This window comes from Arachis hypogaea, chromosome 10 (genome assembly GCF_003086295.3).
Source record: "Arachis hypogaea cultivar Tifrunner chromosome 10, arahy.Tifrunner.gnm2.J5K5, whole genome shotgun sequence".
Classification (NCBI taxonomy): domain Eukaryota; kingdom Viridiplantae; phylum Streptophyta; class Magnoliopsida; order Fabales; family Fabaceae; genus Arachis; species Arachis hypogaea.
In genome coordinates this window covers 107022046-107094134 of record NC_092045.1, presented here as the reverse complement: position 1 = coordinate 107094134, position 72089 = coordinate 107022046, and the positions used below count along the sequence as shown (strand labels likewise).

The window sequence follows — 72089 nt, the reverse complement described above, 5'->3', positions numbered from 1 at the left end:
TTATTAGTGTTAGAATATAATCATAGTCAATTAATATTATTTAACTTATCTAAATATTTATTATAGAATATTATATCTTTATTATTTTAATTCTTTTAACATCTATAAATCATCTTTTATATTATATTATTCTACACAATTTGAATACTCACAAATATTTTTTCTATTATTTCCTCTCCTATTTTTGACATAATATCAAAGTCATAGTATTCTCATTGAGGATGATAGATTGTTTTTTTTTCTAGTAAAATGATCACTGTATTTTTTATACTTTTCTTCTGTACTATTTTTTTCTTTTTTTGTCAATGTATGTTTGCCATTTCTTCACACTTTGTCACTCTTTAGATATTGGCAGTCCGTCTGCGCTTCCTTAAGACAGTTCCGTCTACACTTCCTTGTGGCAGTTCTGTCTTCGCTTCTTTCTGATAGTTTCGTTTGCGCTTCCTTCCGACAGTTCTGTCTGCACTTTCTTCCGGCAGTTCTACCTGCACCCGTTCTATCAGTTTATGTATTTTTTTATTTAGTTGTTTCAAATAAGTTTCAACCTCAAGTTGTCACTTGAGTTTGAGGAAGGATGTTAGAGTATAATTAGGATCAATTAGCATTATTTAACGTATCTGAATATTTATTATAGGATATTACGTCTTTATTATTTCGATTCTCTTAATACTTATAAATCCCTTTTATATTGTATTCTTCTACACAACTTGAATACTCACAAACGTTTTTTCTATTGCTCCCTCTCCCCTTTCTAACAATTAGTACAAGATACTGAAATAAAATAATTGAATTTTAAATTTATCAAATGGTAATTTTTTAAATAGCATACATGTATGCAATTTTTTTTATTCTATGCAAACCGTTATAAGGTATAGCGGTTTCTAATCTAAACGTAATTCGCTACAGGATAGCACAAATTACGTAAAAAAACGTGCAAAGCAGAAATCGTTAGAAAGTGTAGCGGTTTCTAAAGAAAACAAAACATGCATAAACTGCTGCTGGGTATAGCGATTTATGAAAAAACCTTTATATATATATATATATATATATATATATATATATATATATATATATATATATATATATATATGGAAGACAATTATAAAGAAGTAGAGTGTCATTTTCTCAATAGATGATCACGAGTGTTTTCTAGCTCTAGTGCATTACTTTGAAAAAATTTAAAAGAACAAAAGACATAGTTAAATTTACTAATACGAAACCACTGATAGTCTTTATCCGGTCGTCGAATACCTAGTCAGAGTTAAAAATAAGTATATTGCAAAAGTTGAGAGTGTGTGGGACAAAGTGGGTGAAAAAGTTGTTCTACAATATCTCCATTGCTGTTGTGTCAACCGGTGTGAAGTACGATACATTTGTGATAGGATCTGATGAAAATATGCAGGTTTTGTTTCATTGTCGGCGAATTTTTCCGAAAGTGAGAATACACGAGTTGTATGCCAAGTTGGAAGATGATGTCGACAGTTTTGGGGCATCAACGCCGAATTCTCAGTCGAGTACGTGGGGTCCTTCTACCTTGATGCCTATTGTTGCATCTGCTTGTCCGTTGGTTGATCCTCCATCTATTGTAGTTGGGATGACTAGTTCATCACGTCTGATTCCTGATTTAGCAGGCGAGGGTGAAACGGATCGAGTTGAAAATGTGATGCGAGAGAATGATTCGAACGAAAAGTCTATTGACATTGGTAGGGATAGTGATGAGAAACTCGGAGCAATTCACCTGCACATCATGGCCCATTAAATTCTAGCACATAGCAACATCCTCCACATTTTTCAACCTTAAACTTGGATGCCATCGGCCAACATCCAAACGTAGATCGTACCTTTGGAACTCAAGGATTGAATGATGGAACTGCTCTTACTGAATTTTAGATTGGCCAATCTTTCCAAAATGAGGAGGAAGTTGTGTTGAGCGTAAAGGATTATGGCATCGGTCATGGAGTTGAGTACAGGATGATAGAGTCAGATCATCTTAAGTACCATGGGAGATGCAAGGAGTTCGGTAACGGTTGCACGTGGTTGATTCACATCACACTTCGACAATGAAAGAGTACCTAGGAGGTTAGAAGGTAAAACAGACCTCACAGTTGCTTGGCTACATTAATTTCAAGTGATCACCGACAGTTTGATTATCATGTCATTTGTGTGAGGATCTTTTCGTTGGTTAAAGCTGATACTGCAGTTACGATAAAGGTGTTGCAGCAACCTATAGAAGCAACCTATAGATTCAGACTTAGTTATAGGAAGGTCTGGATGGCGAAGCCGAAGGTAGTAGCATAGATCTACAGAGATTGGGAAGAATCTTATGGTGAGATGTCCTGCTGGATTCTTGGTGTGCAGTCCACCATGGAGAGAACCATCGCACTATTGAAGACTTCGCCGATTAGAGTTGGTGATCAGGTTGATGAATCTACCATGTACTTTCATCATCTTTTTTGGACATCCCCTCCTTGTATTAAAGCATTTCGACACTGCAAGCCACTGGACAGCATCGATGGCACTCACTTGTACAGCAAATATGGAGGTACTTTACTTTTGGCTATCGCGCAAGATGAAAACTCGAATATCTTGTCTATTGCATTTGCACTTGTGGAAAGGGAAAATGCGGAGTCCTGGTATTTTTTCTTGACCAACCTGCGATAATATGTGACTCCACAAGAGGGCATTCTGGTGATCTCTGACAGGCATAATGGCATCAAGGCTGCACTTGAGGCACCTGATAGTGGTTGGCTACCTCCTCATGCATATCGAGATTTTTGCATTCGTCATGTTGTAGCATCATGATATTTGCACATGCGTATATCTTAACAATATCCTCACTCACATCGGCTAGTAGCACCCAAAAACTCTCGTGGAACCATGTGAAGTGGGTTGTCATCTGCTTGACCTTATTCGGCGGTGGCAGTCGCCGAATAACTCCTAAACCACTCCCAAGCGAGTCTGCCATCCTCCATAAAGTTTTTAAAGTCAGTGAGGCACCCATTAACAACCTTCCCATCCAGGGGTGGCAACGGGGCGGGTAGGGACGGATTTTTACTTTACCCGATCTCGCCCCGCCTTACAATAACCCGCATAAAATCCGCCCCTCTCCTACTCGCGGGTAGTAATTGGTTGAACCCAGTGACGGATCCAGAAAATTTTGATAGTGGGGGCGAAATATATATAACATGATAATAATTTTTATAATAAAAATATTGTGGTTACATAAAAAATTAACTATCAAATTATCTACTATAAATTTATGTATAAATACATATATTGTTTAACTTATTTTTAATATGTATTTTGTATTTCAAAATTTGTATTTTAAGATTTATTTTGTACAAGTGATTATTTTGTATATACATAGGATAATTGTTGTTATAATTATATTTTGCTATTGTAAAATATGATTAAATTTTAAAATATTTAATTACAAATTAAAATACTAAAATAGTAATTTAAATAGTAATGTATAATTTAAAATTTAATTTTTTATGTTTTATATGTCGTTAAATAATTATTTAAAACTCAACTTTCATACAATTAGCACTTGATGATATTTATAGTTGAAGAAGTTTATTCAATTAGTGAAGTTATTATAAAAAAACTAAAGCTAATTTTAAAAGAAGAAATACAAATGGATAAATAATATTCTTTCGAGTCAATTTTTAAGAAAGAACACCAATCTTATTTAAATTTGAAAATTGATCATTATATTGAACATCTAATATGAAATTCTCAAATTGACTATTAAGTGTCGAAAGTTGAATAAAAAATTATTGTGGGGTCAAATTTAATAATTTAGTGGGGGCAAATAAATATTATTATTATATACTACTCAATAAAATTCCAAATTGTAGTGGGGGCGCTTGCCCCCACACCCGTAAGAATAGATCCGTCCCTGGTTGAACCCTAACCCGCCCCACCCCTACTCGACCCACCCCTACCCGCCCCCTATAATTATTAAACTCTAATAAATAAAATTAAATTTCAAAATTTATATAACCATCATCACATACATAACATAAATTAAAGTAAAATTTTAATTATGATACAATATTATCAATCATTTTACAAATTATTTTACATATATTACACATATTATATATTAAAATTATATATATATATATATATATATATATATATACCGGGGCGGGTAGTACTTAAACCCGACCCCGCCCCGATGCGGGGTGGGTACCCGCGAGTTTGAGTGGTGTTGCCATCCCTATCCCATCCACGGGTAACCCCAACTGATACTCCAAATCTTGCAGCGTCATGGTGTAACACCCTACCATACTTAATCTTATGCTTAAGTCATAAGATTGAGATAGTAAGGTATTACGACCTCTAAAAATAGAAATATATAATAATAATAATAATAATAATAATAATAATAATAATAATAATAATAATAATAATAGAAAAAGATATACTTAACTAGGAACTTTGAAAAACGGGTAAAATAAAATTGCAAAATAAAAAAAATGCAACGCTCCGGAAACAGAATTACTTGCGTGCAAAGAAACCTATCGGCCAAAGATATGAATAAGCAAAAGAGCAATAGAGAGACAAGAAAATAGTGAAACGAGCTCCTGACTCAGCCTGCGAAGTCAAGGCTGGCCGGAAAATATATACATACATATACCAGTATCCCATAATACCCAAAATACAGAAATAAAATCCTGACTCTTCTGTTAGCTCTATGAGGAACAAAATAAACAAGTTTCTTGGAGAGCAAGCTAAGTACATATATATATATATATATATATATATATATATATATATATATATATATATATATATATATATATATATATATATATATATATATATATATACAATCATAAGACCCAAAATAACCCAGGGACTACTCCGCTTCAAGATCCAGACGCCTAGAGAGAAGCCTCTCGACCTGCATTTGAAAATAACAACACAGTATGGAATGAGAACCGGAGGTTCTCAGCAAGGTAAAGGTGCCACGTGTATAATAAATAAGGTCCTGGGAATTTCAGAGGCAATCCTAGAACTTCGTCATAACATTACAAAGCTTAGTTTCTAAATAAAGCCATAATTAGGGTAGGTAATCTAAGCTATTCCTATACTTACTCAAATTCAAACCTAACATAACCACCAACCCTTTTTCACCCTTCCTCTGTTCCTCTGCCATTCATAAATCATGCAGAGACAAGCAAACAAACAAGTTCACTCACAAGTAAGAAGAAGACAGTGTAAATAGCAAGAACAGCAGGTAGCATGATAAATATTCACTTAAGCAATCTCAAATAATGCATAGCAGTCAAAGCAAATAAATGAACATGATGCATGCCTGTCCTATGGCTGATGATATCATCTGTTGGTTATATAACCAATCCAACACGTCCTGGTAGCTAACCATGGACTGAAACACCCATGCAGAATAAGTGGGTTTGAGCTACAACCCCGTTGCTACTACCCGCTTAACCCAGAGCCAGTGGAGTAACCACTACTGCGGCTACTACCCAGGCGGGTGTTTAAAAGTTCAACTTGAAGTAAGTGGGAGACCCACTACTGCTGCTACTACGCAAGTATCACAACATACATTTATTCAATTTAAGTCAAGCATGATCATTATCAATTATCAAACATTGACCTGGAGCAAGCGGGACAAACCACCATCCTTGCTACTGCTCAGGCATCTCAAGCATACATTCGTTTATTTCAGATGAGTTCAATCATCCATCAACATATCACTATCACAAATGTTCATCATTTCCATAATATTTTCACCCTTCTTATTCATAATCCATCGTTTTAACCCTTACTTCACCCTCAAGTTATCTTAATTTCCTAGCTTCAACTAGTTACTGGACTTAGCACTATACTTTCAATCTAAAAGGAAGGAAAATGGAGGTTTAGAAGTGAAAGTTTGATTTAAAATGCCAAAATCCAGTTTTATACACTAATTTTCTATCGTCCATAACTTGCTCTACAAAATTCCATTTTTCACAAAATTGCTATCGTTTAAAAGCTTGTGAAAATAAACCACATTTCCATCCAAAGTTTGAGGAGCAAGTTATGGACCTCCAAAATTCATTAAAACCACTTTTACCAATTTACACCCAAACCTCATTTTCACCACATTCATATTCCTACCAACAAAACCTGTATCTTCATCATATATCAAGTTCCATTTCCTTAACAACCATTCCTATCTTACCTTTAGCTAATTCAACAAGACATAACCACCAATATATATCAACATGTATCACTTATATAAGCAACCCTTCATTAACATATATCAATTCTTCACATATATTAACCCTTCAACACATATATCAACCAAATCCCATTAATATACATCCACATCATCATCAACCCTTCGTTAATAATTTCAAGAACACATATTTAATACCAACAACTCATGATCATAAATCCCAACACTAGCTCAATTTCAAGAACACATATTCAATAACATCAACAAGTCATGCTCATAAATTTTCATACAAGTACAACCATAAATTGATCCAACATCTTCACAAAGCTAACCATTAAATGCCTTTAACCATTCAACTTAATCTATGGTTTTTTAGCCTAAGTTTTCACAACACCTTAAATGTTAAATGCACGAAATCTAAACCATACCTTGACCGATCACCGCGCTTGGACCAAGGCAGCCACACAAACACAATCACAACCCTTCACAAGCTTGAGAAACCAACCCAAGTTTTGGCTCCAATCACCAACAAGCTTCCATATGCTCTCAATTTAATTCTAATGCACAAGTATCTACTTAATTCACACCTAATTCATATACTTGTCCCAATTTCATATTTCTCATAATAAATACAAGATTAGACTAGGGTTTAGGTTGTCCTTACCGTGCCCACATGCGTAACAACTCGAGCTCAATAAGCTCCGCAAGCTAAATTAAACCTAAAACACCAAATTATACAAAATCTCAACACCAAAGCCCAATAAATTCAGAACTAGAAATGAAAAAATTGAGGAAGAAAATGTGGCTTTCTTACCTTACAATGTTATGGGCTTTGTAGAGCTCAACGCCGCGATTGCGTGGCCACAAATGGATCGTCAATCGGAGCTCGGAGCGAGAAGTTATGTGAATTTGAATGAAATCAAGGGTTTTGGAATCTTCAATATGTTCTTCCCCATTTTGGCTCTGCCCAGCGTGTTCTGCATGATGAATGGAAATGAAATGAGCTTCAGCTCATTATATATAGTGAGTTGGTTGGGCCCACAGGCTCGATTTGGGTCCGGTTCGACCCGTTTGGCCCAATCTTGGGCTAAATTTTTCGAAATTGGTGTCAAAATTCTCGTTTTGACGAACTCTATCCTATTTTGATATTAGTTTTGCATTTTTAATTCTCCTAATTAAAATTCAAATTATTGACTAATTATTTACCTATTTTAGCGGGATTTACATCCTACCCACTTAACTCAGTTATCTGAAAAGAGGTGTGGGTAGTCCTTCGGTATAGTCAGAGTTTCTTGAAGCTAGCCCTGTTACTCGAAACGTCTATCTTCTTTCATTTTAAATGGCTTAAGTGGTAATACATGAATTTGTTTTAGAAGCGTGTTTCAGAAGTTACGAAATATAGAGTACGTCGAATAGGTTCAAAAGTTACGGTAGAAATCTATTTGGCACGCCTCTGACCATTAATACTCTCCAAAAATTGAAATAAGCTAACTTAGCGGGTTTTAACTTTCTTGTTCTTGATTGCTCATTCGATTCTAGTCATCGAAGTAATCTTTCAGAGATAGGTGTCATTTTCCTTCCAACTTGAAAAGTCTTCTTCTCAAATCTGCCTAACTCTTTGTCGGCTTTCATAGTAGGAATTCTAACTCAGATTTGCGTAACTTTTTCTTCGGTGTCTCGGCTATCAAATTCAGGAACTAAGGTATTCGATGCTCTAGTAATACAGGGGCATTTAGTGCTCTGTGAAGCTCCATCCTTTATCCTAGTCCTCGACGATCTATTTTGAAATCGGTAATTACTCTTCTTTACTCCCGGTGTAGGACCTTCAATGGTTGCAGCATTCCGATTTATGCTTTATTCTTTATTTCTGACTACCCAAAGATATCTTTTTTGATTCATGGTACGTCTTAGCAGTTTCAGGGTAAGTTTGAAAATCCTCTCTCGTAAGTTTCGGAAAATAGTTTCTCATCTCAACTTCCGATCTCGACACATAACTCTCTCTTAGTATCTTCCTGATTCAACAGGCCTCGATACTCTTATTTGCTCCTTATCACCATTATTGCGCTCCCTAAATCCTTGACTCTACGATCTCTATTCCGACATTGGACATATAAATCTCTTCTTAATTCTCTTTTGTTTACCAGACTTCGACATCCTCGGTAGGTCTTTATCGTCTCTTTACACTTCTCGCATTTCATCTTTGCCATATTTTAAAACCGCAATAGATTTAGTTTGACTCCTTTAGCTATACCCATGGTATCCAATTTAAAGTTCCAACTTACTTAGCCTTCCTTCCTCCAAAATTTATATCCACGCATTTCCCCAGAAACTTCTTACTCAGGGCGTCCATTACCACTTCACGATGTTGTATTTACATGTATCCTAGACCCCTCTGGTAATGCATCACACTAATTTCAAGTTGTCAAATAAGTTTGGGTATTCTGATTACTGGATTTAGGGTTAATCCTTCTCTTGGAGTTCAAAAGCTCTCTTCATGTTCAAGTATCCATGAAACCAGTGTATTTCTAGCGCATTAAATTAATCATAGGCTTTGTGGTCGGCAAGAATTTAAAGCTCCAAACTCTTTTTGACGGCGCATGCTTACATGCTTCATCTTCCGTATCCAAAAGTCTTACTCTTAAGGAATCAACATCTCAACAGTCAAAGCTATATTTTATATGTGATACTAATATAGGCTCGAGTTAATTTTTAAAAGGACATTAAGCTCAAAAAATGAATGAGCAATATAAACGGTGTTCGTAATGAGTCAGAAAGAAAATCTTGTACACAGTTAATCAGGATTATATCGAAATGATGGAATGCACAAGGAAAGGAACCTAGGTGCATCTCAAGAAAAGAGTTCAAATTAAAGACCTCTTGTAGAAAGAACAGAGCGTACAGAGTCAAAGAAGTCTCAGCTGATTCTGAAGAACATGGTTTGCGAATAAGGGCAACTCTAGTCATAGCGAGCATACAAGATTCAAGGATTACGCGTTTATACCAGGACAAGCTTATACTCATCCTGGAAGAAACAAAATTCATGCACACAAGGAGTAAAGTTAGAGAGGTAGTCAAGCCATTTAGAAAGAGCTCCGGATAGAATGTCAATGTAGGTCTCAAAAGAAGGATTAGATCGAGTCGTGAAGGTTTGTTAGGACACTCTCTCTGCATAAGGCTTCCTGCTATTCTCTTCCTTCTTCTCCGGCATAACCGGCGCTTCCCACAAAGAAATAATTGGTTAGATGATTCTCTCTTCTAGTACTTCCTTCCATTCAAATCCTAAATTCTACCGATTACAACAATATCTTTGCTTGTGGTGCGATTGAAGTTAATCCGGCTTCCGGTACTAAGCCCATCGCAAACTCGCTTTTTCTCTGAAATGGAAGTTCTGACAGACCTTCAAGAACTGTCTTAGAAATTCCCTTGTATAGAGGGATCTGGTTTCATCTTCACTTACCTCTTAACAATTAACAGCTAAAGATTAAATTCGCTCTATTCCTTTTCCTCAAAGTTTCACCGTCACTGGATTCCGAACAATAACTCCGCGTAGCCCTCAACACTCTAGATTCCTTAGATATGGTCCAACCTGCTTACCCTATGTCACTTAATCCTTAACCTTCCAAAGCCTAACCACTCCTCTAAGTTAGCTAAGTATCACTCCGTCTCAACAACCACTAGTTTTCGACTAATCCTCGACTTGGACCTCATGATTACGCTCACGACCGCGCCCACGAGATGCCATTTGGTTCCTGTTCACACCAAACAAGTGATATCAAGGTGATCAATCTCAATATCTCAAGTTCAATATTTCAAAGTCTCAAATGCATGCTCATGAGCATTCATGTCACATATATCAGTTAGATACCCTAAATAGCATGTATAGACACCCAGAGTATGCCCAGAGGCATAATTAGTCCGTCCCTCAGGCTCTATAGGAATGAACTGCTCTGGTACCATAATGTAACACCCTACTATTTAATCTTATGATTAAGTCATAAGATTGAGATAGTAATGTATTACGACCTCTAAAAATAGAAAAAAAAAAAATATATATATATATATATATATATATATAGAAAAAGAGATACTTAACTAGAAGCCTTGAAAAACGGGTAAAATAAAATCATAAATAAAAAAATGCAATGCTTCGGAAACATAATTACTTACGTGCTAAGAAACCTATCGGCCAAAGATATGAATAAGCGAAAGAGCAATAGAGAGCCAAGAATATAGTGAAACGAGCTCCTGACTCAGCCTGCAAAGTCAAGGCTAGCTGGAGAATATATACATACATATACCAGTATCCCATAATACCCAAAATACAGAAATAAAATCCTAACTCTCCTGTAACCTCTATGGGAACAAAATAAACAAGTTTCTTGGAGAACAAGCTAAGTACATAGATACATACATATATATACAATCATAAGACCCAAAATAACCCAGGGACTACTCCGCTTCAAGATCCAGACGCCTAGCGAGGAGCCTCTTGACCTGCATCTGAAAATAACAACACAATATGGAATGAGAACCGGAGGTTCTCAGCATGGTAAATGTGCCACTCGTATAATAAATAAGGTCCTGAGAATGCCAGAGGCAATCCTAAAACTTCGTCATAACATTACAAAACTTAGTTTCTAAATAAAGCCATAATTAGGGGTAGGTAATCTAAGCTATTCCTATGCTTCCTCAAATTCAAACCTAACATAACCACCAACCCTTTTTCACCCTTCCTTCGTTCGTCCGCCATTGATAAATCATGCAGAGACAGGCAAACAAACAAGTTCACTCACAAGTAAGAAGTAGACAGTGCAAATAGCAAGAACAGTAGGTAACAGGATAAATATTCACTTAGGCAATCTCAAATAATGCATAGCAGTCAAAGCAAACAAATGCACATGATGCATGCCTGTCCTATGGCTGATAATATCATTTGTCGGTTATATAGCCAACCCGACACGTTCTGGTAGCTAACCATGGACTGAAACACCCATGCAGAGCAAGTAGGTTTGAGCTACAACCCCTTTGATACTACCCGCTTAACCCAGAGCCAATGGAGTAACCATTACTATGGCTACTACCCAGGCGGGTGTTTAAAAGCTCAACCTGGAGCAAGTGGGAGATCCACTACTGCTGCTACTACCCAGGTATCACAACATACATTTATTCAATTTAAGTCAAGCATGATCATTATCAATTATCAAACATTGACCTGGAGCAAACGGGACGAACCACCATCCTTGCTATTGTCCAGGCATCTCAAGCATACATTCGTTTATTTCAAATGAGTTCAATCATCCATCAACATATCACTATCACAAATGTTCATCATTTCCATAATATTATCACACTTCTTATTCATAATCCATCGTTTTAACCCCTTACTTCACCCTCAAGTTATCTTAATTTCCTAACTTCAACTAGCTACTGGACTTAGCACTATACTCTCAATCTAAAAGGAAGAAAAATAGAGGTTTAGAAGTGAAAGTTTGATTTAAAATGCCAAAATCCGGTTTTATTCACCAATTTTCCATCGTCCATAACTTGCTCTACAAAATTCCATTTTTCACAAAATGGTTATCGTTTAAAAGATTGTAAAGCCATCTTTTAGCTGAAACAAACCACATTTTCATCCAACATTTGAGGAGCAAGTTATGAACCTCTAAAATTCATTAAGACCACTTTTATCAATTTACACCCAAACCTCATTTTCACCATATTCATATTCCTACCAACAAAACCTGTATCTTCATCATATATCAAGTTCCATTTCCTTAACAACCATTCCTAACTTACCTTTAGCTAATTCAACAAGACATAACCACCAATATATATCAACATGTATCACTTATATAAGCAACCCTTCATTAACATATATCAATTCTTCACATATATTAACCCTTCAACACATATATCAACCAAATCTCATTAATATACATCCACATCATCATCAACCCTTCATTAATAATTTTAAGAACACGTATTTAATACCAACAACTCATGATTATAAATTCTAACACTAGCTCAATTTCAAGAACGCATATTCAATAGCCTCAACAAGTCATGCTCATAAATTTCAATACAAGTACAACCATAAATTGATCCAACATCTTCACAAAGCTAACCATTAAATGCCTTTAACCATTCAACTTAACCTATGGTTCTCTAGCCTAAGTTTTCACAACACCTTAAATGTTAAACGCACAAAATCTAAATCATACTTTGACCGATCACCGCGTTTGGACCAAGGCAGCCACATAAACACAATCACAGCCCCTCACAAGTTTGAGAAACCAACCCAAGTCTTGGCTCCAATCACCAACAAGCTTCCATATGCTCCCAATTTAATTTCAATGCACAAGTATTACTTAATTTACACCTAATTTATATACATGTCCCAATTTCAAATTTCTCATAATAAATACAAGATTAGAGATATCTTATAATATCAGCTTTTTTTCTTACAACGTCATTATTACAAGTAAACGTATCCTGAATAAATTTATTAATGGTAGATAAACCTAAAACTTTTTTAATTTTTACTGAATCAAAACTTTTCTTTTACAAAAACAAAACTAAAATGCAAATATTTTAATTTATAGAGACAAATATAAGTTATTTTTAATACTATTGTGTACTTAACTTCTAGAAAACATTTGGTAACTTATATTTTAGCAGAAACTTGGTTGGATGGATCACTGAAGTTATAAAGTGAAAAGAGAAATGATGAGGTAATAATTTTCCTTCAATTTTTTTTATTGAAATTATGTGGAACAGTAAGAGTTATTGATCTAAAATTGATTATTTAATATTTTTCATTTTAAATTTTTTTGTCAATTTATTTTAGTAGAGCAGAGGATTCAAATTCTAGCTATTGATGATCTCCTATATTCATATATTCTTGATATCTAGATTATTCCGTTGAAGGAAATAAACATTTGAAGTATGAAATCATTTAATTAATTAACATTAAGTGTTTTTTGTAAGAATCTTGAGAGAAATGCTAACGAATTATAACTCAAATGACATAGTCTTTTTATTCTCACTTAAGAGATTGTAGGTTCAAGTCTCTTTATCTTTGGTAAAAAAATCTTAAAAAAAATAATTAACATGTATAATTGCTTGTAAATTTTTCCTTATCTTTAGTAAAAAAAATCTTAAAAAAAAATAATTAACGTGTGTAGTTGCTTGTAAGTTTTTTATGAGAAATAGATACAATATATATTAAAAATAAATTAAATTATATATATTATATAAAATATAAATGACTTATTTTTACAGTTGCTGGCATATATTTATGAATGTAATAAATAACATGAAGCTTGAATTTTACGTAAGTCAACAAAACCAAAACTTATTAGGGTGGTGTATACGTAGTAACACGTGATTGCTAGTAAAACTTTAAATAACATCCAAACATAAATATAATACATATATAGTCAAGTGACATAGCTGTAAAATATGTTTGTTAATTAACATAACCAAAGTTTCAAGATTATTCCAGCTTGAGAGAAAGATAAAAAAGTTCCAGCTTCCATTTTCCAGCAACTATATATAAATAAAAATATTATTAAGTATATATTTTCACTATTACATTTTAAACATTTAGTAACATTTATTCCTTAATATTTATTAGAGTGTTAGTAATTATAATAAAATTATATATAAAGTAACATTTATAAGGAAATGTTAGTAAATAATGTAATTTTTTAAGAAAAACTAAAAAAGTGTTCCCTATTCCTATTAACATAAAAATAAATAAACCTTCCCTTCTCTCAAAGTCAGAATCGGAGACTTAGGCCTTGTTTGGGTGAGCTTCTAAGAAAAGATCTTTTTTCGAGTTATCTTTTTTTAAAAGATTTTATAGAGAAGTAAAAGTAATTTTATGTTTGGATATCTCATGTAAAAAGGTCTTTTTATCTATCAATTATGTTTGGGTATAACAATATAAAAGTACTTTTTTGTTTATTTATTACATGAAAAACATCTTTTTTTTTAAGAAAAAAAGATCTTTTAAAAAAAGATATAAATTACAGCTTCTCAAAAAAGATCTTTTTTTATTTTACTAGTGTTTTTACTTTTACTACTAGAAATTTACCAAACACGTTAAAAAATAAAAAAAGATCTTTTTTCATTGAAAAAAGATTTTTTTTTAACAAAATAATAGCGCCCAAAGATACACTAACCTAATGGCTGGAACAGAAGAGAGATTGGGGAACCTGCTAGCGCAGAGAATCAATGCGCCAAAGCTGTGGCGATCTCACTCCAAATCTTGTTCACCTTCGCAATCTCACTCTCAATCTCACTCGCGCTCTTGATCTCGATCTCGATTGTGCTTTCAATCTGGCTCGCACTTCGCTCTTTGAATCTCTCTCGTTTCAACAAACTCTATTTTTATCTCTCGATCATTTCTAGGGTTTGCTACTCTCTGTTTTGAGGTGAGTCTGACGGAGAAGGAGAAGAAGAACCTCCTTTCGTGTTCTTTCTTTTCTAATTTTCACTGCTTCATTATTATTCTTGCAATCTTCTTATGCTTTTTGTATATATTTGTTAAGATCTGTTGGCTATGAATTGACTGAATTCCTAATGTTAAGATCTTCTCAATTCAAACCCGAGAGTCTCGAGCAGGACACTGATGATTCCAGAATTGCTTCTCCAGCTGCTAAGGTACTCCTTTTTCTTTCCTCGCTTCATTTCCCAAATTCATTTAGTTGTCGTAGCAATTTTTTGCACTAGAAAGCAAAGTGTTAGTAATTAGTAATTAGAACGAGAGAAGCATCACTTGGATATGATGTGACATGTTACGACTATTGCGTGCACCGGAAGTTATAGACTGAAATTTTTGTCAACTTCAATATTGATAATGTATACTTGTACATATATTTTTTAATTAGGGACTATATATATATATATATATATATTTATATTGCTCCATAGTCCATATATAAGAACTTGTTATTTTATAAAGTTAAATCATTCATATAGATGTTGTTATTATCCGAGAAAATTTGAAATAAAATATATAGAAAATTCATGGAATAGGTTAGAATTCATTTCTTGATGAATGCAAAAGAGAGTAGACTGCTAACACTGACATTTTGTTTAACTGAATTTAGCACTCATTGCCGTAGACTCTGTTATTCATGAAAAACACTTATCAGCAGGGTCACAGAGATATAGTTGTGGGACTAACTCCAAGGGCCTAATGTGATAGATGAAGCTTTTCTAAAGTCTTAATTTGCAGGTAATATTCACCGAAAATTACATTAACAATCCTTCTTCCAATTCCATTATTGCAATTAGGTAGAAAGTCCAATACTTTGCATTCATCAAGAAATGAATTCTAACCAAAATTTATAATCCTTTAGGTCCTTTTCTTACTTAAATTATCATTGCAGAATCAATCTATATATTGTCTGCATAGGATAACAACTATGTGGTTCATAAGTGATTAATATAATTACTAGTTAAAGTTTGTCAACTTATGTGACAATGAGCATATACCATTTTTATTGATATTCAGATTTCTTTTTCTACCTATTGTTATTAAACCATAGCAATTTTAATCTATGGTGTAGTTTGAATTACTCTATTAAAGAATGCATGTGTATAATGTAACAGGTTCTAAGCTATGAGTATCATATTCTAAGACTAAGTTTCGACAAAACAGAAGAGCATTGAGTGTGATCAATCAGAATCTAGTGCAAGCTAAGGTCAACCTAATCCTTGTGTTGTTACCAATAGGCCTTTGCCATTATCAACTAATCTTATTTTACTTTACTTTTTATTTTGGATAGAAATATTAATTCTATATGACTTCTAAGCTAATTATGTTAAAATCTTAAATGCCTTCAACTAGGTGAATATATTTATGATTAGATTTTATATTGACGTTGTGTCAAATGTTAAATTTTTAGTTTTAAGTGATTTTCCATATTCCACTTGTTAAGTAAAATACTGTCCCAATTTTAAACACTGTTTTGTGTGAATTTGCTGTGTTTGATTTTATTCCTTTTTCTGTGTTCTAGAACTTGACTTTATTACTTTGTTTTTCTTGATTGCTTATTGTTGTTGTTTCGCATGAGGTGTTTAAAAGGGCTATAATGCAGCCTGGGCCACCTGAGCATTTTGTTATTTTAAAAGGTACGCTTTTTAATCATCTGCTGCTTAGTATACTACTGATTTTTTGTTTGCTTTAATTAATTTCTTCGATTAACTTGTGCTGCAGTGCCAAAGGATAACAATAAAGCCTTGAAGCTCGGAGTCGGAATAGGTTTAGGTATGAAGTTATCTAGGCATATTTTGAAAAGTTTTATTATCTCATCATTGTACAATTTCTTGCCGAAGTTTTATATACTTTTGCTCAAAATTCATTAACCCCACTTACAAGCCTTTAATAAGAATAACCAAATAGTTTTCATTTATTTTTGAGATTAATTATAAAGATGTCAGATTGTTTTCATTGTATTCCCCGTTTCATGATTTTAGAAGAGTGATACAACTTACAAGATTTTCTTATTTCATTGTTTCCTTTAGAAAAATCTAAAACCATTTAGTTAAATGAAAACAAGTTGGCATTCTTTAGTAAGAGTGCATATAAGAGAGATATCATTTAATTCAGGTCCTAGAATTCCAAGTACATTACAGTGAATGTTTTTCCTCACATTTATGTGACCTTTCTATCTGATCTTGTATGAAATAATCTAGTTGTGGCTGTGAAAGCTTAGGAAGTCACATATGTACTTAAAACTTAAAAGTAACTTGCATACTTCATTCATGAATATAAACTTAACTTCATGTTTTGATTTAAGGTGATCTCAATGATTATTCAATTATTTGTTGGTGATATGAAATGAGTTGCCTTGCATGCCAAACTGATAAACTTACAACTTTGTTTCAGAAATTGCTACATGGGAAGATCGTTATGATGACACGAACTTGTAGGCAAGGATAATCCGGTGAAGCAAGTGAATTGTGAATTTTGTGCACTGCTGCTGTTGTTACTGTATTTCGGTTTAAGACATAAGATGTTTGGTTTATCTAGAGCTAACTTAGAGTACCTGTTTTGAGGATTCAGTCAGATATAAAGATAGAAGTTACATGGGGAAATGTTGAAGAGGAGAGAGTGGTCAGAGATAGAAAAGCTTTCCTGCTGCACAGTCGATCGATTTGTTGATACCTCGATATTCATGGCCATCAAGGCAATACAGCATGTCATGGAATCCAATATAAAGAATGAATCAAATTCTCCAAGTTCAATTCTGCATGAAGAGCGCGTAGGAGACTTGTCAGTTGTTGTCAAATGCGATATTCGCAATGGAAATAGAGTTTAAATGCTATAAGTATTTTTTTCCTCATTTTATTTGCATTACGAAGCAAACTTATACAATGATTATTGATTAATAAAAGAGTAATAAAAATTTCATTTTGTGAATTTGTGAATTTAATGAAATATTTTATGTTGTAGTAATTAATTTTAGTATATTTATATTGTGTATAATATAAAATAAAAAATAGTATAATATAACTAAAAAAATATCACTAAAGATCTTTTATAACATTTTGTAAGTGTTACAAAAAATATCTACGGTAATATTTTTCTAAGTGTTACAAAAAATATCTATGGTAACATTTTTTTAAATGTTACATAAAATATTTATTATAATATTTTTTAAGTGTTACAAAAACTATCTATTGTAACATTTCTCTAAGTGTTACTAAGAAATATCTATTGTAACATTTCTCAAAATATTACTATAGAATATCTTTTGTAATATTTTTACTAAATGTTATTAAATCTTTAGAAAAATGTTAGTAAAACTCTTTAGTAACATAGGGTATATTTAACATTTGTTAAAATGTTACTAATATACATAGATAACATTTTAATATAATTTAGTAACATTTTTTAAATGTTAGTAAAAGTCAATTATGTAGTAGTGTTTTATTTATTATTTATAATTTTTTGACTACATAACATTACTGTATTACAAATTTGCAATTCCAAAATTATGACACCAATCAATTTCCTTAAAGACCAAACTGATCATATATCATTAATTCTTGGAAAGATAACGTATGTGTCAACAAAATCGGAACGAATATTACAGTGAAAAAAAGAAGGGAAAAAAAAACATAATTGGTGATAATCAAATTACCTCATTTATATATGTTCGTGTGAAGATAAAAAGATCACATCAATGATTGTGGATAGAGATTAAAGGATATCATGTCGCAGGAGAATAGCGCCAACCATACAAACATATTCATTTATGTTCTATGTATTAATCTGGTGCTATTTCTCCTGCGACAAAACATCCTAAACCTCTGCAATTCAATTTTTCGCATTATTTGTTCTTTGTGGTGTGATCCACATGCCATACACTTGGTGTGTGTATATATAGAATTCAGAGTTCAGTGCAGTGTGAGTATCTAGAACTAGAAGTATGAACTTACTGCGAAGTTGCAACCCCTCAAATTATTGGAAGGGCTTTTGGAAAATTGGAGGGGAGCAAGAATTTCTAAGTTTGGAGGTTATTGATTAGTTTAACATTTTATTATTAATTATTAATTAGACATCATCATCAATTTCTCACATGAACTTAAATGCAGTTTACACGTACTCATGATTGATTATTCTGAGAATTATAGTGGTTATTATGGGTTAATATTCAATGGTTCTCGAAAGATTAAGTGTGTGTTAATTTATTCTTTTAAATCTCAAATTAATTTTTAAAGGGTATAGTGATAAAAAAATATTATTTACATATTAAAATTAGACATCAAAATCAATCACTATGTATTTGTGTATAAATACATATATAATTTAATTTATTTTAAATTAGTATATATATTTTGTATTTTTAATATATATTTTATATTAATGACTGATTTTAATATATACGTAACAAAGTTGATAATAATAAGATAAAAATTTATTGCAGTTATTTTTATGTAAAGTTAATAATCATTAGATAATAATTTAATTAGTCAAATTTATTAAATTATCTAATAATTTTTAGTTATCAACTTTACATAAAGATAACTATTTGTGAGTTTTTATTTAATAATAAATTAAATTAATTTTTTTACTAATTAGATGATGATATATCATGATCATGTCACATGTCATTATTTAATTAATAAAAAGATTAATTTAATTTATAGTTATATTTTATAAGAAATAATCATTTAACTGATAAAATAATCAATTTAATATATAATTATATTTTCTAAAGATCAAGTTAAAATATAATTTTTCAAGAACTAAACTAACACACATACTTAATCTGTGATGTTGACTATTTAGTATTTATTATACTCAACAATTATATATGCATGTAGAAACTCCATATAACTTTAACAAAAAAAAAAACACTATTAAAATTTAAAATTTAATTTACTTTGCGTTGATTTAGGTTAACATTTAATGCATACTGATGAAATCAATAAACAATTAATACTTTTTTTTGAAAAACTACAAATACATTAATTACAACTTATAAAATATATTTTTAATAAATAATAATTATAATTATTATAAGAAATTTAATATGCTCTATTAGTATATAAGTTATTTAATTAGTTAATAAAATCTAATTAATTAATAATTTTATATTTTATTTATTTTAATTATTTATTTAAAATTATAATTTATTTCATAAAGTTTATTTAATATACTATCTTTTTTTTGTTCATTGAAAATAATGAATTTGTTCACTGAAAAACTTATTCCTATTTCTATACAATTTGAATCGTATTCGTATATTTTTATTTTTTTTATTAATCTAATTTTATTCACATATTTTAATTTTAAATTTTTAAAATTTTTTATTTAAAATTTAGATAGATATAATTTAAATTAATAATTTAATTTAATAAAAATAAATATATTCGTATTATTTTTATTATCTTAAGCAAAAAATATCTCTAACTATATTTTCTAGGTAAGATTTATTAATCTTTTCAGATATTATGTATTTATATATACACTCTAATATTATTAATTTGAAAGATTACATATATCTATCTCTTTTGTTGAAATATTTAAAAATCATGTTTAATCGTTTTAAAAAAAATAATACGAGAACATTTATTTAAAATAAGATGAATATATTTATTTAAAATTTAAAAATTTTAAATAAATTTATTCATATTAATTTTAAAATAATATGAATATGTTTGTTTAAATAAAAAAATTTTAGAATAATAAGAGTATTATATCTTTTTAATTCTTTTAAATTTTTATTTTTATCATAATTTTATAATAATTTAATATCAATTTAAAAATAAAATAAATTTAAATTAAAACAAAAAATTTAACCCAAATAGAATTTATTAATTCTTTTTTCTTTTCTTAATAATTAAATGATGATTCTTCTCTCTCTTCTTAATTAAGGAGTACTAAAACTCCAAATACGTTAACTTTTGTTTAACTCTTTAAGAAGAGTTTTAATACTCCAAACCTTTTAGGAGTATTGAATCAGGCACCATTAAAGAGTACTAAAACTCCAAATACGTTAATTTTTGTTTAACTCTTTAAGAAGAGTTTTAATACTCCAAATCTTCTAGGAGTATTGAATCAGGCACCTAGTTTCTAGAAAGGTGTGACTTGTTTAAGTAGAAGAATTAGAAAGAAAAGTGAGAGAAAACATTAATTACTAATACTAGTCAAATAAAGAAAACATGGAAGCATAATTATATATGTGCTGGCGACAATACTTTTAAGAGCTTCTCAAAATTGGATTCATCGTTGAATTGGTGAATTTAAAATTAAAAAATACTGAAAGATTTAGAGATTCCATGAGAATTTAACTAAAATTCAATTAGGTATAATAGAGTAATGATTTATACAAAACATTTAACTTTTTATTTTATTTTTTTACTAATTTTTTATAATTAACTGGTTAATCTTATAAATAATTTTTTTTAACATTTTTTTACTACTATTCTTTAATTAACTGTTAATTTTTAGCTAACACCTCTTACATATATAATTATTTACATATTGTCCCGAGAGTTACCTGAAATGTTAATTTAAGCCTAAACTTGAGGTCCAGAATGTGGCAGCGTCTGACCTCTTTGGTGCCGAGTTACCGTCGGTCTGAGTTTCTTGTGATGAAGTGGGGTTAGTACCTGTAAGAGACTACAATACTTAAGTTAGCAAAAACTTTAAGCAGGTTTCTAATAGATTAGAACATGTATATACCTCAATGTACTTATAGTAGAGACGATAACTATTTTTGTTGGAACAATTTCATCTTTTTTTATGGATAATTGTTCTCTTTATCTTAAAAATTTGTTAGGACTTATCTTATCAAAAAAGATAAATATTCCAGTCGAAATTCCTATGGATAATTATCTGTTTTAAGCAAGTAAAGCTTTGTCCTTTTTTATCGGTGTCCAACCTCTTTAAAGAAGTCGGGTACGTACATAAAAAAAATCATCTTTTTTTATGGATTTTTTTTTATCTTTTATTAGATTTAAATTTTATTTATTAAACCAGGATATAAATACATACTTTAATCCAAATGTTTAATTTTTTGGATTAAATAATTGTATTATATGGTGTTAAAATTTTTAAGAAAAAAAAAATAGAGATCGATATTTATTGCTCCCATTCTTCTTAAATAAAGAAACTACCTAAACATAAGTTAAAAAATAAAAGAACGCTTATGCATCAACATTTTAGAAATATAATTGTTATGAAGAAAAATATATTCTTATAAAAGTTGTAAAATAAAATTCAATCAAATTCTAAAAATTATTTACCTAAAAAGAACATTATTTTTTTGGTGGTTCAGAAAAACAAATTCTAAAGTTCTAGGTATCCACTCTCGTCTCCGTTTTGTAAAAAATTTCATCAAATCAAATAGTTTAGTAGTTAACTGTCGTTTACAAAAGTGGGAAGCGGGGAAGAAATGAAGGGACCAAATTGGAATTTCTGGGAGTTGATGCAAATTCAAAGCATCCATGCATTCACATTGATTGATTTTGAATATTAAAACAAGGTAAAGTAGTAAGTTTATAGGATAAAGTTCACAAAAGTGAAGAACATGATAAAATAATAAAGCAAGATTTTAATTATCTTTAAATTAAGATGGTAAGAATTTCAATTAATAATGGTTAGAAATTCAAAGATAATTAGTGTTTTTTTTTGTCGTCTATGGTATTTTTCAATTTCAATAGGTCAAAAATTAATCTATTAAAAATTAAATTTTATTTAAAGAGTTATCATTAGTTAATAAGTTGCTTGCATACAATATAAAATTCAAATTTTGGACACTTAACGAGTGAATTAACCAGTCAACTAATTCAATTAATTGTGTTATTTTATAATTTTACCAACTTTTTCACTTTAGAGGATTGACTATCATTTTTTTTTTTGTTAAATGATTTGCCTAATGGATGTAGATGGAACGGGTCATGTCCATGAATAAACAAAAGGGGAGGCCCAACAAAGAAAAATAAATTCGAAATTCGTTCAAATTTATGGAGTTTTTCACATTTTCTGACCAAAATACGGAGTTTCAGATATTTGCCAACTCCCAAAAAAAAAATTTGTCGGCCTAATGGATTTATGTTCTTTATAACTTCATGATTTGGTCCAGTATGTATAACAATGAAAATAAGTTATTCTTCAAAAAGAAATTCGAGAAGACAAATTATTAAGAGGACTTCTTAATTGGAAAAAAAGGATAGTGATCCATTTAGGAAAGGAAAAAGAGGAATATATATTTATTTCTATATAATCAAATCTGAGTACATAATAACAGGTTTTTATTCTTATTATTTTCAAAACTGTTGAATTTATTTATTTTATTTTTTAAAGAGAGAAAATCCAAGTAGACATGCATTTTGATGTTTCCTACTGCAATATTAGTTCTTGTTTCTTTGCATTGTGTGTGTTTTCAACCCTGTTTTTGGCCACCGTCTTTTAAGCAACTTGTAAGTTTTAACCATTCACAGTTCAGTGTTTGCATATAATTAAAGGGATATGATATTAGCTTCCCAAATGATAAGCTCTGGTTCATTCTGTTCAACTTTATCATCATTTTAGCACATATCTATTGGATTTTAAGTTAGGTCCTCAACTATTAGTTATTGTACACATAGCCGCTAAAATAATTCAGCAAAATCCAGGCCTAACAGGACCCTATATTTCCACAATTTTCCAATGACATAAACAGATAAAAAATTTAAAAAAAATGTATAAATATTTTTGAATGCCTCATCCATTCCCTTCCACTAAGCCACTCCCTTTTAGCCTCTAATTTGTGGCTTTAGTCGGCCGCCGATTCTAAGCTCGATTTAAGAATCTCTTACTGTTGCTGGTCAATGAATTGCTCCATAAATAACATAGTTAAAAGAATCTTTTTAAGTATTGCTTGCATGTTTGTTCTGTTTGAAGTTGGTTTCTTCAAGTGATTGAATCAAAGCCTTCAAATAAAGGTCTGGATTGTTCCCAAAAGCAGGTTTGGGCATAAAGTGCTCAGCAACATCAGCTGGTGTGATTTGAGAGTGTTTGAGCAAGTCAGAAATTGTTGAAAACAAATGGTGTGATTCAATTTTAAGGTAATTCTTGGCCAGCAACTTGAATGCCTCAAATCCACAGTATGATAATTCAATGTGCATGTCCATTCTCCCTCTTCTCACCAATGCTGGATCCAATTTCTCAACATAGTTTGTAGTGAAAACTATTAGCCTCTCTCCTCCACATGCAGACCACAATCCATCAATGAAGTTCAGAAGCCCTGAGAGTGTAACCTGTTACATTCATTGCACAAATATCATCATGAGTACCAAGTACAATACAATTCGGATAGGACACATAACAATAAATATAATAATTTTATGAAAAAAAAAAAGATAACAGAATAGTCAAATTTTAAAAAGTTTAAAATAACAATATTATATTTGATATAGATTTTAGATATATACACCATAGTTAAGCGAGCAAAAATAAAATAACTACTGAAATTATATTCATCTAATATAAACTTAAAAAACTCGTTTAAAAAAAAAATAATCAAACACGTAAGCCAAGATCTAACCAAACTTAAAATTTAATATATTTTATTAGATTTAGATTTGTCATTTTTATTTGATATTATTTTAAGAATTAAAATATGCAATTAGTAATAAAAATTATATTTTTATATTTTAATTAATATTTTTATATTATAATAATATTTTTACTTTAAAATATTTTATATATAATAAAACTCACCCTAACTAATGTTTAGATTTACTTGCACTTAATAATTTGGTGAAAATTTAAGTACCGATAATTTCATGTAAATTTGGACTTTATTTTATTTTTGTAATTTAAATAAAAAAATTTATCTTATAATTTAAAAATTAAAAATAAAAAATTTTGGTTTTTAAAATTTTTTTTTAGGATTTTGGATTTCGAATTTAGAGTTTCGGTTTATGATTTAGGGTTTGTAGATAGTTGTAAGTGATTAAATTTAATTAAACATATCAAATTATTTAACTATTCTCAACTATTAACTTTGTAGCTAAGTTTTCTATTTTTATATTTTATTTTTTTTCACAAAATTTAAAAAATAAAAAATACTAAAATTGAAGTATTTCTGCAATGTAGCTAACCTGGCTGCTCTTAACATCTCTTTCTTTCAACCCACTCTGCTTCTTCTTCCGTTGATCTTCTTCTTCTTCTTCTTCTTCATCTTCCTTCGCTCTTTCCATTTTCTTCCTCCTCTGACCAGTTAGATCAAGTGAACAATCTATGTCCTCAATCACAATAATGGACTTGCTTGATGTCTCAATCAACAGCTTCCGCAACTCTGTGTTGTCCTTCACAGCAGTCAGTTCCAAATCATACAAATCATATCCCAACAGATTCGCCATCGCCGCGATCATCGTCGACTTCCCCGTCCCCGGAGGACCAAAAAGTAAATACCCTCTCTTCCAGGCCCTTCCAATTCTTGCATAAAACTCCCTTGACTTACTAAACGTTACCAAATCATCAATGATCCTTTTCTTCAGTTCCTCGTCCATCGCCACGCTTTCAAACGTTGCCGGATGCTCAAACACAACATGGTTCCAAAACGAACCGCTATTAGTATAAAGCTTCCTCTGCCTATTTCTAACCATAACCGCTTTACCTTCTCTCATAACATGATTAAGATATGTTCCTAAAACCATGTTTCTATGTTGTTTATGGAAGGTAAGCTTGTAGTACCTTTTCTCGTCCGCTAAATTGTTGTGTAGAGAAAGTGTTTGGGATTTGGCAACGTTTTTGCCAGAAACCCACCAAAGCTTAACACCATTGAACTCATCACACACTTCTTCATGGTCATCCATGGTAAGAAGAAGGGTTTGGTTGTTCTTGCCTATGTCACCTTTGAGTCTCTTAGCTTGTGTTGTGGCCTTGGAAGAAAGGTAATTCTGTATGGAAGTATAAGCCTCACTTCTACTCATGTGTCTATCACCAATGAGTTCATTGAATGTGATTTGGATGTAAGGGTAAACAAAAGAGAACAACCTTAGAGTGTGTTTTTGTGCTTGGTTTCGGATTTGGAATGGGAAGAATTTCTCGAATATGGCCCAAATAAACATCAATGAAGCAATTATGGATCCTATTTGACCAAACATCGTGTCTCCTGCTCTTGTCTTCATCTTACTCTCCTCGATCATCTTTTTGAGAAGGCTTTTAGGGACTTGTCTTTTATAGAGGTTAAGTATTGCTATATGAACAAGGCATATACGTCACTCACCACGCGTCCACGCGTGTAACTTAGGCACCAAGCATCTTATTTTTATTTTATCCACAAAATGACACTTTCTTATCTTAAATTTCATTTCTTTTCTATTTACAATATGCATATTAAAATAACATGTTATTTATTTTTTAATTAAAATATAATTACTATAATTATATATATATATATTAGTAGATACTTATTTTATTAATTTTCATAATAATAATATAAAATATTTTAAATTTTTATGTATTTCATAATAATAAATAAAATTATTATATCAATAATATATATTATTTGAATTAACCAAAAAATTATCACTAATTTATATATAGAATTCTAATTAATTTTAAAAAATAGTTTGGTCAAGAAAATTAATTTATTAAAAATATTAATTAATCTAATAATTTAATATTTTAACTAGATTAATTATTGATTCATTTTTGATAGTTATGCTTTGAATGTTTTTATATTTTATTTGATGGGTAAAATTTTAAGTAAGAAATTGAAAATGAATTAAGAATTTTACTCTTGTTTGATCAGTATGTTTATATTATGTGACCTTATGTCGGTATGTGTGCTTACTAAATTGTCTCGTATACACCGACTATACATTGCCTAATCAACTGGATAAAGAGTGTGCAAGTGCAATAAACGTACCTAACTGATTACCCTCCATCAATCATGCACGAACAAACTGTTATGGGATAGGACACGACATAAGATATATTGATACACGAATTAAAATTTTATAAGACACGAATATATATATATATATAATATAAAATATTTTTTTTAGATAAATTATAATAATATTTTAATATTTTATTGATATTAAAATATAAATTAATTTTTTAATTATTTTTAATATTTTATTTTAATTATATCAAGTATTTAAAATATTTTTTATTTTAATAAATAATAATATATTATATATAAATTTATTTTAAAAAAATATGTTAAGAATAAGGTTGAACACACTGATATGTGATGGTATTTAGGTGTATCCAAAAGTATTTGGAAAAAAATTTTTTCTTTTTATTAAGACACGGTTAGACACAGCAAACACGCGTGTCGAATAAATATCGGTAAATATTGTGTTCGAAATGTGTCCGACATACAGACATGACAACTCAGCGAAGTGTCTGTGCTTCATAGCCCTCAATAGCCTTCAATAGCGAGCAAATGACAACGAATTCTGAAGATCAGTGTTCAAACATTAGGGAGAAAGATGGCAGAATAGAATTAACAACTAATAATTAACGGCTCAATTAATAGACAATAAAAAATCTAAACAATGTAAACAACAGATTGAAAATTTGGCCTAATAAAATTTAAAAAAAAAACACTCCACTCAAATTACCCAACTAAAAAATTTCGTTCAGTAATTCAAAAATTTTAACAATCTATTATACTCTAATTTACTAAAATAACAGCTTCTCCCCAAATTTTCTACAGTTACGCGGTTGCTTGGTCACCAACTAGCTCCCATCGTTGCCGCTGGGATCCCTTCACTGCCGCTGGTTCGTCAATAAGAACCCTCATCGATACTTAAGGATAACCATCAATCATTCGCATATCTAGTAAATTGAACATTCGGCATATTTTAATTGTATCTAACTAAACAAATTCCAATCAAATAACTATTCACATAAAAATTAAATTAACCATTCGCATATCTACTAAAATGACCATATGGTATATTATGAATTTCCTTTAAAGAAGAATAAAAAAATGAAATTTCGCATGTGATGTCCAAGAGGCATGCAACTCATGAGATCTTGGCGGTATGAGCCACTGGACAGGTTATGATGCTCAGGAATAGGCTCCATATTTAGTTCACTCTTGGGCAATATGAACCCCATGGCCAAATCCAGGCATCGTCAAATTCAGCAAAAAAGGTTGATCAGCAGAGCTGCGAATCGTGAAGGGAGAGGTGGTATGGTGGTCGGGCGGCGAGAGTTTTGCGGCGACGACGATGACTGTTGCAAGGGAAATTGATACCGGCGAGGGGGTGCAAAACGGTGTCACTATCTGGAGGAAGAGAACTACTACGGTGGTAAAGCAGCAGCGATGTCAAGATCTTTGTAGTGATGACTATGACGGTTGCGGGAGAAACCGACACCATTGAGAAGGTGGTGGGATACAAAACGTAAAATATGTGAAAGTGTAACGTGCGTAGTGGTTTAAGTGTTAATTCTAATGTTTTCAAATTTAAAATCTGATCATAATTATTTAATTAATTAAGAATCTGATTTTTAATTATAAATTTACCTTTTTTTAAAACCGTTGTTGACTATATACATTATTTTTCTATACTTTTTCAATAATTATTCACCAATTTGGATAATTTAGTGATTAATTTAATGATCTATTTAGATAAGTATTAGGAGTTTGAATGCTTTATGCATATAGTAATTCAAATTCTACTAATGCTTTATGCATATAGTAATTCAAATTCTACTTTATGTATGTACAGTAATATATTGACCATTAACAGTAAATTTTTAAGTAGAATTTCAATTTAAAATAAATTAATTTTTGATCTGTCGAATTAAAATATTATAAAAAATAAAAAATTAATAATTAATTTTTTTCAAGTCAACAACTTTAAATCTATATTCATCAAATAAGAAAAATATATAAAAAAATGGTATGTATACTAATTTTTTATAAAAAAAATATAAGAATAAGTACTGTTTTGACCCTTAAAATTTAGAATCAAAATCAAAATCGTCTTTAATCTTATTTTGGATTTAAAATTGCCTCCAACATTTCATTTGATATTAAATTCATCTTTTTGAATAAAATATTATTCTAAATGACAAAAATGCTCCCCTTTTCCCAAACATTTTACTACTCTTCTTCTTCCATTAACTAAACTCAGACCTACAAAACTTTAAATACAATTAACAAAACTTTAGATCCAATTACAAAAATCAGAAATTCTCAAATTCATCTCCAATTACAAGAACTAAAAATCCATAAATCTAATTACCATAAAGTCAAATACAAGTTAATCTTTTTCTTCTTCTTCTATTAATAAAATTCAAAACTAAAAATCTTTAAATACAATTAACAGAATTCATAACTAATTACAAAAATCAGAAATTCCTAAATTCATCTCTAATTACAAGAATAAAAAATTCATAAATCTAATTGTCAAGAACAATCAAATACAATAAAAGCATCTTGTTCTTCCTCCAATTTTTCACCAAACCAAAGAACCAAAAAAAGTAACAACAAATCCAAAAATAAGAACAAGAACAAAAATTAGGGATTGTGATAAATAAGAACAAAAATTAAGAACTTGAAACTTAATGGCAGTGACGGTGATGCTGCGTGGTGGTAGTGGCAATGAGTCTGGACAGCAGAGGGCAGGGAGGGAAGGGGAAGGGCGGTGGTGATGCTGAAAAACGCGAGGAACACAACCATCACCACCACCACCACCTCCCTGATGACGACAAAGAACACGAGGTGAGGGCGACGGCAAGGCGAAGGTGAGTCGTGGCACTGCAAGGGCAAGGGCGAGGCTTCCTTCTGTCTTTCTCTCCGAGTCCCTGCTTCTCTCTCTTTTCTGAAGGTGTGGGTGAGAATAAGAAGCCCTCCCTCCCAGAAGCCTCAATAGTCAAGATATTGTGGTGTTTCAAGTTTAAGCTCCAATGTGAATTGTTTTCATTATTCTTCGATTTTTCTATAACTAGCATCAGGGTCAGGTTCTGGCCTAGTTGGTGTCAAATTCTCAGCAATATCGTCACAAGTATCCACATCTTCCAACTACAACAGAAGAATCTTAATTGGCATGTCGCTTAATGGTTAATAGCCTTCTCAGTTCTGCATTGTTCTTAACCGAGCCATAGCCACAATCTCATAGAATTAGTATTGGGTCTATAGCTCAATTAGAGAATTATGCTATAAATAGAAAACTGATGTAATAGTGTCGAGAGGCATGATATGATTGAAAACTCTAATTCCCTTCTTGGTCCTAATTCTAGGGATCTCTATTCTATTTTCTCTGATTTCTATTAATTCTCTCTATTTCTTGATACAATATTGTATCAAATGGTGCTTTCATTGAAAAAATCTCTTATGTTTGATGGTACTGGAGATAAATACTATTGGCTTATTCTCACAGAACAATTTTAGAATACTCAAGAAACTATAGAATAGCAAAAATTTTTAGAGATTGAAAAATGGCTCAAAGACAAGGCTCTAACATGGTTCAAATTATAGAAGAAATGCAATCCAAACGTAGACATATCAGTATTTGATACAGTATTTATGTATCATTATGTACTAGATTCTCTTTCAATACTGCCATCAGAAATTTCTTGGAATGAAGTTTCAAATCTAGATATAGCTTTGAAAGAAATCAGAACATACTTGGAGAAGTATCAACCACAACCAGAGCAAGAAACAGAATCATCAATAGATAATCCGAATTCAAATATTTCAAGCTAATTCAGAGTCAGAATTTCACCTAATCAACAAACATTCCACAAATCTAGAAGCAGAACATTCAACACTTACAGTTCTACAATTCCATAATTCGGATTTAGATTATGAAGATGCAGATTTAGAGAATGCAGCAACAAAAATTTTAGAATTAGTGATGAATCTAGAACACACAAAAGAAGAAGCAACAGATCTAGCCAAGGAAGAAGTTGCAATCCAGGGCAGCGTCTTGATAGAGGCGGAAGGGGTGACGCGACCACCACCAAAGCTACCACATCTGAACTCGCACACGGTGGTCTTAGTCGACGCCGATGACGCTATGAAGCTTAACAGAGGAGGTGCCGCCGAGGAGAAAGAATCAGCAGATCTGACCATAGGTAGAGGCGCCACAAAAGGAGAACAGATACTCGTGAAGTCTCGATTGATAGTGCAGCAACGGTGGATGACAAAGCGGTGACGGTGAGAGGAGGTGTTCTATTCCGACGTGTTTCCTCAAATGTGGCCAAGCCACAACCACTCACAATGGCGGTCTTCCCCTGGGAGCGCGACTATGAGACTCAAACAGAGAAAAAGTGGGACGAGGTGGTTGTGAAGGGCGCGCATCGGGCAATCGATAGCGTCTTTGATGGTGAAACTCGCGGCGACCAGTGTGCTCCATGGTCGGAGGCCGTCGTGGGAGGCACAAGGAAGAAGGAGGTCCGCCTGGGTATGGCTAGAAGAGACGGCAGCCAAGGTGCTTTGGATGACTGATAATGGTGTTCTCAGAGAGAACTGCTGTGTTCTTAGGAAGAAAGGGTTTCTGGAATGAATGTTGAGGGAGTACTCTCTGTTTTAGAGTTGGGCTTCCCATGGATGTGGATTTTCCAAACCCAAATCCAATCTAAATTGGATCAGAGTATGTTTCCTCCATATGTTATCTACCAAGTTAAATTGGGTTCAGTTATGAAAAGAAAAAAGTTATATTAGATACTCTCTAATGACTTTTCTTTTAAACAATAAAATCCTAGTGGTAAATTTTTATTTTAAGTAGTAGTATAGAAAATATTAATTTAGAATTAATTTTTTATTAATTGTAATTTTTATTTACAATTTTAATTAAGATTTATATTTTTTTGGCAACCACAAGGATAATGTTATCTTTGAAGGGAAGAATAATGTTAGGATTAGTATTGAGTCTATAGTTTAATTAGAGAATTATACTATAAATAAAAATATAATATAATAATATAGAGAGATATTATGTAATTGAAAATTTTAATTTTTTTCTGATCCTAATTCTATAAATCTCTATTATATTCTCTCTATTTCTTTATACAATATGTATCAGGATCATAGATGGTGTCTTGTTTTTTTTTTTGTTGGATTTGTATATATAGCTAAACAATTGAATGTGCTTAATGATTGAAAAAATTTATTTATATTTTTTAAAATAAAATATGATTTATAATTAAAAAAATTTTTGTTAATATATAGTTTATTCTAGTGTACTTATGTATTTTTTGAGACGATGATAATGATTGCTATTGTTAAATATGACTTATTTTTTATTTATAATTAATTTTTTTTTTTTGAAAAATCTATGTTTATTGTCTGTGTATTTTTGTGTACTCTTATATACTATTTGTAAATCTATATACTATTTGAAAATAATGATAATGGATTAAAATAAATTAAAAATGTGCACAAAAGATTGAAGGAAGTTGATCAAGATAAGAGGAACTCTATCATTTTTATAGAATGCTTTAAATAAAAAAATCATATTTAAAGAACTAAAGTTCAAAAAAAATATTTAAAAATTATTAAATTTTTTTATTTTATTTCAGAAAAAAATCCGTTGATAAACATACTTGGATCTCTGTAAAAATATTTATACGAAAATTCTCTTTGTACTTTTCTTTTACTTAATTCAAACATAGGTTAGATATTGTTTTGGCTGAACTCTAATTGAGGTATAACACGTCAAATTTCTTAGTTTGGTAACAAAGAAAAAAAGGTAATAAAAATAACAAAAATTTATTTTATTTAATATTTATTAATTATTATTAAAATTAATAAATGTTGAATAAGATATCATACTGTAAACTAATTGAGTTCGCTTTTTTTTATCATGTGATTTTGTAATGACTCGGAACGATGTGTCCATTTTAGTTATGCAAATATTATATTATAATTCGACTTTAATTAATATAAGGGTAATATTACATAATTAATAAATATCATTATTTTTTGTTAATATTTAATTAATAATAATATATATTTATATTAATAAAAATTTTATACATAAAAATATATATAATTTATATTTATATTTATCAAAATTTGTACATATAAATTAATATAAAATGGATATTAGGATGTTAGTCCAATGGATGGATAACAAGTATTAATAACAAGTATGGAGTGAAGCAAAAGAAATTCGGAGAAAAGGATGATTCTTATCATATTGCTTTAAGGTAAAAGGCAATAAAGTAAAATATTAATAAAATGAAATTTAGTTAATAAAAAATGTGATACCAAAGTCATTTGTGTATTATTGTGCCAACAAAATTAGTTACATTTTATATGCATTTTCAAAAGTGATTTAGACGAATATAATGAATATGATTAAATAATAATGTAAAAGAAGTTTAAAATAATAAGATAAGTAGTAGATGTTAAAAAAATATGTTGGATTTATAAATTTCCAAAGAAGAATTTATTAAGTAAATTCCTGAACAATTATAATAATAGACTTAACATCTTAAAAAACTGTAATATTAGACAAAATGTACCCTTCTATCATTCTTCTATTCGATTCAATAAAAAAATCTATAAATATAATATCGCAATCTTTTAAGAACGTAATTAATATTTTTTTAAAGATTTATAAATTCATCATAAATTCTCTAGGATTTACGTATCTTATTAGTTATTACTGATCATTTGGTCATATATCAAAAGTAAATTCTGAATGTGAATGTGATCTGATCTGCCACCACTATAAAACAATTAATTCATTTAAAATAAATGCTACCTGCCAATTGCAACTCCGCCATGTTCCCAGAAATTAAGCCCACTAACCACCTCGTAAATGGCAGGATACTAAACTAGTAATTATCAATATTTAGTATCTTTTTCCCCTTAATTACTAGATCATAATACCATTGAGAGAGTTGATTAGTTGATAATTTATTATTATTAATTATGAATCAATATCCAATAACATATATGCCTACACCATCATATTATTATAGGATATATTTCTATTTATAATGGAGATTCTCTTTTATTGGACCTATGCGAGGAGAATATTATTATAAAGAAGGAGAATAACCGAGAGACTTGAGTCAAAGATGTGGTTTATGTGCCCAAATAAGGTTAAAGACCAAAGAGAAGGGTATCTAAATCACATGCCTAATTTTCCAATTCTCTATGATATAAGACTTTTGTCAAGCTGTCACCATCACTTGTGCCGAATTTATTGTGTAGAGTAATACTAGGAACTAGCAAGCTAGTACGGTGGTATTGCATTGCCACTTAGTAGGTAAGAATATGGATAAATGGTTAAATTTCTTCTTAGAAGATTATTTTTTTTTAAATTAGTTTTCTATTTTTTAATTAAATTTATTTTTTAAAAATTTTAAATTAATTATGTTAGTTCTTTTATCATTTCTTTTATATATTTAACGTTAAAATTTGTTAATGTGACACGTTAAATAATATTACAACACACATATAAAAGTCTTAATTAAATATTAATATGATAAGTTTATAAAATTAAATCAAATTAAAACATAAATAAAGAGAAAACGTGAGGCATTGGAATTCCCCAATTTAGAGTTTTTTTGATCTAATTTCATAAATTTATCATGTTAACCACCAATTAAAATTATTAGGTGTGTATTGTGATGTAATTTAACGAGTCACGTCAACAAATTTTAATGCCGTTAGTAATAAAAGTGACATAAAAACTAAAATAACTAACTTAAAATTTTAAAAGATGAATTTAATTAAAAAAAGTTTGAAAACTAATTTAAAAATTAATAATTTTTTGAGGACTAATTTGACTATTTATTCGTAAAAATATATTTATTAATAGAATAAATAATTTATTTATCTGTTTAAATAAATATTAAAAATATTATTAATAAAATAAATAATTTATTTCTTTGTTTAAATAAATATTAAAAAATTTAAAATTTTTTATATATGTAATAATTAATTGATCAATATTAAATACTTAAATAAAATTTAGATCGGTGACAAATTGTCGAATTAATCCTTATAATGAGAAATTAGAGAATATCATATAAAAAAAAGGCTAAGAATGAAATGATTTATGAATATTGATATCCCCAAGACAAAATACAATCATTACAGTTACAATAAGAGAAAGGTTATTATTCACTATTCATAAATAGTAGTATATTTGGAGAGAGCATAAAGAAATGTCACAAGAATTTCACATGGTTAGGTTGTTTCAACTAACATAACATGATTAACATCACATGAATAAATAGATGGAGGTGAAATGGTGGAAGCATAGAAGGAAGCCCTTGACAAATGGCAAGACCTTGCCATGCATCCAATAAGGCAATAACCATAACTTAATGATTGAATGAATAATGAATAACCCGCTGTAACTAAATAAAACTAACGGAAAGTTTTTAGAAATAAATAAGTAAATAATTTTATTTCCTAAAAAAGACACCTTAAATAATACCTGAATTATTTACTTTTTGTTTTGTGTGAAGGAAAATCAGGTGGGGTAAAAACTAAGAGGCCCCACTTGATTTTTTGCTTTAATATATTTTTATTATTTATTTATGTCTATAGTTAAATTTTTATGATCAGTCGAAAGTGTTTAATAAAAATAATGATAATGATAATATTAAAGAGATAAAATATTCAATCTAAATTTATTTTATTTAATATTTATTTAGTATATAATGTATTAAATAAAATTAAAAATAATAAATTTTGATCGTTTTTAACTAATATTTTTTGTTATTAAATATTTCTGTAAAAATAATTACTTTAATTAATAAGTTAGTAAATTTATTAATTAATATATTTAAATAGTTAACATTATTTAGGTTATACAAAATTATAATTAGAATGAAATATTACTTAGTTTGGATTAATAGAATACAAAATCAAATATAAATATGAGATCAAAATAACACTTAAAATGTAACATTTTATGGTTTGAATAAACTGATTTATTTGGTTTTGAACAAATAAATTGTGAGTATGGAAAATAAAATTAATTAAATTTGATAAAAAAAACTAAATAAAAATTTATTTTACATTCTCAAACCATCATTTAAGTAAAAAAAAAAAAAAAAAACGCTCATCCGGATATACTTTGATAATTGCATTACTTTTTTTTTTGTCCTCATATGAGATATTTATTAGTTTTTTTGGTAATTTAGATAAACTAAACAAAAAATTAAAAATAAGAAAAATAAATGAACTATTTAAATAGAAAGACAGTTTTGTTTAATAAGATTATTCTTAAACTCATCCCAAAAGGAAGGAAATTTCATATAATAAAGTTGTAACCTCATCGTTATCTTATCTTTGTTATAGTGTCTGTCACTGTATTTGCATCTCTCATAATCAAATGAAAGTCCATACGCCAATTCCAATGTATGATATCTCTTATTTTGAGCATCAACGGATCAATAAATCCAAAACCATCTTGGTGATTAGTAACAAGATTAAACGCTTCCACACAATTTATCTCACAAATAACATCTTATTGACCTACATCTTAGGCTAAAAGATATCATATCCAAATAACAAATAATTTCTCTTGAAGAATACTATTATTTTCAATCATTTCCAAACATCTCATTTGCCAATTCTTATTACAATATCTAATAACGTAAGTAAAACCAAATAACTCTAAAAATCACTAGCAAGTACTAATTATTAAAAAAGACTAAATTATATCAAAATGATAAAAAAAACATATTTAAATAAAATTTAAGAAAAAAATCAAATAATTATTTTAAATAAACAATAATATTCTTATTTTTAGTATTGTCTATTTAAGTATATAAATTGTGGCTTTTGAAAAAATAACTTTTAATTTTTTAAATATATTATTGTCTGAGTTTTACTTTTCTAACAATATAGGATTTATAGTATTGGAAAATAAATTTTATTAATTTCTCTTTTAAAATGACATAATGAAGTGTGATATTTTACTATCAACAATAATTTTTTTAAGTTTCGCTTAAAAATTACATGGTCTATATAAATTAACAAAAAAAATATTACTCATCGAGTCGAGCCTTCCTCCAACAAGATAAAACTTAATTGCGATGTGAGTGTATCTCTGTCGAAGGAGATAGCTGATTCTGGGTAAAAAATTGTATTGAGTATTTTTTTTTTTTGGTATGTTTGTTGTTGCAAAACTTTTGCCATATGGAGAGATTTTTCTCTTATTTGAGACTGTGGAGTGTGGAGCGTGGAGTGAAAGATCTGGTTTGTGAAACTGATTCGCGAGGAGCCTTCATCACAATCCAATAGTTTGCAAGTGATAAAAGAAGGACTATGATGATCTAGTTTTAAAATTCCAAGATTTATGCTAAGTAGAAATTGAATTTAAATTAGTTTTGAGGGAAGTAAATTGTATTGCTAATCCGTTGGTTACAAAATAGCAGTTTGAAAGTCTGAAGCCACTTGAAGTTTTTGTTTAGTTTGTAAGTCTTTATAATTTTATTAAATTTGTAATTAGATTTTTAGTTATATATTTTTTAATTAAGTTTTTGCATTACTTTTAATATTTATAAGTAGGCTTTTGTCAATGTAAGAAATAAAAAATATTAGAGTTAATAGAATATTTTTTTGTAAATTATCTATAATTAATAATTTAATTAGATTTTTAACCATATTTTTTTGAATAAATATCTCATTAATTTTAATATTTTTGATACAAAAATAATCTAATAATAAAATTAAAAATAATATAAAAATTTAATTGAAAAAAATATATATAAAGACCTAATTATAAATTTAATAAAATTATAAAAACTAACAAAATAATTAAACCTTCTTTATGTTTTTATTTGTTTCTCTTGTTGTTTGGACAAAAAAAAAAGAACATTAACAAAAAAAATTGAATTTTTATTCCACTTATTTAAAATTAAAATTTGTATAGAATTAATAGGTGAAATGAGACCAATCTCATCTTAAAGAAATCGTATTACTTGATAAAAAAAACTAATAAAAATTTTCACTTGTATAACTATTTTAATAAAATAATTTAAAATAAAATATATTTTTATTTTTAAAATTTGTCAAAAATTTAAAAAATATATCTAAATTTTATTTATTTTAATTTTATTCTAAAAAATTTTTATTCGCATCAAATATATTCCTAACAATTAATTTTTTAAAAAATTAAGACTGATCCAATAATAATATATGATAATTATATTTGATTTACTTGTGTTGATGATTATTCTTTGAAAATTATTGTTGAATTAGTCCTAAATTTTTTGAAAAATTAGCCGTCAAGGGTATATTTGATACAAATAAAAAAATTTTAGGATAAAATTGAAACAAAATAAAATTTATGAGTATTTTTGAAAATTTTAACAAATTTCAAAGATAAAAAATATACTTTACCCAATAATTAAAAATAACATAGAATTTTAAAGTTACATTTAGAAGGAAGACTGAGACTAATAGACAGAGACCAGGACAGAGAGAATTGAGATATAGAAACTAAATTGAGTTTCTATATTATATTTGGTGTAAAATATATTAAATTGAGTTATATCTTAATATCATGTTTAGTTTAAGATAAATACAAAAACTGGAGGGATAGATTTGAAATTTAAAAAGTTAAATAAAAATATGTTTAAAAATAAAATTTTAGTTTTAGTCTTTAATCACTAAACACAATACTCAATTTCAGTCTCAGAGTGTCTGAATATGAGAAAAAAACATAACCTAATTTAAATTGCGACCAAGCATTGGAATAGTAAATCTTTTTTTTTGTATTTTTAAATTATTATTTATGACATATGATCTCATAAGTGTTAATGTGTTATTTTATAAAGGTTTAATTATCTTTGTCAGTTCTTATAGTTTTATTAAATTTTCAGTTAAATCTCTATACTTTTTTTTCGATTAAGTTCCTATACTATATCAGATTTTGTAATTAAGCCCATGCTATGACAAAACGCTAGAGTTAATGGAATATTTCGTTAAACAAAATGAATATGCCTAATATCTGACAAAATATTCTATATAATTTAATAAAAAATTCTGTTAATTTCAATGTTCTTATTAGGGTAGAGACTTAGTTGCAAAATATGATATATTATAGAAATTTAATTGAAAAGAAAAAAAAGTATAAAAATCTAATTAAAAATTCGATAAAATTATAAATATCAATAGAATAATTAAATTTTTTTATAAATTAAAAATAAGATTGAACTTAAAATTAACATGGGAGATATTTTTAGTAATAATAATGATATATTGTTTTTTATTGCTATAATTCTTAAAAATTTATTTCGATTGAATATTGTAAGTTACATATTTAGAAAGGAAAAAAAATAGTAACATGCTTTTTTAAAAAGATACAGAATAATTATTTTTGTAAGAGAAATATTAGAAAGCACTCAAAATTTATTTGTTTTAGCTATTATTTAGTGATTAATACAATTTTTTAGTCTAATTTTTTTAGTTTAAAAATTTAATAATATATTTTATTTTATATTTTTAAATATTAATAATTAATTAATGATAAAAAATAATAAACTTTAATAATTTTTAGTATTTTTTTAGTGTAAAACAATAATTAAAATTATATGGCTCATGAGTACTAAAATCGTATAAATATGTGGTTGGGTTTCATATTATATATATGGGCTTTTATGTTATAAGTACGTGGGAAAAAATCAATTTTGAATGTTAAAAGTTAGGTAATTGTTATAATAATGTTTAAAAGTATTTGTTTAATTTATTAAAAATAATTAAAAATTAATATTTAATTTTAAAAATATAAAATAAATAATTATTAAATATTTAAATTTTATCATAAAAAATAAATTAAACAAAAATTAGACACTAAATTATAAGTGCCATAAAATTTACCCAAAAATTAATTTATGTAACACCAAAAATTGAGTCCGTGAGTGTATAGAGAAAAGAAATATATGATGTTTTCTTTATGATTATTTCTTTTGTAATCTACTGACATAGAAAAGAGTTATAGTTTTAAGTTAATGAAGGAAAAAAATATTATTTTTTATGTAGTTTATTATCTCCACATATAAGTAAAAATGTTATATGTATCATCTTTTTATATTTTGTAAAATTGTAAATTCTTTCGCTTAGTCAACAAATCTTCCATATTTTCCCAAAATTGTTAGTTCAATTCCATGTTTCTCATTTCCAAAAATTGCGATTTATTAAATGTGATTCCCTAACACATGCGACCTTCCACTAACAAGGAGGTCTTATTGACAAGAACGACCAGAACCAAGAGGAAGAAGACGGAAAAAGAGTTGTCATCGTCAAAATATTTTTATTGAATGTAATATATGACACGCATTAATATTTGAAGTTGCATCTTCCTCGTAGTAATACTGATCCTCCCTCTAAAGTCTAACTTTCTTTGCAACACAGTCATCTCCCTACTCCATCTGCTGCTTCCTCTCCCTACAGGCCTACACCCTCTCCAGTCTCCACGCTCTCTCCCTTTGCACCTCGTTTACCTCACCTTCACCGAACCCTAGAACCGCCGCAAACTCCATCCTTCACCCTCCATTACTCTCTCTCTCTCTCTCTCTCTCTCTCTCTATAAACTCCATTTCCAAACCTCCTCAACGAAACCCTAGCACCGCGCTCTGCCGTCCACCACGTCGCACGGATCTGCTTCGTTCGCTTCCTGTTGCTCACTTCTGCTCTGCCACGTCCGCTCCGTCGCGTTCTCATCTGCTTCGCCGCGTCCGCCTCTTCTCTGCGGCGTCCTTCTCTTCTCCGACGCGTTCAATGGTGAGCTACTCTCTTAGTTTTTCTTTTTATTCTCCCTTTTTCATTTCCTAATCACATTCTCGGAGTGTTATACTCATCAAAGAATAGATCAAGATATAAGCACCTACTTTTGATATAATTTATGTTCACATTGTAGTGTTATCAAACTAAATTAATTCCTCGTGATCTCTATTCTTTAGATTTGTGAAAAAGAGTTGAATACTGCTGCATCCTTGTTCTCTAGTCCAATGGTGAACTTCTTTTGGATCTTGTAGCTTGTTGCGGGGCATAAATAAAATTATGCAAGGATCAGGAATGTTCATACACATGCGCATTTCTAAATTGATTAATATGCACTGATTAATGGTAATTAATATTAGTTGCAAAAATTGGAATTAGCATGGTATATGTAGCAGCGAACTATAAGTTTTTACAAAATTCATAATTTTCTTTTTGATACAATTTACAGCTGTAAAGAGAGAACTATGATTTGGATCTGAAATTCCTGTGTTGACTAAAAGTTGCTAATGGATCAGGGGAGGAAAAACATACACACAACATATCTGAAAAATTTTGTCGTTCAAATGATTACATTATTTTCAAGGTTTTACAATATGATGATAACTGGCATAAGGAATGGTGAGTTTAAAAGATTTTTACATGATCTCAATTTGATGCTGCTGATCTCATTTTTCCTTTGCAAGTTTAATTACACTTATTTGTGATTTTGTTTATTTTTCCTCCTTTGATGATGATAGATGAAGAGAATGTTTGTCAATTAAGTCGTATTCAGTGATCTGATTAATTAAAGGGTTTATTTTATTTAACCTGTACGTTTTATGCTAAGGCATATGCATAGGTATTTATGCTCTTTTTCTTTCCCGGTTCTGGTAAATGAGAAAAACCTTGCATGAGCTAAATTTTAGCATATAATTGGATAAAAAATAGATATATAAATCACATCCTGGTTATTGCATGAACTAAAAATTGTTAATTGTTTGGGTTATTAGTGTCATGTTATATTTGATCTAGGATAAATTTAAATATTGTTTTTCAATAATTCAATAGCACCTAATGCAGGGTCAAATTAATAATATCCTGGGTGTTCCAGGAGCTGCACATAAGCTAAAATTTTGGCAATTCAGTTGGAGCAACCAGGGTAATAAGGTTGATTTGGATCATTACAATTATCCTGAGTTTCCGTTTTGTATGCTAAGGTATATGCATACACATTTATGCTCGTTTTCTTTGTTCTGGTAAATAAAAAAATAGAATTAAGGTTTCAAGGAAAATGATACTGTAAGTTATATTTAACGTCTTAGCTTCAGAAATAAGTTGACTGAGTCTTGTCTATGCCACTTGTGAAAATTGTGAATGTAAAATTTTGTTCATAGGATTATCTTGTTCACTCTAACAGGTTAGAACATTGTAGCTGGTGCAGCAAAGAAATAAGTGAAGGAGATCAGATTTCTTCAAGAAAAGATGGGCATTTTCCTCCAACATCTTAAAGATCATCTTTTGATTTACTTGACAATGATATTGATGAGTTAAGTAAATGCAAATTGAAGAGAAGAGACATGTCAGAAATGGCAAGCAAGCTGCACCTGAAGAAGGAGCTTACCCAAATTCGGAAAGCAGCTCGTGTCTTGAGGGATCCTGGCACCACTTCATCATGGAAGTCACCACTCAACTCCTCAAGATCTGCATCTGTATCTGCATGGAATTCTGCCTTCAACAACGTCCATGGCCCCACCACAACCACAAAGTTCACTTCCCATTCTCAACTTGACTCTCACGTGAACTCTGTGCCACCTACCACCAACAAGAGGGTCTTCTTGTACAATTGGAAGACCCATAAATCTTCCAGCGACAAGAATGACCGAGACCAAGACGAAGAAGAGGAAGAAGATGCTGCCATTGATGGATCTTCTTCTCTTCTAGGCAGTTTCGAGGACACGTTGAGTGATGCTCACAATGTCTGCGATTCTAAGAGCGACACATACTTAGGCGCCGGAGGAGGTGGCCCTCGGTCTTCTTCCATCTTTCGATGTGGAGACACCAATCTTATCTCCTTGGCCACACCCTCTGCCAGAAGAACAGCGCCTCCTAAGAAAAAGAGTAAAAAACCTAATAGCAACACCCTTTCCCATTTGGATCCCATGGCAAAGTTTCAGCATAGAGATACAAATCTCAATCTAGGTAGAAAAGTTTTCAAGTCCAATAATGCATTGTTGGAGGGGCTTCCTCCCATGCCCTTTACCAGGGATGACTCTATGGACCACTCTGATGACACTGAAGACTACTCTAATTCTGAAGATGTGAGACAGGCTTCGGGTTCTGCCACATCCCCTTTGCTCCTCAAACTCAAGCGCAAGAATTGGTCTCGATCTTCCTCAAAGTTATTGCGAACAAGCCGAAAGGAAGACTCCTCTTATTCCTACAGTACTCCTGCATTGTCAACCAGTTCTTACAATAGGTATGGACGCCAATATCCCAGCACTGTTGGCTCTTGGGATGGTACCACAACCTCAATGAACGATGGCGACGATGAGATAGATGATCGGTTGGATTTGCCTGGCCGACAAGGATGTGGAATTCCTTGCTATTGGTCAAAGAGGACTCCCAAACATAGAGGGATGTGTGGGAGTTGTTATTCTCCATCGTTGTCGGATACTTTAAGGAGGAAAGGAAGCAGCATACTCTGTGGTGGTCAAACTATTTATCCCAGACACCGGAGATCCTCTTCGGCCACCCACAAGCGCAGGATGTCTTGGAAGAGTGCTCAGGGTGTTATTCCATTGCTCACTAATGGTGGTGATGGTAGGATAGGGTCATCTATAGGAACTGGCAGGAGTGACGATGAACTTTCTACAAACTTTGGGGAGCTGGACCTTGAGGGCTTGAGTAGATTGGATGGAAGGCGGTGGTCATCAAGCTGTAGGAGTCAAGAGGGATTGGAGATTATAGCTCTCAATGGGGAAGGGGTGGAGGAGGAAGACACTCCAGAAAATAGTCGGAGTTTCAGTCAGAAGTATAGGCCTATATTCTTCAGTGAATTGATTGGGCAGAATATCGTGGTACAGTCACTTATGAATGCTGTTTCAAGGGGTCGAATAGCTCCTGTTTATCTTTTTCAAGGTCCCCGTGGGACTGGTAAAACATCAACAGCACGAATATTTGCTGCTGCACTGAATTGTGTGGCTCTTGATGAGAGTAAGCCTTGTGGCTACTGCAGGGAATGTACAGATTTTATTTCTGGCAAGAGCAGTGATCTACTGGAAGTTGATGGAACCAATAAAAAGGGAATTGATAAAGCTAGATATTTACTGAAAAGATTGTCAGTTGGTTCATCATCCGCTTCCACACGATATACAGTTTTTGTCATTGATGAGTGTCACCTGTTACCATCCAAGGCATGGCTGGGGTTTCTTAAGTTTCTCGAGGAACCACCTCAGCGAGTTGTATTCATATTCATCACATCTGATCTTGACAATGTGCCTCGAACAATACAATCCCGATGCCAGAAGTACCTTTTTAACAAAATTAAAGATGTGGATATTGTGAATAGATTGAGGAAAATATCTGCTCAGGAGAACCTTGATGTTGAAGAAGATGCTTTGGACCTCATTGCTACAAATGCAGATGGTTCACTTCGAGATGCAGAAACAATGTTGGAACAGCTTAGTTTGCTGGGAAAGAGAATTAGTACTTCTCTTGTCAACGAACTTGTGAGTTTGCTGTAACCATTACTCTTTGACTTTACGATAACTTGTCAATGTGGACTTTCACAAATACTCATTTTAGTCAACATGCTTAGATATCAATATCATTTAACACAACGTTGTTTTGTATTTTCCGCAACAGGTGGGAGTTGTTTCAGATGAAAAACTATTGGAACTTTTGGAATTAGCAATGTCATCGAACACTGCAGAGACAGTGAAAAGAGCCAGAGAATTGATGGACTCTGGAGTTGATCCAATGGTTTTGATGTCTCAACTAGCTGGCCTCATTATGGACATCATTGCTGGATCATACACAGTCATTGATTCCAAACCGGATGAAGCATTCTTTGGTGGACGAAGCTGTGAGTACAGTTCTGTTTTGATTTTATGAGAGATGTTTCCTTCCCCCCTGTCTCTTATGTTATTCATCTCAATTTTGGCATTAATATGGAATTGTTTATTTAAAAGTGTGAGCTGAGTCAATATTTTAGAGTGAATTGAGAAGTTCATCCACAGTCATTTAGACTAGAGAGGATACTATAGAGTGAACTATAAGCATTGTGCTGCATCATATACTGGTAATTCATGAGCTTTTTATAGGATGTGTTTATTCCCGTGAAACATATCACTAGTATGCTATGATGTCAAAGTTTTTTTGTTTTTCTTGGAAAAGTAGTAATAGTAAACATATACAATTATGCTGTGTCTGTATTTTTAGATTTAATTTGCTTTTAATGGAGTTTTGCAATTGTAGTTTGTGGTACTTTTATCTCTTTCTTGTGTCATCATGCATCTTAATAATAAAAACTGTATCCATTAACTATTAAGACTTGAGTTTCATGTTTAGTGAATGACTCGGAGTTGGAGAGGTTAAAGCATTCTTTAAAGCTTCTCTCAGAGGCCGAGAAACAGTTAAGGACTTCCAGTGAACGCTCAACATGGTTCACAGCAACACTCTTGCAACTTGGTTCTATGTCATCTCCAGATCTCACTCAGTCAGGCAGCAGCAGGAGGCAGAGCTGCAAAACAACTGATGATGATCCATCAAGTGCTTCAAGAGAAGTTACTGCTTCCAAGCATATGTCTGACCTTAAATATATGCCCTGGAAATCAATATCACCTACATCCCAGCAGAAAGCAGTAAATGGCAATTCTGGCCATCAAAGGGATATTTCCTCAAACATTGATGGTTTAAGCTTGAAATCAAAGCCATCAAATAGCCCAGTCATAGATGATGGCTCCACAATTGTCTCATCTGATGATATTATGGTTGGCAATATGATGTACAGATGCGTAGATTCTGGAAAGTTACATGATATCTGGGCACAGTGTATTGGGAGGTGTCACTCAAAGACATTGAGGCAGTTGCTACTCAATCATGGAAAGCTTGTATCCATATGTGAAGTTGAAGGTTAGCAGATTATACTTTCTTTGGTCCAAAATTGTATTTCTGCATGCTCAAGGTATTTAGAAGCATTTCTGACAAACACACTTACCTTAAGCTGTTTACTTGAAAGCATAGATTCCAGATGTTTGTCCATAATGGCATTGGAAGTTTATAAAGCATTCACTTATTTGTTGCTGAGGAAAACACATTGTTTGCTTTCATACCTACTAATCAAATCCATAGCAAACTTAATTTCGGATGATTCTGCACACCCTCTATTTTTTTTCTGATTTATAGTTCTACTATCAGAGGAAGATGATTAATACTTGAGATACAGAATGTGTTCAAAGTAGGTCAACTCGAATTGAAATTACTGTTGGCCGGGAACGGATTGCTTTTTTGTTGATAGGGTAGAGCATTTATCATTTATCAAATTTAATATATATTTCTTTTAATTTTATCAAATTGTGGTCAACTGTTCTTTCTTATTCCTTTGCAGTACTAGATTACTCTTTGTTCCTCTTATTTGATTTTGCTCTTTTGCACCTTAGTATTAAAAGCCTTTATCTTTTTCATGTATTGTTCCTCCCCTCCTTATGCAATTCTTCTCTCAGGTGTTTTGGTAGCATATGTTGCATTTGGGGATGGAGATATTAAACTCAGGGCAGACAGGTTTTCGAGAAGTATTACAAACTCCATGGAGATGGTTCTTAGACGCAATGTAGATGTCAGAATTATCCACTTGCCAGATGGTGTAGGTGAAACTCAGGTTAATATGCCAAGACAGGCTGAGTCAGCATTGACAAGTGAGAAGGAACAAAGAGGAGGTCGCGGGAATGGAACAGATCCTTTGCTTGATGGAAACCTTCAATCTGCAGCCGATTCCTCTGATGTTCTGGGTGAAAGAAATGGTGTGACGGAGAGAAGGCAAGATAATCCAATGCAGAGAATTGAATCCATCATTCGTGAGCAGAGGCTGGAAACTGCCTGGTTACAAGCTGTAGAAAAGGGTTCACCAGGATCATTGAGTCGCTTGAGACCTGAGAAGAATCAGGTCCTGCCACAGGAAGGTATCTATTGCATAGATCCAATGGAGTCCACGGATTCAGCAAGATTTTCCTCACAGCAGCATTGGGAAGATGAGCAGAGTAATGATGTCAAAATTTTGAACGTAAAAAATGGAAGGGTCTTGCAGAAAGACCAAACTGGTAGAAGGTATCCCATGTCCCCAAGTTTACTGCATGACAGCAGTTTAGCAGCAAGTTCTGGCAAAGACAATCCGTAAGTCTCTGTTCAATTGCTCTTATGCCACTTTTGCACTTTTTCTCACACCCAGGGTCTGTAGCATTGGTTTAAATATTTACAAAAACTGTGGCATGTCAGTGCAAAAATAACCGATGGTTTATGTATATAGGGGATATGAATCGAGCTCGGGAGCTGGTGGTTGTGGATTTTTATGCTGGAACAAGGCAAAGCCTAGAAGGGTAGTCAAGGTAAATTTGACTGTGTTCTCTTTTTCTTTGAAAAGTTTTTCTGCTTGTTCTTCTTTGAATGAAAAGTTGCTTTTCAAGGGTCTCAAATTTTCTGTTGTGAACAGGTACGAGGTGGTACTCCTGTTGGTGCGCGGAAAGTCGGGCGCTTCCCACTGTTTGGGGACTGTGGTAAGCACAAGAAAAGGGACGTGACCACATAAAAAGTTAAAAACCATATTTTTCCGCTGTTGCTTCTGCTCTGCATCTATACCATTCATATACTTCCTCATTTTTTTTCTTTCGTCCCTTCTCTTTTTTGTCTGCTTTCTCGAGCGATTCTTCAAGGATGTGAGTGAGAAATGAGTGGGTATGTATCATTTGTGGTTAGGAAATTTCAACTTGTGTGTTCCATTTTCTCCATCCTTTATTTAAGGAATTAAATTAATAAAGAGGATCAAGCAAACCATTTTACTTTCTTGAAAATCTTAGTTGCTTTTTCAATGTCCCTTTACATCGAAGTTTACTTTCAAATTCGAGTGATCAAACACGAGCCCATTTCACGCAACTAAAGTTTAAAGTTATTCGATAATCTTAAAAGGAAAGGGAAAAGAAAATGACCCAATAAAGCTGATCAGAGCATCTGAGCATAATAATAATATTAATAATAATAATAATTAGGGTAAAAGATCAATAGGTCTTTGACCTTTTTAAACGCGGATATTTTCGTCTTTTAAGATTGAAAAATACATTTAAATCTTGTGACAATTATATACCTCCATCGAATTGGGGCTCAAAATGGCAATAGAAAATGCTGACCAGGAGGGGTAGAGATTGAGCTGTCTGTTTTTCCTGATGAAGTGGATGGTGAACAAATAGTTAATGGACAAATTGGTCCTTGTGCCTTAAAACGACGCCATTAGCATCCCCCACCTTATTTCACCTTTCGTAATCCCCATAACACCCAGAAGCCACTCTAGTTATTACAAAAAATTCTACTAGAAGACAAATAGCTTCTTTCTCCCTCCAAAAAAACATCTTCCAGTTGAAAGTGGTGGTATGCTTAGTGGATGTCGTGGTTGGCGAAGGGAACGGCAAGCTTTGTCTGACAAGAAGTTGCCATCTTCTACAGAAGTAAGGATAATAGTCGAAGATACATGCATTGTTATATAAATATTTGTGACAATAAAATGCATGGGTTGGGTTTAGGGGTGATTGCATGTTTTATTTTGAGTAAAAGAACGAGAAAAAGTTATGTCGATTTTACTGATTTCAAAATTTGAGACACTTGATTTAGGGTTTAATGTCTGATTTATATTGTTGTGGATAATGCAGATGGATGATATATATGTGGTACCTGTTTTTCATCACGGAGACCGTTTTGGTAGAGGACCCAGTGAAACTCTTGAGTATATTGGTGAGAAAGTTGAAATTTTTTCGAAAATGGACTTGGACTTCGTGAATTTTGGTGATTTGGTGACATTGTTCAAGGGTTTGGGCTATGCATTATACATGGCAGTTTATTGGCATGACTTAACAAGCAGTGACATTGAGTCTGGACTGCACATTCTGAGAGGGGATGCAGGAATCAATGAGATGCGAGAGAACAAGTTGAGGAATTCAACCACGGATGAGTTTTATATTTACTTCGACCATCCCGTAGATGAGCCACAGATAGTGGAAGAAGATGCTGTTGTAGAAACGGGGATGAAAGAATTCGATGATCACATTGATGATAACATCATGAGGGAGCTTCAGTCATCACCATCCACAGAAGATGATGTGTATGATAGTGGGGAGGACGAATTGTATAAACCTCCTCCGATTGTCTCTAAAACTGTTTCTGATGAAGATTATTCTAGTTGTGACGAGAAAAATGATGGTATGAAGAGAAAAAGAAATATGAAAGGAAAGGAGAAGGTTCTGCCAAAGAGTAAGGACAATGTCAAGAAAGGGACAGGACCAGAGTTAAGTGGAAGTAAAAAAAGAGCTGGACTAAGGAGTGTTAGTGGGAGTGATCCTAAAGGAAGCAGGCCAACTACAAAGCCCAAAGGAACTGGACCTACTGTAAAGCCCAAAATTACCAGGCCTGTTGCCAAACCTAAAGAAACTGGGCCTAATGTAAAACCCCGAAGAACTATGCCTGCTGTACAGGCTGAAGAAGCTGTGCCCCAGATGATTATGTGCATCCCTAGTTGTGTATGGAATTCATTCATAAGACATATGCACATTGCATAAAATCAGTTCCTAATGAGAAATTTTGGACTGCCACTGACCAGCTCAGGCCTGCTCCACCACTCATCAAGCGACTTATTGGGAGGCCAAACGTACACAACCACAATAAGGAACCTGCTAAGACTCATATTCAGGGGGACAAGCTGAAGAGAAACTTTCAAGTTACGTGTAGCAAGTGCAACGAGAAAGGCCATAATTGTAAGACCTGCAAGGGGGGCACCAAGCAACCCAAACTGAAAATCAAAAAGGAAAAAAGCTAAGAAGACTGTTGAAAACACACAAGCCTTGGTGCTGCTTCTCCTTTCACAATCAATCTCTCAATCAAAGGTAAGTATCCCTGTTATGCACTAAGATAATTTTATACATTTTAAAAATAGTCAGTAGTTATGATGTCATTATACATCTTCTTAAGGATTAATTTGTCCATTTGATTACCTTGCTGGATCTATGTTGCATAGGATCAAAACCAGACATTAGGTGAAAATTTTACTGAGACTAGTGCTGTGCAAGGACAGTCTGCTGTAAGATCACTCTAAACAATACACTCATAATGCCAATCACTTTTCTTGTTCCTGAATTTGAATCTCTGAATATTTTGCCTACTTTTGCAGAATGCTAATGAACTACCAACCAACACAACAATGCAGGCAGTAGCATCAAGGACTGCACCAGTTGCTGCATCACTTAATACTCAAGTAGCTGCAGCAACAATACCATCTGCTCCAGTTCAAATTCTATTCAGGCCTCCATCCCAGCTGCCAAGAATGGAGTAACCCAAAATCCAAACTGCTGCCTCTAAATTCAGACCCAAGCAAACAATTGTCAGGTCCCCAACAAGTATAAATTCACCATTAATTTCACCACCAAATCCAACCCCAAATACACCACAACTTAAAGCACTAGCACCAGTGGGGCACCATCAAAGGAGACCTTGAAAGCAGCTAACAGTGGGACCACAAAAATTTTCAAGTTCATCCCAACTCCTGAATCCAACAATCAGAAGAACTGAATACAACTGCATGAAATTCTATTGTTTGTCCTATATATTAGTATGAATTGAACAACGCTATCAAGTTATCATAGTTTGGCAAACTTGTTTACATGCCAACCAAGTTTTGTTATTTTGTGGTAAACTTATGATGTTATGTAATGTTTGGAATTAAGCCAGATACATTGTTGTTTCTATTTTGATTATAATCTATGCAGAATTACTACCTTATATAATAGGTGACTTGCAGTATTTTTTACTTGTTCAAACTTCATAGAAAATTGAGTTTAGTCCAAAATAGACTTTTCATTAAGCAGCCGGCAATGACAATTTTCATCACAACATCACCATGTACATCAAATCATCTTCAGCCCTTTAAGAAACATACAACAACAATAATAACTACACTAATCAAAGTAATATGTCACAAACTCATATTTTTTTTCAATACATAATAGTTTTCTCTCCAATTCTTCCAATTTTTTTTCCAATTCCTGACTTCGAAACAGTTGATCTTCAACTTCTATTTGCTCAGCATTATCTAGAGCACCCAATGCTTGAGACTCTATGACCCTAATTTTTTTCAGGTGTTCATCAAGTCAGACAAAGTACCGGTAGTACTGTTCTTTAACTTGGAGCAAATTTTAGAGAATCACCCAATTAGACACATTACAGTCTCATCAAACTATTGACAAAATAGTAACTTACCTTAAAGAATGGACACCCGAAAAATATTCTATTAGGATTAGTTATTGTTTTTGACTTGTAAAGAATGGTATATACACCGCAGAAGTACTTTGGCACAAATCCCATCTCGATCACATCCTCCTGGAATAGCGCATGAAGATTCCCCACCAGGTCTTATGCATGAAGAATCTCCTTCACTCGTTATGGAGGATCGCACCATCAGCGTCCATGGGTTTGACCATGCATTTCGATTAAATAGGGTTCAGTCACAGTAACAGCGTCGTTTTGAGGCACAAGAACCAATTTGTCCATTAACTATTTGTTCCCCATCCACATCAGGCAAAACGGACAGCTCAGTCTCCACCCCTCTAGGTCAGCATTCTCCATTGCCGTTTTGAGCCCCAACTCGTTGGAGAGATATAATTGTCACGTATTTTATAAGGTGAGAGATTAAATGTATTTTTCATTCCTGAAAGATGAAAATGTCCGCATTTAAAAAGGTTAGAGATCTATATGTCTTTTACTCTAATAATTAAAAAAGGCCGTCAGTTTTATACTCCTACCCTGCAATAGCTTTTGATGATTCAGAACACAAGTGATTGCAGGTCGACGCCAAACCTCACTCTATTGCTTTTTTGTATTTTACAGCTAACAGCTTGATTGACAATTTACTTACGGATTTAACGTAAGGGCACTCTACTATACAGATTGGGGTGGTATAGAGAGAGAATATAAATTCCTTTTATAGTTATTTTTTATTATTTTATTGTTATTCAAAATGTGGGTCCTAGCTTTATCAATTTCTCTTTCATCCTATTAAAGGAAATATCCGTAAACTTACATCTGTACCTTATAATTTACCTTTAACCTAAAAGTAAAAGAATCATATAGTTCAACCACTTGATCTGTTAGGTATGTACTTTAAGTTTTTATTTTAGACTTTTTAAAAAAAGATTTTGATGAAAAAAGAAAAAAAAAGGACTGAGATTCTGATCCCTTATAAAATTAAAGCATGATTAGATCTTTATCCGACAGTAGCAGAAAAATGCAAACTGGTCTCATATGTTGCTGTTTAACATGCAATGTCTACTTAATAATATCTAAATAAACACTCTTAGTTAACTTAGATTATTATTATGACATAATAAAACATATATAAGTTATTTTTAAAAGCAAGCATATAATAAAAGTAAAACAATACAAGAAATTAAACATAGGATGATAATAATAACTAACAACACTACTAAAACTCTCTCTAAACTGTAATCAATGCTCCACTTCATGCATCTTTTTTCTTATTTTTCATTTTTGGGTCTGAAGTCTTCACTTCATCTCCGATCTCCATTGGTGAATCCTCTCCACTTGACTCTATTGTTGCAGTCTCTTTCTCTTTCTCAATCTTCTTTGTTGCCTCTTCCTTAGAGTTCTTGAGTGCTTGGATCAACCTCTCCAAGCACCTCTCAGGATCCTCATTGCCCACCTTAGGCATCAAATTCTCGGCAATATCGGCAGGAGTCACTTTAGTCTCTTCCAGCAAGCCTCTTATTTCCTCAAATCCTTGATGCGACTCAAGGTTCAAATAATTTCTAGCCAAGACCTTGAACCCCTCGAATCCGCAATAAGACAGCTCAATGTGCTTGTCCATCCTGCCCCTCCGGATCAGAGCCTGATCGAGTTTCTCCACATAATTGGTAGTAAATATGATCACTCTCTCGCCGCCGCTAGCCGACCAAATCCCGTCGATGAAATTCAGCAGCCCGGAGAGTGTTACCTGGGTTTTCTTCTCCTCCTTAGATTCCTCCACTTGTTTCTTCACAACACCAACCGCACCATCCTCCGTTTCATCTTTTTCATTCTCTGTTTTCCTCTGTCCAGTCAGCTTGAGCGAGCAGTCGATATCCTCGATCACAACAACCGACCTGCTCGAGATCCCAGTCAGAAGCTTCCTCAGCTCTGCATTGCTCTTCACAGCGGTTAACTCAATGTCATACACATCATAGCTCAGAAAATTCGCAATGGCAGCGATGAGTGTTGATTTTCCAGTCCCTGGAGGACCAAAAAGTAAATAGCCTCTCTTCCAAGGCTTCCCGATCTTCGCATAGTATTCTTTGCTGTTCTTGAAAGTGTTAAGATCGTCAATTATCTCCTTCTTCTTCTCCGGATCCATGGCAACCGTCTCGAACGTCGCAGGGTGCTCGAAAATCACGTGACTCCACTTGCCAATCTTGTCCGAATATTCTCCACCGCCATTGGTGTAAAGCTTCCTCTGCCTCTTCCCCATGGAAATAGCCTTTCCTTCGTCAAGAACATACTTGAGGTAAGTTTTGGTGACGAATTTCCGGTGGCGGCCATGAAATGTGAGACGGTAGTATATTTTCTCGAAAGAAGAAAAAGATTTATCGACCGGGACTATCTTCCTTAGACTCCAAGCAAGCTTTACGCCTTTCAACTCGTCGATTACTTCTTCGTAGTCATCCACTTTTAGCACCAGAGAGTTCCTTGTGGCGCTGCATGTGAGCTTTCTTGCTTGGGCCGCGGACTTCGAGCTCAGGTAGTTTTCGATGGCGGAGAAGGCGTCGTTGCTTCTCATGTAGTTACCTGAATACTCGAAGAACTTGATCTCAATGTATGGGTTCAACAATTTGTCTAGCTTTTGTGAGAATCTATCCGTCAGAGCGCGAAAGTAACGAGGCATGTACCTCTCAATCATAGCCCACATGACAAGAATGCTTGCAATTTTTGAACCAAACAGAGACCAAATTTCACCCATGGTTTTGTTCATTGTTGTTGAATTCTTCTTTTGCTTTTTCATTCTTAATTCAACTGCAATTTTTTTTCCTTATATATGTATATATATACAGAGAGAGAGAGAGAGAGAGAGAGAGAGAGAGAGAGAGAGAGAGAGAGAGAGAGAGAGAGAGAGAGAGAGAGAGAGAGAGAGAGAGAGAGAGAGAGAGAGAGAGAGAGAGAGAGAGAGAGAGAGAGAGAGAGAGTCTAGTTTGTTACTGAGAGATCATTCGTTTCTCATGAATTTGTTGTTTGGTACCGTAGCAGTGAAATTGATATGACATGATATAAGGTAAGAATTCATGATCATAAATTCATAATGAGATGCTGAGTTGAACTTGAAAGTTGGAACTAACTGTGTGTGTGTTGTGTTAGAATTTTTTTTTTTTTGGTCTGTTGAGTTACAATTACAAGTAGAACAAAAGTTGATTGGTTTTATTTTATTAAACAGATTATTTAACGAGAACAAATGAGATCAGAGTTTCACTGCATGTTACCAAATTGAGTAGAATTTATGAAACAAAGGTAAAGAAATTTAAATCTATCTATCTATTTGTTAATAAGTAATCTTGATATGGGTTACTGTATGCATGCAATTTAAATTTAGGACTATTAATTAAAAAAATAACCTTTATTATATAAGTACAAAACATCAACAATCAAACTACACGTATAAAATATAAAATACAAAATATACATTGAAAATGGATAAAACAAATTATGTATTTATACACAAATATAATATATAATGATTGATTTAGTAGTTTATATTTTTTTAGGGCCAATTTAATAGGTTTATAAATAACTTTTTTTTTTACTTTTAACTTACGAAAAGTTACCGCATTAATAAAAAATTAATATTGTTATGTGAAATTCAATTGATTGTGTTACATTTTCAATCGATTGAATTTTGAAAAAATCTATATTTACTTCCAATCGATTGAATTAACAACAAACACGATTTCACTAGTTTTTATGGATGTAACGGATCAAAGATAAAAAAACTCGTTGATTCACATTGTCAAAATATTTATGAAAGTCACTATTAATAAATGAAAGATCTATTTCGTCATTATTTTTATTTTTAATTGTGAACAAACATGATAAATAAATAATAAAATAATAACTTATAAAATAGAGGATAGATTTTATAATTAAATAATATATAAAGAATTAAGTTATAATTAAAATTAAATAAAGACTATTTAATAATTATTAAAAAACTTAAAAAAATATATTTTATTCATTTAATGATCTAACATTCTGTGACTATAAAATTCTATACCAGACTACTTTTTATATAAATTTTATGCTTTATCCTCCTTTTCTAAAAGAGTTTAATTAAATTATTCATCAAAACGGGCCGTTGGTATAAAAAAATAGTATCTACGACTGCGATAAAACTAATTCTTAATATATTATAATAAATTATTTCTTGTTGTCCGGTACTCCAAAAAGGTTTGATTCATAAATCAAATAAAAAACATAACATATTTTTCAATTTTTAGTTTTTACACACAGCTTTTTAACATAATGAATTTATACTTTTTCCCCAATAAATGATTCTTTTGTCAAGAAGCTAAGGCCCCATAATCCACTGAGGATGATGGTGCAAAATTGAACATTCGACGTTTACTTTGGCTGTAAACCCGCTAACCCTGTTGCCTTATTTGCATGGATCAGCATCAAGATCCAAAGACCACCTAATAATGTCTCCATTGTAACATCTTTAATCACTTTCTCCTACTTCATACTATTATTTTTTTATTTTGTCTCAGATTTTCAGAGAAAAGATACGTATTGTTGTGAAATAAATAAATAAATAAATAAATAAATAATGTAGAAATAAAAATAGAGAATAAAAGATATTTATTAATACTCTCTAATATTTATATTTTATTATAGTTGAGTATTACACTTTCAATAATAATACACTCATTATAACATCATACTAATCACTCTTTGCAAATTTAACATACACGCTTGATTTGCTTCTTGTACAATATGATATGGCAAAGTTTGGGTTGCCAAATTTGACTACAATAGATAATTATTGGTTGGGTACGGTGATGACACACCAACCAAGACACTCACTTAATTAAAACAATATTATAACACATATCTTATGTGAAACATTTAATCACTAAAATTATTATACATTGTTATGAATTGAAAATGGATTCTTTTTATTTTTTTAATACTTGAAAGAATAAAATATAATTTTTTATTTTTAATTTTATAAGTGAAATTAAAATTAAATAGGAGAGAGAATAATAAAAGATAAAATTAAATACTGAATATCATTTAATTTTTTTTTCATTAAAAAGATTCACTTCCTGTTACACTTAAAATTTTTCCCTAATACTATATATTACATTTTCTTTTTACTTTCTTTTCTTATCATCACTTAATCTGTTCCACTTCATAGTGAAATTCCAGATTATAACATTATTTCTGTAAATTGAGATGGTATCCCTAACTTGTTACTTGAAGAAACATAGAATATCCAACGAAACAGGCATGATTGTTTTTAGCAGAGAAGAGATATAATAATAATTAATAGCAATAGGATTAAAATGGTAGATTTTCCTATCCTAATAGTATAACTGGAAACTAAAGCATATGAATCTGTCTAGCTTAGCTCAATGAAATTCTCTTTATTTTACCATTGCCTCAATGAAAACCATTTTCTTTCACATCGTCACTAGCTTTTTCATTGTTCTTCACCTCTTTATCCTTTACTTCTTTTTCATCTTCCTCTTCCTTTTTCCTTGCTTCTTCTTGAGCCTTTTTTGCTGCTTCTTCTTCTTTTGCAATCTCAAGGGCCTTAATCAAATTCAACAAGCAATCCTCAACACCTTCATCAACCGACTTGGGCATAAGATTCTCAGCAACATCAGCAGGCGTCATATCAGTCTCAACCAACTTCCTCTCAATAACCGGAAACAAGCCATGACTCTCAACATCCAAATAGTTCTTTGCAAGAACCTTAAACGCTTCAAAACCGCAGTAAGAAAGTTCAATATGCTTGTCCATCCTTCCCCTCCTTATCAATGCAGGATCAAGCTTATCGATGAAATTCGTCGTAAAGATTATAATCCTCTCCCCTCCACACGCAGACCAAATCCCATCAATGAAGTTCAACAGCCCCGAAAGCGTTACCTTGCTTGCCTTCTCCTCTTCACTCTTAGCTTTCTTCAATGAATTTTTTTTTTCATTATACTTCTATTATGCTTCTATTATGAGAATTTAGTTTATAAAATTAGGCTAATTTTTTTTTGTATGGAAAAAATATTGGTATTTTTGTTGAAAATGGGAGAATGTGGTGTAATTATAGATGGGTAAATTTTTTGTGGGAAGTCAACACGTGGGGGCGTAGTGCAACACGTGGGGGCGTGGTGAACAAGTGGCATCATTCTGACCAACACGTGGGGGCGTGTTGAATAATTTCCACAATACTGTAATACACTTCAAATGTCAATATTCAACCAAAACACCAATTTTCTTTCCATATTAAAAATAATTTATGATAAAATTATGCTTGTATTTTGAAATCTAGTTAACTTGTTTTATTCTACAATTTAAATTATTTGTATTAAAATTGTAGAAATTGGGCTTGTTATGTTTCTACTCTTTATTGCATTAGTTTAGTTTTAGTGCATTTGTGTATTATATTAGAATTTGTTAAATTGCATTAGTTCAGTTTTTATCATACTAGTGGCATTAGTTAGCATCAGTTCATTTATGCATCAAGTTAGCATTTGTTCATTTGTACATCATTCATGTATTAAGTTAGCATTAGTGCATTTGTGTATTATATTAGAACTAGTATTTTTATGCATAATAACATTACGAGAATATTTTTTTTAAATTATAGTTCACTTTGTTCTAACAGTATAAATTATGCATGACACAAAAGATTTATAAAATTAAACTACTTTTACAAAAAAATCGTAAGTTGACAAAAGTTTCTGACTAAGAAGACCAAGATATCTGCAGATAAAAATTAAATAATAAGATTTTTAGTTATTATTTTTATATGAAAAAGTCTAATTTTTTATTAGTAATTAATTTTAACATTCGTTATCGAAATTTTAAAATAATTTAATGTGTATAATTTTACATTTAAAATATTTTAATTGTAAAAAATATTGAATGACATATTTTGATTTGTCAAATTACTAATATAAAATATAATTATATATAGAGTAAAAATAGTAGAGAGAAATATAAAAATGGAGAGAGGTAGATGAGAGAATTTAGGAAATGAGTTTATTAATTTTGAAAAAAAAATTCTCAAGGACCTATTTGTCCTTCGAACTTTATTTGTAAAATGACGTCAAGGACTTATTTGTCCTTCGAACTTTTTTCCCCTTCCAACGTGGCACCGTAACGGACATCTGGACACCGTTTCAGCTACGTCAGCCAGTTCCGTTAGGTGTATGAGAGGCAAATAGACGGAAGGACTAAATTGTCCTCCGTTTGTTAAAGTCAGGAACTTTTTTGTATTTAAATTTTGTCAGAGATGTATTTGTCAAAAGTTTAAAAAGTCAGGGAGCTATTTGTCTTTTTTCCTTATAAAAAATGTGTTAAAGATATTTTTGACTGATATCAATTATAGAAAAGTACTCTGAAACTTTTTTTTTTTAACGGTAAGTACTGTGAAACTTCCTACCTAAAAACTAAAAAATAAATAATTAACCTTTGTGATATACCATTACCTAATATGTCCAATTATACACATCAGGCACATGAAACAATCTTAACCTCCAAACCATCGAAAAATTAAAGCATGAATTAACATAAGTCTTTCATTATTATTTCTAGCATTTGCTACACCTCCAAATTGATGATAAAAAATAACTTGCACTTTATTTACATCTATACGTGGGATGGAACGAATTTAAGAAACAGCTTATAATTAAGAAAAATTTTCAAGTGTAACGATATACTGATATTTTAGTGACTTTTAACCGTTGATTTTAATTATAAAAAATATATAATATATATAATTAAGATCAACGGTTAAAAATTACTGAAATACTGATATATAGTATACTTGGAAACTTTCCATTAATTAAATCATTTTATTGTTGGTTTCTTTCTTGCCAAAACCAGCATCACAAAACTACGTACTCTAGCAACCTAATCTAACCCCAAAATTAAATATGAATTCCAACCATTAAACTTTGTTACAATGAAAGGCTACAAGTAAATGGCGGCTCTTGGAGTTGTTGAAAAGTGTACACGGTGCTCCAATTAACCAGTTTTCTTAACGTTTTGCTTACCCTATATAAGACAAAAAAGTGGTATTTGTTGGCATATTATCTCAAAGAAAATTCCTCCCTCGCTTCCCTTTCTAGTTTGCACTTTGCACATTGACCATGGCATGTACCAAATCCTTTGGTGTTGCTTTCTTTGTCTTTGTGATATTTGCAACCATGAGCTTGAGTTTAGAAGCTCGTCATCTTTTGCAAACAATTGGGCCTGTATTCGCTGTCTCCTTTTTGTCTGAGCCCAACCCAATAGAGAAGTTGGACCCACCATCCGACCTGTACAAGCCCCCAGATGCTCCCACAGTTGAATGCCCTGAAAATCAAGTTTGCGTTGTTCCACATGTTTAATACCCTTCATGTGTTCTTGTTACTGCATGATGCATGTTATGTTAACACGCTGAGGTAGTTAGTTATTAGAGTCTATTGTTATGATCATTATGTTTTAGTTAAAAAAAAAAAAAAACTATATTGTTTGAGTTTACTTCTAATTTTGAGGGGTCAAGAGGACAAACTCTTTATGGCATTTCTCTGTCTGATTTTAGCAAATGAATAAATTAAAAAAAAATGCTTGGAATTATTTTGCATAGTTTATGACTTTATTCAATCAGACACCCAAATTAGAGAGGAGTGGTGATAACCGAAAGAAGTTTAATTTTCGTTGAACCAGTGAAAAAAAGTAGACCTGGTACAATACAAGCAAGATAACACACTAGAGTCATAGAATCATCAGCTAATTGATGTAAATGTAAATCCAAATTAACAATGCTAGGGATAGCACTTTTTCAGATTTTGAATCAGCAAACAACCAGCATTTGAAAAGGAATGAGTTTTAGAGGGAGCAATGCTAGGGGGTAGTAACATTTGTGATTGGTAGCCATCAACTAGCTATCAGTGATGATTTGATGGTGTGAGATTGGTGTGAAATTTCATCCAATGGCTCACTTTTCTCTACTGGTTACATGCTGGCCAAAATGCAATAAAATTGCTGGCCCTTAAACTTTTCCGCTTAAGTTTAATTAAAACAACTGATGACTGAGATTTTTCGGATCCCAATTTATATTCATAATTATATCCAAACCTTGTCCACATGAATCAACTATTTCATTTACATGTTAAACATGAACTAAAACTAGAAAACCACATACGCAATTTTGAATAGCAAAATACTCCTACTGTCTACTGATACTACTAATCTGCACATAAGATTATTTAACATTAAAGCATAACTGTTTGAAATTCACTAATCCTAATTGAAATCAATGCAAGACACCATTTTCTTTCACTCCACCATCACCATCAGATTTAGCATTGCAAATCACTTCTTTCTCTTTTGCTAACTCTTCTTTTTCTTTCTCTGCCTTCAACTTAGCTGCTTCTTCTTCTTCAGCTTTCTTCTTTACTTCCTCCTCTGCTTCCTTCTTCTTCTTCCTCTCCGCCTCCTCCTTCGCCTCTTCGAGCGACTTAACCAAATTCCTTAAACAAGTATCCGAATCTTCATCAACCGACTTGGGCATAAGATTCTCAGCAACATCAGCAGGCGTCATATCAGTCTCAACCAACTTCCTCTCAATAACCGGAAACAAGCCATGACTCTCAACATCCAAATAGTTCTTTGCAAGAACCTTAAACGCTTCAAAACCGCAGTAAGAAAGTTCAATATGCTTGTCCATCCTTCCCCTCCTTATCAATGCAGGATCAAGCTTATCGATGAAATTCGTCGTAAAGATTATAATCCTCTCCCCTCCACACGCAGACCAAATCCCATCAATGAAGTTCAACAGCCCCGAAAGCGTTACCTTGCTTGCCTTCTCCTCTTCACTCTTAGCTTTCTTCAATGAATTTTTTTTTTCATTATACTTCTATTATGCTTCTATTATGAGAATTTAGTTTATAAAATTAGGCTAATTTTTTTTTGTATGGAAAAAATATTGGTGTTTTTGTTGAAAATGGGAGAATGTGGTGTAATTATAGATGGGTAAATTTTTTGTGGGAAGTCAACACGTGGGGGCGTAGTGCAACACGTGGGGGCGTGGTGAACAAGTGGCATCATTCTGACCAACACGTGGGGGCGTGTTGAATAATTTCCACAATACTGTAATACACTTCAAATGTCAATATTCAACCAAAACACCAATTTTCTTTCCATATTAAAAATAATTTATGATAAAATTATGCTTGTATTTTGAAATCTAGTTAACTTGTTTTATTCTACAATTTAAATTATTTGTATTAAAATTGTAGAAATTGGGCTTGTTATGTTTCTACTCTTTATTGCATTAGTTTAGTTTTAGTGCATTTGTGTATTATATTAGAATTTGTTAAATTGCATTAGTTCAGTTTTTATCATACTAGTGGCATTAGTTAGCATCAGTTCATTTATGCATCAAGTTAGCATTTGTTCATTTGTACATCATTCATGTATTAAGTTAGCATTAGTGCATTTGTGTATTATATTAGAACTAGTATTTTTATGCATAATAACATTACGAGAATATTTTTTTTAAATTATAGTTCACTTTGTTCTAACAGTATAAATTATGCATGACACAAAAGATTTATAAAATTAAACTACTTTTACAAAAAAATCGTAAGTTGACAAAAGTTTCTGACTAAGAAGACCAAGATATCTGCAGATAAAAATTAAATAATAAGATTTTTAGTTATTATTTTTATATGAAAAAGTCTAATTTTTTATTAGTAATTAATTTTAACATTCGTTATCGAAATTTTAAAATAATTTAATGTGTATAATTTTACATTTAAAATATTTTAATTGTAAAAAATATTGAATGACATATTTTGATTTGTCAAATTACTAATATAAAATATAATTATATATAGAGTAAAAATAGTAGAGAGAAATATAAAAATGGAGAGAGGTAGATGAGAGAATTTAGGAAATGAGTTTATTAATTTTGAAAAAAAAATTCTCAAGGACCTATTTGTCCTTCGAACTTTATTTGTAAAATGACGTCAAGGACTTATTTGTCCTTCGAACTTTTTTCCCCTTCCAACGTGGCACCGTAACGGACATCTGGACACCGTTTCAGCTACGTCAGCCAGTTCCGTTAGGTGTATGAGAGGCAAATAGACGGAAGGACTAAATTGTCCTCCGTTTGTTAAAGTCAGGAACTTTTTTGTATTTAAATTTTGTCAGAGATGTATTTGTCAAAAGTTTAAAAAGTCAGGGAGCTATTTGTCTTTTTTCCTTATAAAAAATGTGTTAAAGATATTTTTGACTGATATCAATTATAGAAAAGTACTCTGAAACTTTTTTTTTTTAACGGTAAGTACTGTGAAACTTCCTACCTAAAAACTAAAAAATAAATAATTAACCTTTGTGATATACCATTACCTAATATGTCCAATTATACACATCAGGCACATGAAACAATCTTAACCTCCAAACCATCGAAAAATTAAAGCATGAATTAACATAAGTCTTTCATTATTATTTCTAGCATTTGCTACACCTCCAAATTGATGATAAAAAATAACTTGCACTTTATTTACATCTATACGTGGGATGGAACGAATTTAAGAAACAGCTTATAATTAAGAAAAATTTTCAAGTGTAACGATATACTGATATTTTAGTGACTTTTAACCGTTGATTTTAATTATAAAAAATATATAATATATATAATTAAGATCAACGGTTAAAAATTACTGAAATACTGATATATAGTATACTTGGAAACTTTCCATTAATTAAATCATTTTATTGTTGGTTTCTTTCTTGCCAAAACCAGCATCACAAAACTACGTACTCTAGCAACCTAATCTAACCCCAAAATTAAATATGAATTCCAACCATTAAACTTTGTTACAATGAAAGGCTACAAGTAAATGGCGGCTCTTGGAGTTGTTGAAAAGTGTACACGGTGCTCCAATTAACCAGTTTTCTTAACGTTTTGCTTACCCTATATAAGACAAAAAAGTGGTATTTGTTGGCATATTATCTCAAAGAAAATTCCTCCCTCGCTTCCCTTTCTAGTTTGCACTTTGCACATTGACCATGGCATGTACCAAATCCTTTGGTGTTGCTTTCTTTGTCTTTGTGATATTTGCAACCATGAGCTTGAGTTTAGAAGCTCGTCATCTTTTGCAAACAATTGGGCCTGTATTCGCTGTCTCCTTTTTGTCTGAGCCCAACCCAATAGAGAAGTTGGACCCACCATCCGACCTGTACAAGCCCCCAGATGCTCCCACAGTTGAATGCCCTGAAAATCAAGTTTGCGTTGTTCCACATGTTTAATACCCTTCATGTGTTCTTGTTACTGCATGATGCATGTTATGTTAACACGCTGAGGTAGTTAGTTATTAGAGTCTATTGTTATGATCATTATGTTTTAGTTAAAAAAAAAAAAAAACTATATTGTTTGAGTTTACTTCTAATTTTGAGGGGTCAAGAGGACAAACTCTTTATGGCATTTCTCTGTCTGATTTTAGCAAATGAATAAATTAAAAAAAAATGCTTGGAATTATTTTGCATAGTTTATGACTTTATTCAATCAGACACCCAAATTAGAGAGGAGTGGTGATAACCGAAAGAAGTTTAATTTTCGTTGAACCAGTGAAAAAAAGTAGACCTGGTACAATACAAGCAAGATAACACACTAGAGTCATAGAATCATCAGCTAATTGATGTAAATGTAAATCCAAATTAACAATGCTAGGGATAGCACTTTTTCAGATTTTGAATCAGCAAACAACCAGCATTTGAAAAGGAATGAGTTTTAGAGGGAGCAATGCTAGGGGGTAGTAACATTTGTGATTGGTAGCCATCAACTAGCTATCAGTGATGATTTGATGGTGTGAGATTGGTGTGAAATTTCATCCAATGGCTCACTTTTCTCTACTGGTTACATGCTGGCCAAAATGCAATAAAATTGCTGGCCCTTAAACTTTTCCGCTTAAGTTTAATTAAAACAACTGATGACTGAGATTTTTCGGATCCCAATTTATATTCATAATTATATCCAAACCTTGTCCACATGAATCAACTATTTCATTTACATGTTAAACATGAACTAAAACTAGAAAACCACATACGCAATTTTGAATAGCAAAATACTCCTACTGTCTACTGATACTACTAATCTGCACATAAGATTATTTAACATTAAAGCATAACTGTTTGAAATTCACTAATCCTAATTGAAATCAATGCAAGACACCATTTTCTTTCACTCCACCATCACCATCAGATTTAGCATTGCAAATCACTTCTTTCTCTTTTGCTAACTCTTCTTTTTCTTTCTCTGCCTTCAACTTAGCTGCTTCTTCTTCTTCAGCTTTCTTCTTTACTTCCTCCTCTGCTTCCTTCTTCTTCTTCCTCTCCGCCTCCTCCTTCGCCTCTTCGAGCGACTTAACCAAATTCCTTAAACAAGTATCCGAATCTTCATCAACCGACTTGGGCATAAGATTCTCAGCAACATCAGCAGGCGTCATATCAGTCTCAACCAACTTCCTCTCAATAACCGGAAACAAGCCATGACTCTCAACATCCAAATAGTTCTTTGCAAGAACCTTAAACGCTTCAAAACCGCAGTAAGAAAGTTCAATATGCTTGTCCATCCTTCCCCTCCTTATCAATGCAGGATCAAGCTTATCGATGAAATTCGTCGTAAAGATTATAATCCTCTCCCCTCCACACGCAGACCAAATCCCATCAATGAAGTTCAACAGCCCCGAAAGCGTTACCTTACTTCCCTTATTCTCCTCTTCTTGTGCTCTCTTCATAGGATCCTTTTGATCTTCATCCTCCTCTTTCTCCTTCTTCTTCTTCCTCTGTCCTGTAAGATCCAACGAGCAATCGATGTCTTCGATCACAATGATCGATTTACTCGGCGTCTCGATTAGCAGCTTCCTAAGCTCAGTGTTGTCCTTCACCGCCGTCAATTCAAGATCATACAAATCATAGTTCATGAAATTCGCCATGGCCGCTATCATTGTTGACTTTCCAGTCCCTGGAGGACCGTACAGCAAGTAACCCCTCTTCCAAGCTTTTCCGATCTTGGCATAGTACTCTTTCCCGCCTTTGAATTTCTCAAGATCCTTTATGATCTCTTCCTTCTTCTTCTCCTCCATTGCCAGAGTCTCAAAACTTGCAGGGTGCTCGAAAATCACATGGCTCCACTTGGTTGACTTGTATCCGTACCAACCTACGCGTAACTCAAATTTAACAAAATTAATGAAGACAACAAGAAATATCACAATAATTAATGAGAATAAATAAATTTCGCGACTAACCACTGCTAGGATTGTTGGTGTAGAGCTTCAATTGACGGTTCTTAGAGGCGATTTCCTTTCCCTCTTGCAAAACATAATGAATATAAGAGAGAGTAATGAGATCGCGGTGACTCTTGTGGAACGTGAGCTTGTAATACCTCTTAGCGTCCGGCGGAGGATAGTACGAAAACGAAAACGGTTGCGAATTGGTGCTTGTTTTGCTTGCAGCCCACCAAACCTTAACGCCATTGAACTCGTCGGTGATTTCTTCGTTGTCATCCATGCTGAGAACGAGTGGCTTTTGACTATCTCTGACGACTTCGGCTTTGAGCCTTTTGGCGGTGTGGGAAGAGTTTGCGCTGAGGTACGTTTGGATGCATGTGTAGGCCTCGCTGCGCTTCAGCCTTTCGCCGGTGAACTCCGGGAACGTGATTTGGATGTAAGGGTAGAAGTGGCTTGTTAACTTGTGTGTGTAGGATTGAACACGGTCACGAAGATTTGGTGGGAAAAACTTCTCAAAAACTGTGTATACGAACACAATTGTGGCCATTAGTGATCCCGTTTGTTGCCATAGTTCCCCCATCATCATCTTCTGTGTAAGGATGAGAAAAGAGTGCTTCTGTTTGTGTTACAGAGTATGGATTCCAAGAATTATTATGAAGGTGCTGTTAATGTTCGTTGAAGAATCCAAAGGAAAAAAATGGCTTAGCTTTTTTAGATGGTACACATTTTTTTTTTGGTGACTTTTTAGATGGTACACATTGTGAAAGTTGATTTGGATATTTGATCTAAAACTTCGGTAATTACTTGCATTCTCTTGGTTTTGTCACATTGTAGTTAACAGGCTGGCCTTTGGATTCTATACGAAATAACCAAAAGAGAAAATACGAGAAATATATGTAAAATGGGGACAATAAAAGTTTAGAGAATATTAGAGATATAACCATTAGTGTTATCTCTTTTGGTCATGATATGATATTAGAGCTCTAAATTTGAAAGGTCAAGAGTTCAATCCTTGATGAATTTCAAAATCAATTTAAACTTTTGGGAAGATGTTTATTATTTTTAGTACTCAAATGATTATTTTAGATGTTTATTTTGTAACTCAATAACTCATTGTACACATTTTACAAATAGTCCATTGGCTACCAAGGAGATGCTCCCATAAAGAACCGGTTCTTTTAAATTTTTTAACAAATTAAAATAAAATCGATTCTTTTTATAACAATAACAATAAACCCATTTTTTTAGATATTTAATTGTATTTTTAAATTTATAAGAATTTAAATGTCTATAAAATAAAAAATCAGGAATATATTTGTCTTTTTATCAAAAAGTTTAAAAATATTTAGTTTAGATCGTATAATTCAATCGGATCAAATCAGGTCTAATCATTATAATGCAAATAATTTAAATTTATTATTATTGTTATAATAAATCGATTTTGTTCTGATTTATTAAAAAATAAATTATTAATCAGTTTAATAAAAATGTCCAATAATAACATGACATATATAAATGTCTTAAAAAAAAAGACATTTTTAATGTCTTTATTAAAGTGGTCTCTTTTATACTAATAATTGATTTTAGTAGCCAATAAATTATAACTCAAATAATATAATCTTTTCATACTCATCTAAAAAATTACAGATTTGAGTCTCTTTATGCTTGATAAAAAAAAAAAAAGTAGTAGATTTTAGCATATGGCCAATATGGCTAATATGATTGATAAAAGAAATATTTGTGTTTATCTAATAACCATTGTTTCAACTTCATCACAAGTAAATAACATTGTATTAGATAAACAACCATACTAATTATATATTAAAATTAATAATTAAAATTAATTAACAGTATAAAATATATATTAAAATATAAAATATTTATTAAAAAAATAAATTACATATATATTTATATACAAATATATAATGATTAATTTTAATTGTTAATTTTAGTGTGTATATAAAATTATTATAAAATAAATAATGAATGAATGTACAATATAAATAGAAAATCAAATTTTTTTGTAACTAAATAGAAATCTAAATTGAACATTAATATAATTATATATAAAAAAATAATATAAAAGCACGTAACATCGTCCTAATTTAACTGGAAAAATTATACTTAAATGTTCAATTATTATTTAGATTATTGTCTAATAAATTTTGTGGTAGTGTGAAATTTATCAACTCCGCATGCTAATTTTAGGTTTGACAAACTTTAATTTCAGTAGTACTTTATTCTTTTTCTTTGCCAAGCTATCCCACTACAAATATATTATTCTCCACTTATATTTATAAGTGCTTTTTTCGTATAAATCTTTATAAATTATTTATATTCACGCATTTTGTATTATTATTAGACTTCTTCTTCTTTATTATTATCGTCATCAACATTATCTCTTTCTCTTCCTCCTCTTCTTCCTTCTTCTTTCATTGGAATTTTTTTTTCTCATTTTTTTCTCTTTTTCCTCCATCATCAGTTATCTAATTGTTAAAGATAATTAATAATTCAGGTTCAGATTGTCAATTGAATCAGAACAAAATTGATTATTATTTTAAATTCAATCAAATGGCTGCGGTATGGTTCAATTCAAAAAAAAATGTACCATTAGAGAAAATATTTTTCTGTATTTGCAACAAATTTGGGTATAACACGAAGATATTTTGGTGAATTTTTATTCTGATAAGTTCTCTATAATTCAAAACTCTTCCTCTTCTTCCTTCTCATCTTTTGCTGTTTTTTTTTTCTTATTCATCTTTTTCTTTTTGTTTTACCTTCTCAAGTTTCTTCTTATTTTACTCTCTTAACAAGAATAATAAAAAAAAACACATAATGCTGTAAAATTACTTAGAAGAGGATGAACTTACATTCATTTAACTAAAAGAAAGAAAGAAAGAAATAAGAAAAAAAATACAGCAATTAGAGAAAATATTTTTCTGTATTTACAACAAATTTGAGTGTAACACAAAGATATTTAGATGTATTTTTATTCTGATAAGTTTTGCATAATTCAAAACTCTTCATCTTCCTCCTTCTCATCTTCTACTGCTTCTTCTTTTTTTTTTCATCATCATCTTCTTCTTCTTCTTTTTCTTATTCATTTTACCTTTTTGTTTTACCTTCTCAAGTTTCTTATTGTTTTACCCTATTAACAAAAATAAAAACAAAAAAATCAAACAAAGAAGAAGAAGAGACATATAATACTGCAAAATTACTTGGAAGAGGATGAACTTACATTCATTTAACTAAAAGAAAGAAAGAAAAAAGGAAAAAAAGAAAAAAATGGAGCATTAGAAGAAACATTTTTCTGTATTTACAATAAATTTGGGTGTAACACGAAGATATTTGGGTGTATTTTTATTCTGATAAGTTCTGCATAATTCAAAACTTTTCTTCTTCCTCCTTCTCATCTTCTGTTTCTTCTTCTTTATCTTCTTATTTCATATTCTCATAATTCTTCTTGGGAGGAAAAAATCAAACAAAAAAAAAATACATAATGTTGCAAAATCAATAAAAAGAAAATGAGAGAAAAAAATGCAGCAACAACAACAATAGTAAAAAAAATGATGAAGATGAAACACGTGAAAAATATAGAGGAGAAACGCAAAGAAGAAGGAGGAGAAGAAGGAAGAGGAGGAGGAGGAGGAGGAGAAACGCGAAGCACGCTATGAAAACCATTGAGTAGCGCACGTGTTGACACGCTTGTATGGGTGAATGTCGTTTTTGTTGTATTTGATCCAACTTGTATGACTTACATGTGTAACACTTCTCATTACGAATTTGATTTTTTGTGGCAAACAATAACACTATTAAATTGTTTTTAATCAAGTTAGGATGATTTAGTTATTAACTCACTGATGTGTTTAAATAAATGTTAAAATTTTGAAATTCATTTGTGCATGCAATAATTTATTGACCAATCACAAACTCTTAAATAAATCTGACGGATTAGTTCTCGACCTCTCAAGTTGAGAGATACTGCACACAAAAAAAAAATTGTTTCTGTAACTATTTAAAAGTGCGACTTATTCTAATATTAAGTGTTAACACATATTCAATAATATCCGCACTTTTTTATGTTTGAATCCGATATATCCGCAAAATAAAAAATATATTAAAAAATTTTATTTGTATTAAAAGGATATCAATAAAAATATTTTTTATTCTAATAAAAACTCTTTTTTATTTTTTTAATATGTTTACTTTTAAAGTATTATTAAACTAAATTTTTTAATAACAAAAATAAAATAATATAACATACATAAATAATAATTTTTAATTGAAATAAAATATATATTACTTATTTATTATTTAATACCGATATATAGATATGCAAATCAAATTCACAAATATAAATGTGATATTCATATTTGATCTTATTAAAATGTTGATCAAATTATATTCATAAATTATAAATTAAATACAAATAAATATCACAAATTTATGAATATGATCTAATTTATGAATACTCCTCCACATATTCTAGAATTACAATTATAGATATAATTATAATTATTTATGAGTTTAGAAAAAAAGTGTCCCAAAGACATGAGTGGTTAAGGTTTTTCTTTTGAAAAAAAAAATTCTTCTAATTTTTTATATGATTTTTTTATACAATAAACACAGTATAAATTGAAACCCTCGTTTAGTTTATATTTTTATTTTTTAATTTTAATATATTTTTTAATATTTAAAAAAATAAAAAATAGTAAATACAAAAAAATTTTATTCCTATTTCATCTTCTATTTTTTATTTCATAAAACTTTAACAATAAACAACAACAAAAATAAAAATATAAACCAAACAAATTTTAAAATTTTTACTTTATTAATATGAATTTTTAAATGTAAAACCTTATTAATGGTTCTGAACTAAGAATTTGCTTAAGTGTTACTAAATTATTAATAAAATATCTTTTTTATTGTTTTTTTATTTTTTAGTATATTTAGTATTTTTATAATAAAAACAAAATTACTAACAAAATAAAAAGTATATCTTTTTTCAAAAACTATAATTTATATTTTTTAAAAAGTTTTTTTTTATTTTAAAAATATTTTATATTATTATACCTAAATATAATTTATAAATAAAAAATTTTATATAAAAAATCTAAATATAAAATTATTTTTATTTTTTTAAAATTAAAATAAATAACTCAAAAAATACTTTTTTTCTTTAAACTCATTCAAAAAATATTTTCTTATATATTATTCGTTTTTATGTACTAACTTTTTTTTTATCAAAAATAGAGCAGAAATTTAAATTTGTAATTTTTTAGATGAGTATAAAGATACTATACTATTTAAATTATAGTTCATTAACTTCTATATATTAACTTTTAATCATGTAAGAAAATAATAAATTATTTTATTTTATTTTTCTAAATTTAAGAGTAAGACTTAGACTCAAAATTTTTAAATAAAAAAAGATAAATTATATTATTTGAGCTACACTAAGCGATGATGACAATTATAACAGGAGGACAATGTGTCCTTCTTATAAATCATAGCCAGTAGTATTGTAATGTATAGTCACCACTTGAGTCTTGATCATTGACCAAGTTTTTTCCTTTTCATTTTTTAAATAACATGTAGATGTAGTGGCAAATGAATAGCAATTTTAGAAACTTGAAAGCAACATTTTCTTAGCATGCAAGTAAATAGACCTCTGCGTTCCTTCTATGTACGTGGCAGGGAACTGCCTTGAAGTTGTTACCTCTAATATGGATTCACAAATAAATGATATTTGTATAACTTTATGTATATTTCTTTTAGTAGAAAATGGAATTTTTTATTTATTTTGTCAATCACTTAATACTAAAATATTTATATAAAAATAATACATTTAACATCTTTTATTGTGGACGTTGATGTTCCATTTTAAAAAGAAGACCAATATGTGTTGACTGTTGATCTATAAAAAAAAGATGAAATTTAATTTGAATTAATTAAATAATTAATTTATTTGTCTATCTAAATAAATAATAAAAATTTAAATCTTAATTTATATAAATAGTAATTTATTAATAAATAATAAATTTTTAAATAAAATTTAAATTTATTTTAATTAATCTTTTGTCTACTAGAGGGAAGAATATAAAAATGATAAAGCGGAGATGAGAGGACCAATACGTTTTGATGTGCAAACTTGGGACCTAGCCCACGTGAAAAAAGGATTAGAATTTGGAAAGGACAAAAATATAACAATGGCAATAGCCAATAAAAAGAGTTCAAACTAAAGAGTTGAGGTGATACACGACCAAAAACGAAGAAAGACTTGAGGTGATAGAGTCCCAGTCAAATCAAATCCAACCAGATAATAGTATTTGATAATGACCAATTGAATTTAAAAAAAAAATAATTAGTTAATATAAAATTATTCTATACATACATCCAATCACATAATATTTTATTAATAAAAATAATTATTTTTTATATTAATAATATGAATAATTATTTAACAGAACAATTTATAATTATATAATTATATAAAATATTTTATATTATCAATACAATAAAATTAAATTTTAAAAAAATATTAAATAAAAATATAACTCTTTATTTAATTATAATTATGTATATATTAAAATTAACTATGAAATTAATTATTTTATAAAATATATATTTAAATATATAAAATAATATTTATATTTATAAATAAATATATAATAAATAATTTAATAATTAATATTTAATATGCACATAATATTTTGGGTTAATAATAAAATTTGAACCAACATAACAAATAGTAAAATTGAATCCAAGTTGCAAGCAATACACAAGTATTGATATTAATTGGAGGTTAGCATTACTCGGATTAGGTCAAAATCCTGTCATATCATCAAGTGAGGTTAGATAAAATGAAATCCATCTTGAATAAAAGATATTATAACTTTCAGTCTAATCACAAACGTTCGAACAAATATACAGAAATTAATTAAA

The 72089-nt window shown here is 31.0% G+C and overlaps 6 protein-coding genes and 3 long non-coding RNA genes across 16 annotated transcripts; 5 read left to right on the top strand and 4 right to left on the bottom strand.

Annotated features, from left to right (window-relative positions):
- Window positions 1–2060: 2060 nt before the first annotated feature.
- Window positions 2061–2802, top strand: LOC112717908 (uncharacterized). The gene is made up of 4 exons (XM_025769831.1): window positions 2061–2079; window positions 2189–2286; window positions 2359–2633; window positions 2703–2802. The coding sequence occupies exons 1-4, from the start codon at window positions 2061–2063 to the stop codon at window positions 2800–2802; spliced, it is 492 nt and encodes a 163-aa protein (XP_025625616.1).
- Window positions 2803–14376: 11574 nt separating this feature from the next.
- On the top strand, window positions 14377–16135 carry LOC112716353 (uncharacterized). Its single transcript, XR_003160302.3, has 4 exons — window positions 14377–14631; window positions 14749–14860; window positions 15358–15437; window positions 15815–16135. It is a non-coding gene; the product is annotated as an uncharacterized lncRNA (long non-coding RNA).
- A 49-nt stretch (window positions 16136–16184) lies between these two features.
- On the top strand, window positions 16185–17627 carry LOC140175895 (uncharacterized). 2 transcript variants are annotated; one of them, XR_011866891.1, is made up of 4 exons: window positions 16185–16336; window positions 16422–16472; window positions 17094–17156; window positions 17271–17627. It is a non-coding gene; the product is annotated as an uncharacterized lncRNA (long non-coding RNA). The 2 variants fall into 2 exon arrangements; XR_011866890.1 differs by having other exon boundaries at window positions 17094–17336.
- A 5568-nt stretch (window positions 17628–23195) lies between these two features.
- On the bottom strand, window positions 23196–25855 carry LOC112716352 (AAA-ATPase ASD, mitochondrial). The gene is made up of 2 exons (XM_025768247.3): window positions 24806–25855; window positions 23196–23959 (listed from the first exon to the last, which is right to left on the bottom strand). The coding sequence occupies exons 1-2, from the start codon at window positions 25853–25855 to the stop codon at window positions 23570–23572; spliced, it is 1440 nt and encodes a 479-aa protein (XP_025624032.1). The 3' UTR covers window positions 23196–23569.
- Window positions 25856–28930: 3075 nt separating this feature from the next.
- Window positions 28931–31166, bottom strand: LOC140175894 (uncharacterized). Its single transcript, XR_011866889.1, has 2 exons — window positions 30550–31166; window positions 28931–29697 (listed from the first exon to the last, which is right to left on the bottom strand). It is a non-coding gene; the product is annotated as an uncharacterized lncRNA (long non-coding RNA).
- Window positions 31167–39770: 8604 nt separating this feature from the next.
- On the top strand, window positions 39771–47425 carry LOC112716348 (protein STICHEL). 6 transcript variants are annotated; one of them, XM_072205355.1, is made up of 10 exons: window positions 39828–40377; window positions 40557–40722; window positions 40826–40995; window positions 41437–41573; window positions 41774–44084; window positions 44221–44440; window positions 44926–45489; window positions 46080–46746; window positions 46880–46958; window positions 47063–47425. In XM_072205355.1, exons 5-10 carry the CDS (start codon window positions 41934–41936, stop codon window positions 47156–47158), a joined length of 3777 nt encoding a protein of 1258 aa, XP_072061456.1. In that variant the 5' UTR covers window positions 39828–40377; window positions 40557–40722; window positions 40826–40995; window positions 41437–41573; window positions 41774–41933; the 3' UTR covers window positions 47159–47425. The 6 variants fall into 6 exon arrangements, with proteins under 6 accessions (XP_025624023.1, XP_025624026.1, XP_072061456.1 ...); XM_025768241.3 differs by lacking the exons at window positions 40557–40722; window positions 40826–40995 and having other exon boundaries at window positions 39817–40377; XM_025768240.3 differs by lacking the exons at window positions 40557–40722; window positions 40826–40995 and having other exon boundaries at window positions 39842–40377; window positions 41468–41573.
- Window positions 47426–48162: 737 nt separating this feature from the next.
- Window positions 48163–50393, top strand: LOC112716351 (uncharacterized). The gene is made up of 3 exons (XM_025768246.3): window positions 48163–49496; window positions 49628–49690; window positions 49781–50393. Exon 1 carries the CDS (start codon window positions 48264–48266, stop codon window positions 49170–49172), a length of 909 nt encoding a protein of 302 aa, XP_025624031.1. The 5' UTR covers window positions 48163–48263; the 3' UTR covers window positions 49173–49496; window positions 49628–49690; window positions 49781–50393.
- A 1565-nt stretch (window positions 50394–51958) lies between these two features.
- Window positions 51959–54030, bottom strand: LOC112716349 (AAA-ATPase At3g28510). Its single transcript, XM_025768245.3, has one exon. It carries the CDS (start codon window positions 53654–53656, stop codon window positions 52124–52126), a length of 1533 nt encoding a protein of 510 aa, XP_025624030.1. The 5' UTR covers window positions 53657–54030; the 3' UTR covers window positions 51959–52123.
- A 5915-nt stretch (window positions 54031–59945) lies between these two features.
- LOC112716346 (AAA-ATPase ASD, mitochondrial) lies at window positions 59946–66215 on the bottom strand. 2 transcript variants are annotated; one of them, XM_029289774.2, is made up of 3 exons: window positions 65163–66215; window positions 64183–65074; window positions 59946–60335 (listed from the first exon to the last, which is right to left on the bottom strand). In XM_029289774.2, the coding sequence occupies exons 1-3, from the start codon at window positions 65728–65730 to the stop codon at window positions 60164–60166; spliced, it is 1632 nt and encodes a 543-aa protein (XP_029145607.1). In that variant the 5' UTR covers window positions 65731–66215; the 3' UTR covers window positions 59946–60163. The 2 variants fall into 2 exon arrangements, with proteins under 2 accessions (XP_029145607.1, XP_025624021.1); XM_025768236.3 differs by lacking the exon at window positions 59946–60335 and having other exon boundaries at window positions 63856–65074.
- Window positions 66216–72089: the final 5874 nt, after the last annotated feature.

Excerpts from the sequence above, each read along its gene's own strand:
- LOC112717908 (XM_025769831.1), top strand. Across the intron at positions 2,287-2,358 it reads TCTGGATGGCGAAGCCGAAG|TCCACCATGGAGAGAACCAT; the intron begins GTAGTAGCATAG and ends CTTGGTGTGCAG. Across the intron at positions 2,634-2,702 it reads AGGGAAAATGCGGAGTCCTG|GCATAATGGCATCAAGGCTG; the intron begins GTATTTTTTCTT and ends GATCTCTGACAG.
- LOC112716352 (XM_025768247.3), bottom strand. The coding sequence starts at position 25,855 with ATGATCGAGGAGAGTAAGATGAAGACAAGAGCAGGAGACACGATGTTT. Across the intron at positions 23,960-24,805 it reads GAGATGTTAAGAGCAGCCAG|GTTACACTCTCAGGGCTTCT; the intron begins GTTAGCTACATT and ends TGAATGTAACAG.
- LOC112716348 (XM_025768238.3), top strand. The coding sequence starts at position 41,934 with ATGTCAGAAATGGCAAGCAAGCTGCACCTGAAGAAGGAGCTTACCCAA. Across the intron at positions 44,085-44,220 it reads CTTCTCTTGTCAACGAACTT|GTGGGAGTTGTTTCAGATGA; the intron begins GTGAGTTTGCTG and ends TTTCCGCAACAG. Across the intron at positions 46,747-46,879 it reads AGTTCTGGCAAAGACAATCC|GGGATATGAATCGAGCTCGG; the intron begins GTAAGTCTCTGT and ends TTATGTATATAG.
- LOC112716351 (XM_025768246.3), top strand. The coding sequence starts at position 48,264 with ATGCAGATGGATGATATATATGTGGTACCTGTTTTTCATCACGGAGAC.
- LOC112716349 (XM_025768245.3), bottom strand. The coding sequence starts at position 53,656 with ATGAAAAAGCAAAAGAAGAATTCAACAACAATGAACAAAACCATGGGT.
- LOC112716346 (XM_029289774.2), bottom strand. The coding sequence starts at position 65,730 with ATGATGATGGGGGAACTATGGCAACAAACGGGATCACTAATGGCCACA. Across the intron at positions 65,075-65,162 it reads CACCAACAATCCTAGCAGTG|GTTGGTACGGATACAAGTCA; the intron begins GTTAGTCGCGAA and ends AGTTACGCGTAG. Across the intron at positions 60,336-64,182 it reads GAAGAAGAAGAAGCAGCTAA|GAAGAAGAAGAAGGAAGCAG; the intron begins GTTGAAGGCAGA and ends GGAGGCGGAGAG.